Genomic DNA, 72,089 nt, shown 5'->3' with positions numbered 1-72,089 from the left:
TTCGTTTCCGTTGTTGTATTTATATAATATACCAGGTGCCTTCTCGCTGCATGTCGTAAGAGATGAGTGAGTTGAGACGTCAGGTTGGCTGTGTACGGGGAGGTAAAGATTCTGGTATTTATTTAAAGGAATACTCATGAGCCGATCAACAATACAACACAATACGTATTTGGCTTATACACCATAATAAAAGCTTTGTCTCGACATATCGGCTTATCAGTACCAAGCCCTGGACCTCATTTTAATTTGCATTTCACTCTTTCAATTTTGTTACTTTTATGTCGTTGTGATACTCTCGTTGCCCATACAGTTTACTCAATTTCATCCCGTTATCACCCTTTCAGAAGCTTTCCTAGAAGACGTTGACTTTGCGGTTCAATCAGAAAGTGGCTTTATATATTGATTATATCATCTGGCTATCTTAATACTTGATAAATGTTTTCTGGTTGGACAGTATGAATGACGACGGGTGATGAAAATGATGGCAAATTAAAAATTAAACATCTAAAAGGTATCAAACCCTTGTCTGATTCAGACGGTAATTCTTGCAGCGTAGACTAATGCCCGCTTCTAATAATCATAGTCAAAAGATGCGACGAAACGCCTTGCATCATTATCGACATTCATACTTGAAATGATAATAGTTGGTTTACTCGACACAAATAAAAGCATGACGAAATCAAAATCAGGTACCATGCTTGTCTAACTTAAGGTAATAACACAGACAGACAATATGCAGACAATTTATAAGTTTCATAATATTCCAGTAACTGTTTTGGTTCACTCTGTGTCAGCTCACCCAAATGTGTTATTCGCTGTCGCGAAGTGGCAGAACTCAGTGATACAAAATCATCGGAGGAATGAAGAACTAAGAGATCACTGCAATTCGTCGAATTAGTATCAAACGTGACGCAAATTTGCATGAGACTAACATCATGATACTCATGTTCAACACATGAACACTACCCACGGTAGCAACAATTGGATTGTTACAGGTCATAGTTGAGGTATCTATACCATATCTACTTCAATGATTCAAATGACTTAAGTGTGGTAACCGCGAAGATAAATGACATTAAGGTCCTGTGTATAGCCGATGCAACTACATTTTCCATCAGCAACTACTCGTTGTTCCAACCGTTCCAAATGTCACCATCCTAATTATATGGATTGCAAGGATTAAACTTTTACGAACGAAATTCATAGGGTTAAATGCACATAAAAAATATTCACTTTCCGTAGACTAGAAATATCTAATCCATAATCTCCCATCTCAGACACAGTAATAGCCAGCCAAATATAACTAAGGATGCACAGACGCAAAGTAGTCAAACCGATACAGAAGCATCTTTATATATTTCGCATTCGCAGCCTCAAAAACACAATCTCCACTTAGACAGTATTTATTAATACAGGACTCACCTACAAAACCAAGCAATTATTGAACAGAACAATAACAGTCACCCCAAGTGGATATATGACCCTATACAGCTGCATAATAGGCTTCGTTTTACTAACAGTTTAAACACCATCAAAATAGTGTTTTCCTTGTCATTAACAACGGAATCCAAGTATTTAAAAAGAACTCCAAGGACAGCTTTCTTTAGAATTAGTTGCCATTCCTGTGTACAGATATGACTGTTATGTGTACTTCTTTATATATATATATATATATATATATAATGAGCAAAGGGAAAAGAAGGTGCACTTCAAAAGCTAGAATTTACAGCAAGTAACCAGTATTCACTTCAAAAGTGCGACATATAGGGCTCGTACGACTGTTTCTTAAAGATGACAAGAAACAGGAGTTGGGATTGGTGTGGTTTACACGAATTCTCGTTTATCATCATTTTGATGTCAAAATGAAGCTCATATTTACACTGTCAGTCACGCTATTATCGAAAAATCCATCGACTCTCTCTGCGATTCAATAATATATTTTAGGAACGTAAGTGCACTGCCGGAATGTAAAGGGGTGGGGCACATCTTTCTTTAAAATTAAACTTATTTAAAAGGGTAGGCTGTTTTATTGTTGACCTCTAAATAACTGACTCTAATACGTACCTCTGAATTCTCTATCGCATATGTTGCATATCTAATCCAATCCTAACGCATCAGCCAAAGCAGGATGTTCCTTCAACAGGAGGAAGAATGCCATGTATATATTATTCATAATCTAGTTATGACCAGTTTTATTGTGTTTTAAGAAAAGAAAATAGAAGCATTAGATTTATGAGGATGATAATAAATTAAGTGCATATTTTTATTAATAAATAGATCGTTAAATCAGCAAGGTATACATTTGTTACATTTTTTTGTTAAAGTAAGAGGAAATCAAACCAAATATTTGTATGCGAAGTATCTGACAGATATGTAGAAGAATAGTACGTAGACTCATTAAAAAATGATGTCCTCAAATATGTGTCATATTTGTGTTTTAAATTGACTATGACATGTGTTCCCCATTTTATTGATGGCCTATATAAAAATAGTAAAGTTGCGTATGTGATATTCGTCCTTAAAATTGGTGTGGATGTTTTCAGGAAATGATTACTCAGTTTAGTGTAGCGGCTTGACTTTTACATTATTTTCAACTTCAACTAAACTTGATATTGTACTTAACCATGCATATCCCACTTTGGTTTTCAGGAATGTGTAACCCAAGAAGGTTAATATATTTCAGATGTGATGATTTCAGCTGTCAACCGCTCTACTGCATTTCTTCTTCTGTATCTACTACATTAAATCTCAATTTAAAATAATATGATAGAAAATGTTGTTGATAACTCTACAAAAAATCGCAAAGAGAGTCGATTGATTGTTCGATATAAACATGACTGACTGTGTAAATAAGTACATAGTTAGAACAGTCATATCTGTGCAGAGGAATGTCATCCATTTTATGCTTTATATTTTTGGTCAAGGTCAGCAACTTCAGATAATGAAAATTCATCCACCGATCTCACTGTGCCAATTTAACTACTGTAGTAAATATGGAAACACTATCATATGAATTGCTCAATAATGTCATTCTGTTTGTCGATATATAACATAATTCATAAAATCTTCTGTGTGGAGAAAGGAAAATATACCGGCATAATTTCTATATAGATTTTTCAAAACACGTGTTTGTAATTTTGTACCTTTATATTCAGGTGCTAATTGTAGTAATATGTGTCCTTAAGTCAAGCATGTACAAGGACTAAATGTAATACAAATTTAAAGTTCTATTTCAAATGTGATAAGCTCTAGAAAGATTCCTGTACTAAAATTTATCATTTCATTAGCAGTTAATTATTTTATGCCAAACCTGTTTAAACCTCTTTTATATGTACCCATTCCTAGGATGCTTTCCATTCTTCCATTTAATTAGCACTTTTAGTTCTGCACTATATAAGCCGTGTAAGAGAAACTCTGGTATACCAACGCGTGTGAATGAAACATGAAAACTCACTAAAGTGAAAGACTTGAAAAATATATTGATATAACGCATTTCACGAGAATGTTTTAATAGTAAAACATCTTTTAGGAAAGGCAAGTCCACTGCCGGAATGTAAAGGGGTGGGGTAGGGTGATACACATTTACTATGGGCTGTGCTTATTTGAATGATAACTTAGTTGAAAAGCAGAGTTTGTTTGTAATAACTATGGACACAGATGATTAGTATCCTCAAACGGTGCCCCAGTCGGACTTTAGAATATTGCTTCATTCATTATTTGGGAGGTTATGATTGATATTGGAATTGATTTGAAAGAAGATTTTTTAGTCGAATATGAGCATTATGAAGTAGTTACATTTTAGTGTATCACTCAGAGTGTACAATTAGTATTATTTATTTGGCTTTCAGGAATTGTACCTGAACATATTCATAATGTATTTTAGGAGAGGACGGAGACGAAACTTGCATGGTAAAACCTATTCGTGTTTTATAATAAGCTGTTTGAAACGTACAGATAACGGGAACGTCAAACGAAATAATGGTTAAAGGGATACAATGTATTTGTTAACGTTGTCGTTAAATTTAATGGAAGAAAGCTGCGAAATTTATAGGTCTCACAAAACTGCATTCCTTTTTGTCTTAATTTTTGGTTGAGATATTAAATGATAAGTGTGGATTTGTGGTATGGGCTGATATACATGTCAATGTGTTTTAGAATATGAGATTACATTCAAACATTGGAAATGGTATATATAGGGATCAGGTAGCAACATAATGTGCTCTATGTACCCGAAATAACCCTAAAGTGTCATATCAGTCATCCCTTTTCTTGCGTATAGTAATACATTTTAATGCAGTATTTGAACAAAGAGCGGCTTTGTAATATATATGCAATAATTTTTAACTGACACTCTTTAAATTACGTCAAAAATCTTCAACCAGATCATTAGAGTTGTGGTTTAAAAATAGTTAATCTTAATAAGTTCATGTCCCACATACCAAATGCCCATATAAATTCGTTCGAGGGATTCGGCCGAGTCATACCAGCCTAATGTTGAGACTGGTAGACCTGGTGTCAGGATCATGCCACTGGGTTGGACATCATGTTACATGTCTGCAGCATGACGCCCCACTGGTAGACAGCAATATTAACTGTCACACTGCAGACATCGTAGCGGTACGATTAACAAATTGTTAAAAACTATGTTATGAATCCAAATCACACACACACACACATATAAACACACACACGCACACACACACACAAACACACAGTACGTTCTGGGGATCATAATTTACAATTAGCTGCTGATTTAGGCTGTAATTGTACGTATAGTTGATTTATGAGGAACATAATTTAATGAATATACTTAATATGTCCGCAAATCTAATTTCCATCATTGATGATATATTTTGACTTATTGTCGCTTAACTTCCCTCTATCCTTCTTGACACACTTGCATCACTGATCAAACCTCCGAATCCGAACAGTGTCATAAATGTCAGGGTATATAGAGCATCGTAATACTAATGTATAGTCAATAAATTTCTGAACATACGTAATAATATATTTCTACTAACCTAAAATACTCATAGGATGAATAGTGAATATAATATATGCCAAAGCTATACATTTCAGTGTTACTTGCAGAGCTTAATATTTTCTAACAGTGCCTGCACACTTAATATCGTACCAAAATCTCCATATCTAGCATATTTTAACTTCATTTACCTTAATTGTATTGATTTGCATTGTTAAATAAAACATGATATATATGTTTAGCTCAAACCTGGTATTTTAACAGGTGGAAGACTTTGATTAACTTAGGAGGTGGGATGCAGTCAGGTGGTGATACCATGTCCTATCCGCATGTCTCACGTTACCAATATTAAAACATGTTACCTCATCTATTCCAAGTACCTCAGAAACATATCAGCACCATTATTCAGCAACACAGAGCCTTGATGAAGCATGTTTTCCCTTTACAATGCCGCTTATTGTGGCTATTGAGATTAGAAAGCAACGAATTTATGCTAGAAAAGCAGTACAACACTCCAAGTTTTATCTGAATCACTCCAACTCCATTGTAGATTTTCTAACATTTACACTGGGGTGTTGAGTCAAGAGTCAAATGCCCATCGAACAGTTGGACTTATGAGGTGTCGGCATAAGGTAAAGAACTTAGCATCTATCCATGCCGACATTAAATTAATAAGAACATTATTTTCTTCCTCTGAAACTCCATACTATTCGTTTTATATTTAATCTGCTAATAGACTAGAGTCAAAATCACAACCTTGATTAAATTTGATGTGGTATTCGCTATGTGCATTAACAGTCACATGTTTACCTAAATATTGCAACCGATCGGTCCATCAAATCAGATTTAAAACAGCCACGTGATATCAAATATCAGCAAATTGCCAATTATGTTGTGACGCAAACTGAACCTTTAGTTTAATATCGCCATACTTGATTTTTTTGTATATATTATTTTGAGTTCCCTTTGATTACGTTTTTCTGTCCGTCAGCATGTCTTTCTGTCTGCCTCGCTCTCATTCTCGCTCTAACGCTCAGCCAGGGCCAGCTGGAGAAGAGTTTTCCCTACATTTGATATCTAAATTTATATCAGCCCTCTTATTAACATTCATTGCACCCACAGTATTTTTAAAGCTTTGATGAGACACTAGTGTGTTCTTTCTTCTGGCATGTCCCGAGGCTTGGTATAATACATTTCTGATACATCCCTGGTCTTATCTTTTCACAATATGTGTTCAGATAATGTTGTTTCTATGGTTTCTTACTTATTCCGGTTCATCAGTTTACACCTCCCATTGATTCTGTTGGTCTATTAGATGACCGTGGTGAAAGAGGACAGTTATAAAGAGCAGTTAAAATCCACCCTATAGATAGAGCAAATAATCCAAATAGAGATCAAATACAGTGTCTCAGAATGAGGAATCAAGCTGTTTTGTTGCTTCTTTTGACCATGTTTGCCGTCACTTTGTCCAGAGGTATTTACTTATTACTTATTCCTATATCCTTTTTGATGTTCTGTACGCATGTTTATATTCATCAGCATATCTCGTTTTAGTATATTCTCAGTTTGTATAAGAATTCAACCTTCTCTGACGAGATATACACACACTACATACGTACATATATATATATATATATATATATATATATATATATATATATATATATATATATATATATATGCGTGTGTGTTTGTGTGTGTGCTTATATCTTAAAATAATTCCAGGTGACACACTTTATGATAATGTCTACATAACAGCAGAATAACAATAAGGTATTTGTTTTCAGTCTCAACAATCCCATTACACGGTTCTGAATTAAAAGTAAAGAGTGTAACTAGGTTAATCCATTTTCTGATTATATATATATATATATATATATATATATATATATATATATATATATATATATATATATATATATATATATATGTGTGTGTGTGTGTGTGTGTGTGTGTGTGATGTACAAAGTTTCACTCCCGAGAGAAATCGTCACATCGCACGTTAACGGTACAAAAGCAATATTTACAAATAATTGCAATGAGTAGATAATAATGTATTGCTTAAACTATAAGTGAAAACAGAACGTTTCTTTTTCAATCGTTTCGCTTGCATCCAGAAATAAATGACATGCAGATATTGTTTGTGTCTTCGTCATTTAGACTTTGACCGATATTTCCATAGTACAGTTTTGAGCTAATGGCATGCATATACTTTTCATTCTTGTTGTCTTCAAATGTAAATTGCATCTAAGTAATTTCTCTTTATCACTTTCCACACTTCTTGTTCGGCTATAGCGATATTTTCCCTTATCTTTGTTAGTTCATCGTTCACAGTAACAGAAGACATTCAAATGAGAACTATTGAGAGGGAAAGCCCAAACATTAAGCACAGATGACGTGTAACGTGTTTGTTGCTGTTGTAATATTTCACATAATTGCGATTGCATTTTCAACTGATGTATGTAATTATTTCTTTATGGAAAAATATGCATGGTTTTAATTTGTTTCGCTGTGTTTATATGCAAACATATACTTGTAAGTAAGGAGTACACTGCTTTTAGGAAGTAATTTACCATTTTCAGCATTTGCTAATTAAGAAAATAGACACTTGCCTAAGCAAGGAAAATTACTCGTACATGGCGGATATGATACTTGGAAGAAGTCTTTACTGCGTTCATGACCCGTGACGGAAATTGTGTCGTCAACCAGGAATGCTTTGACTTCAAGGGCAAATGTGGTTACACACCATGACAATATGATCATAAAACAGTCTAAAGACTCTTGTCCTTAGCGTGAAACACATTTAGCTCGTCACGGTTACTTTTTCAAGCGTCGTAAGGTCATAGCATATAAACTTGATTGTCACTCTGTGACTAAAGATGCAACGATGAACCAGATGATCATCTCAATATTATGCTAAAACTAATCTAAAAATTGTGCTATTTTGTCAAAAAACTTCTGAATATATTGAGCTCTGCAATGTTTCAGCAGCCCGTGGAATACGTCACATTACTAAAGTAGATTAATAATTGTTTTTCTTTTTATCATACCAACAGTCAGAGAATTACCGCGGTGTAGTCATTGTTATCTATTGGCGTATGAGAAGCCCCATGTAATCCAAGTAATTTATAATATGCGCTATATAGTTTTAATATGGATTTCTCTAAATGCTGGTTCTCGAGAATATACCAAATGTTTCAAAAATGTATAACGTCTCTGCACGTTCTTCACATCGCGACTCTAATGCCGGCTAATCATAGCCATACATGCAGCATATTTGCGGAGTTTGTCATAGACAATAAAGTTTATATACATTGTGCTAACAAGGAGTTCATACATGCTTCATTACTTCGACCGCTAGGCTGTGACGTAGTAATCACTAACGTCACTGCGTATGTGTAAATTGATAAATGTTACTAAGATGGTAAACGTGGTAAATGGAAGTAAAAAAGCTACAAACTAAGCGGCATTTTGGTCAGCAAATCCATGAGCTTTCTTGCATGCACAAGTGTAATTTCGGACACTCACTCTTGATATTCAGTATTACATTTCAATGTGTAAAGTCGACTCATCTATACGCATTGGCTTTACGATACCGGGTGATCATAATCCATTCGGCCGATGACATTATTGTTCACTCTGCCTTGTTGTGAAAGGAGTCCAACATTCGTGGAGTCCAGCACGGATGTAAATGAGCTATTGTAAACTGGTGTTAGGATGCGGACAATGCTACACTAACGTATTCTAGGACATGGGTGTCACCAAGGGTCCGGTAGATCTCTCAAATCAGAAATGTCAACCTGTAATCATATTCATATAAACGACTTAAAATATGAGGCCCTTCACATACCCTAGTGATTAGAAGTAAAAACTATTATTCTCGAATATGCTAAGTTTCTTCTTATTTATTTTTTTCCAAGAATATTTATATATTGATTTCTTAATTTTTTTTTTCTTCTTTTCAGACATTCACAAGCGGTATGCGAATTTTGAAGGTGATCAGGCTCTTCTAGAGGCATTCGCACGAGCGGTAGAAGATGGAAAATTAGATAGCAATGAGTAAATATATACAATGCTATATTGCCATTCAACGCATATAATGTACATACATATATACATACATGCATACATACATACATACGTACGTACGTACGGACACACACACACACATACATACATACATGCATACGTACGTACGGACGGACGGACGGACTGACACACACACAAATACATTCATACATTCATACATGCATACATACATACATACATACATACATACATACATACATACATACATAGAAATAGCTGAAGTGAAATATAGTTGGTGGAAAATAATGGATGGCCACATCTGACAAGTATACTCAATATTTACACAACAGAGAAGTAAATCCTATCAAACTGACAGAGCAGCATAAGTTTTGGGCATTGGCTAACATCTTCCGAACATTACTCTTCTTCTTCCCATTGACGACATGTCTTTATGAGGAGTGTTCATCATTGCAGCCTCGCATTGTTATGAGAGCCTTCACCTGCTTGTATTCTGGCTAGTCTCTCCGTATATGTCAATACGATTATCTGATGGAGAATATATGCTTCTTATTCGTATTGATGACAAATATGTTTATTTTGTTTGCTAGGTATGCCTCTACTGAATGTGAGCATAACTGTTATTTGTGCGTACGAATGCTTTGATTCGTAATATCATATTGTAACAGACATGTAATAGATTTTACTAGTTTTCAATGCGGCATAACTCTGCTTCTGTAATTGGTCTGTCTTTAAAAACCAGCGTTTTGTAATAATCCTCTGCTACATTCTTTCTATTCTTTCTTTATCAAAAAGGAATAAATCCGCATATTCCTCCAACACAAGTTATGATGTTTACTTAATAACAAATCAATTAACCTATTATGTCACGCCATAAATCTTTGTTGAAATAGCCTCTACATGGTTTCGTTTCTTTCTCTCACTTGCAGTCGGGTCCAGGAGGCCAGTAGAAACTTGATGAAGAGATGGTGGTGGAATATTCCATTTCAAAACAGACCTCTTTTTTCTGGAATTGGCAAAAAATAAACACACCTGAGCGCAAAAACAACCCATGTATCTTATGGTCTCAATATCGACGACTTCTTGACCTATATACTAATATAACCTTTTGTAAATGATTTCATGATAAAATCGCGTGACTCTGATCTGTTGATGTAGTATATGTATAAGTAGCACCATATTTCAGTAATATATATATCATTGGCTTTCCGAAAGAGGGTAATTACAGCTGGACAGGATCGTACTATTCACATATATGCCGACTTATAACATCAATGAGCGAAGTTCTCATTTTTAATATTCATTTTGTCGAAAGAGGTTATATAATTGTGTACTTTGTATTATCCCTGAAAAGCGGCTGAAAAACAATCAACCAGTGAAGAAGGCGAAAAGGCATTGAAACAACATCCAGATATTATCGACAAAGTTTGAAAATATACGCGTGTGCTTAGCAGAATTGTGTGTATTCAATAGTATAAGTGATCTTATATTATTGTAAAAACTGCAAATGTTACGTTACTTTAATTGATACGAATTTATTGGGCACATGTATTGAGAGCATATCTCACTCTAAAACAGATCAGACGAGACTGACCTCAAGCAGGCATTATTTTGCCATTCACCAAAGCCATGTCCCTTCTGTTTTGTTTCGCTGCCTATAACTTTGTACATTATAGTGATTTAAGTCAAGATCCTTTCAAGTAAATAACAGGGAACGTTATTAATATAGTACGCTTCATCAATATCAGAACAATATATATATATATATTGCGTTATTTCGATACAGAAAGTATCTTTTCAAGCCATTCATAATATTATTTCATTCTAGAAAAAAAATACTGTGTTACCCTCTTTTGATGTCGTCAATAAAGTCTTGCAAAATATATGTGAATTTGTGTTTTGTAATCCTTGCAGTCTTCCATAAATGAACGGGTATAGAATGTACTACATGGTAATCCTATATACAATTTTTAAGGATTTTTGTTTTCTGAGCTACTGTGGAGGTTTAAATTATTGCACCAAAAACGCCAAATCTATCTAATGAATATGAATGCGATAGTAAGGTGGGAGAGGAGAGAATATAATAATAATAATAATAATAATAAAGTGGAAGATGTTTATAAAATAACAAATTCAATGACTCGCGTGTTTTGTCTAACCTCCCAATTTGCACCTTGGAACAAGGATATACCTATTAGGACAGCATTTTTGAGTAAAAGTATTATGAATGAAATTTTCTCTAAATTGTATTAAAAGTAATTTTCATTAAATTATATTGAAAGTAATTTTCCACTTAAATACATTGAGATTAACTTTATATATCTGTGTAATACAGCTGTATGCTACTTTATAAACCTCGCGCTTTACGGGCAGGTGCAGTTACCCATAAAATAAATTTCTCTTTTACCTAAATGTAAGAAATTTAAATTTGGTGGAAAGCTGCTGAATAGGCAAATTCTATAATCAATAATGGGTGATTTAAGGGAGATAATTCGCAAGGGTTGCGTGGAAAGGTCGAGAGCCATGTTCGAAAACAAAAACTGCTTATACAGAGAGAAGCAGATTTCCGCAGAATCAGTTAGTTCCACGAGTCAGAATGGATCCGCCTATTCCTTACAGTGATTCCGGACCTCATTCCCCAAGAGGTAGCCGTATCCACACACCGTAATGTGTGACACCCTTGTTAAGAAAGCCTGAACTCCTTCTTCTCGCTCTCTCTATCTCTCTAACCATCAGCAAAGACATTTGTTAACTTATGAGTAATCCTCTCTCATAGCACGAAATGAAAAGAAGATTATGATACAAACCTTTTCATAACAGCTGGTGGAGATTTTACAAAACAATATTGGGGAAAATCATGAATAAAGGTTTCACTCAGCACAATTATGATCTGCGGAACAGACTCGCGCATCAGACTTCACGCCGCCCAGCTATGCTGCGTCAACTCAGGAATGACTGGACAAATCTGTGATTTTCGTACTTTTTAACTACAAGAAGGGTGTATTCTGAAACATTAGCACAAAGCCAAATCACAACGGAATCGAACACAATTACTGAGACGATTTACAGCATAAATAGTGTACATCGCCGATGAGAATTCTTCTTGCAGTAACACATGAAATTCCCGACAGGTCGAATGCATGCTATACCTAGTCCAGCCCCGAATTTGAGCTAACTGCAACCCAGTCTGAAATACATCTATCCATGCCATAAACAGATTTACATGGGTCCAACAGCGACATCTCCGCCAGACTGCAAGTCAACGACAGCCGCATTGACAGTTTCCTTTACAGTAATAGTGACATTAACTTTTCTAACTTGAACTATTTTTATATTACAGACAATACGTGTATTGTTTACTATTTATTTAATATTAAATTCGTTTCATAAGGAGAATATTTACTGACTGTGGAACTTCTCAGACAGGTATGTTTTTGCTATATCATATTTTGTTTCTTGAGATACAAAATTACAAGGTTAGTGCGTTAATTTAAAAATATTTTCAAAACGGTGTCTAATTTATGCTGTATTTCGTGTCTTATTTAGTAACAATAACTTTTTCTATACTAACTTCAGTAACATTCATCGCACTTGCTAAGGTTTCTACGACAGAGAGTGTGAATGAACCTACTGATTTTAACATGCATTCCATAGACTAAGCTTTTACATCAAAACATGTTCGTACTGAAATTTGAACCAGTGTATACATGTTTCGATGCCTAACACATAACAAGGTCTTTCCGTATTTGCCTATTTTAGGGAGAATTGTAATTTCCGTCCAGCCGTCTCAAACATATTAATGCAATATTTATTTTGTCAGCCCAATGGGGTTCGATAATGTGATTGAGGTTTTTAGCTCTCGTTTTCATACGAATCGTAAGAATGTGTACCTTATGGTACTGTGTCACGGCAATAATGCCATAGAAACGACTATAATGCCTTCAAGCCCGTCAAAAGAGGTGCTTCCTTCCCTGGTTTGGTAACATAAATTGATATATGTATATATGTATGCTGACATGCTAAAATAGTCAAAGGGTCGGAGCGATTGCTCGACATCGAGTGTTCCTTGCTGCATAGCTCTCAAAGGACACGAGCAGCTATTGACCTTCATACGGTCGAATTATGAGTCAAGTTTGTTTGAAACGGTAACGGCGATACATTCTACTTCACACGTCAAATGTAACTTCGGTAATAGACGCCAATTTCGAAGTTGCCCTGGACCTCACCGAACCAGTTTTACGATTATAATGATATATTCACTTATTACTCTTCGGATGTTTTAAATGCGACTTATATTTCATACACGCAGGTCAAGGTTTGATTCCAAATGAACGGACGGCGCGATTATTATGATATTATTAACACAGCAATAAAATTTCTCACTTTCCTAACTCTTGAATAGTACCAAATTCAGACGCCATTCTCTTCGCAAACATGTTTTCTTCAGTGTTGCTCGTATTTTTTTTTGTTGATATTATATATGCAATATGAAGATAAATTCAATATCGGCTAACTAGTGCTGTCAAAGAGAATGGGAATTCATTTCACCACACTTGGATGAAGCAAAAAAAAAAAAAAAAAAAAATAACAGTAGTCACCCATAAATATGTTCTGATGATGTTATACAAATAAATAAAAATAATAACAAAAAAGAGTAAACTAAAATAGAAAAAGACAAATAAAGAAAACGAGAACTGCATGCTGATATCAGTTTTATAATTATTTGACAAGACTAATCATAAATGTAGAGAACGTAAAATTCTATTGAAAAAGAGAGACACATATGTAGATGCATAAACAGTGAATCCCCTCAAATATCAACAACTGCTATACAAAATAGACACATAAGGTCCAAAACCAGATTTGGTCCTAATACGTTAAAAATTATAGTTATTGACAGTTTAGAATAAAATAGCTACATAAAACAGAAATTCACTTCAAGTTGAGAAATATATTTCGATCGCTCTGATAGCTAGTGCTTAGAGCGTCCACATCCGATGCTGGAGGCTGCGGATTTGATCCCCGGTCGAGTGATACCAAAGACTTCTAAAAATAGTACTAACAGCTGCCTCGCTAGACGTTCTGCATTATGAGGTTAGTGTTAGAACTGGTTGGGCTGGTGTCAGGATAGTGTGACTGGTTGGGCATCATGTTACGTGTCTGCGGCATGATGCCCCTGTGCTAGAAATCACTATCAACTACCACACTGCATACATCGTAGCGATCTGACTGATGTTTCTTTAAAGCTACGTTAAAAATCACAACCACACACACACACAAAAACTCATACACACACTAAGACAAATGTATTGCATCTGCTACATTCCAATAATATGTTGATATTTGTGCGCTAGAAATAATCTCTAGTAATCAGTAAAGTAGAAAAAACACCTGAAACACTATCGGTCAGATACATTATGATTAGCTAACTGTAGTGTATTTACCGGCGAGTCGATGACTCCAAAGTACCCGCAGCGCACGTAAAGAAGGGCTATTGCTTAAGATGAATTGTCAATGTATAAACGTTTATGGATAAGCCAATAAAGATAATGTTTATTCGCTTATTCACTCGTTGTGATTGATGCTATTTGGCTCTACAAATGATTATTATAGATTGGGGTTTGCATTTTTTATTTTACTTTTAAATTAACGGTAAGGTTTGAATAAGCACACACACACACACTCTCTGAAACACACATGCACACACAAACACATACAGACACATGCGCGCGCGCGCGCGCAGGGACCGAATCCAGTCTCCATGTCTCCCAAACGAGTTCAGAATATAAACATTGTTTTATTTTAAAACTGTACATGCAGTGTTGTCTCAACATTAAGTCATGTATCGATGTTTATGTGTCTGTAGATTTATTTGTGTACAAACTGACGTGCTTTCTCAGCGGCTATACTCTTAGTTACCGAACAAATAACAATACATGCAAGATCATACTAATATGTATGACATCTGACTATATTCGTCATTTAAATGAATGCAATAATTGTTATCGGTTATAATATTAAATACAACTGCTTATTAGTGTATTGAAATGACGGAGCATGGTTAGGAGAGTTAGTCATAATTTGTTTGCTTATCTGTAGTAAGGTCTTCGTAAGTTACGTGTTTCTCGAGACTGAACGAGAATATCGTAACGTATGAATAGCACATGTTGCAAACTGCATCGAATTCTTTGCAATATTCAATGAAAGGCTTATTGGCTAGAGCGTCCGCCTCGGAAGTGGAAGGTCGCAGGTTCCATCCCTGGCCGAGTCATACCAAAGACATAAAAAAATGGTACTTTGCGCTCAGTATTAAGAAGCTAGAGTTAAGACTGGTCGGCCTGGTGTCAGGATAATTTGACTGGGTGGGACGTCATGCTACATGTCTGCGGCATGATGCCCCAGTGCTAGACATCACTATAAACTGTGACACTGCAGACATCGTAGCAATATGACTGAAAAATTGTTAAAGCTACGTTAAAAATCCAAATCACACAAACACACACACACACACACACACACTTTCAATGAAAGTAAAAAGCAAAAATATCTTGTCACAAATATTTATTCAAAACGACTTTAAATATATGCATGTATTCATCAACTGTTGTATTACCTGATAATGACAGCACTATATATATATATATATATATATATATATATATATATATATATATATATATATATATGTGTGTGTGTGTGTGTGTGTGTGTGTGTGTGTTTGAACATGGAGAATGCCATGAGACATGCATGCCAAAAAATATTCCCAAACTAATGGTAAATTTATTTTTCTTCCGTCAGAAATAGGATTTATCGGCCTGGGCAGAAATGCGGAGGCGTGAACACTATAAGTGTGTCACTAAAGTGGGTATGATCAAAATGTTTTAAAATATTATTTAACATATCTAACAATATAAAGAGAAACATACACGCACTTTCATTTTTCCTTAAACGCTGAATAATTTTGCTGTAGAAAACGTTCATCCGTGTGATACTAAAATTCAACTTTGCTTCTGGACTTGTGCATCATTACCATACCAAAATACTTATATGTTCGAATTGAAATGAATATATTTGATAGTCTTTTTCATCAGCGTGTGTCAACTGTTAGGGTTCTCTATGAATCTCAACAAGTATCGACAATATTAATGCATAATACTGCGTTGGCTTGGTTGTCGGTTTCACCAACGTGTAAGGTCTGACTAAATGTTATATTTACCCGTTGTCTTTCGCTTCTAAACAGAGCGACATAAGAATTTCGTTTAATTTCTTCTACCTTATTTACCAAAATATTAGGAAAAAATATTACATGTACTGATTAATTAGAATTCTGAATGCTAAGGATTATCTAAAGCAAACGATGCTCGATTCAGTCATCTCATGGAATATAAAATAAACGAAAACATATTTTTTCATAGCAAGTTTGAGAGCGGTTTTATCATTACTACATATTCGGATGATTTGTTTATTTGTTAAATATGATACCTTAGCTGCTTTGTTTCAGAACTGAGCAAGAAACCAACAAAGAGAATATTTAATACCTCATATACAATAATCATCAAATTATATACAAAAGCTATTTTCTCATTATGTGTCATGAGGAATCGCAAAACAAACTTCCTCTGTTAATTTAGTGACCACATATTAAGTCTTTCTGTCTAATCGGCCTAAAACGTCGCCCTTCCCAGAATTAGTCTTGAAAGCAATAATCTATGTGCAGAAGACCTACATCGATCAGGTTCTGGATATCTTCACAGTATTACAAGGACAACTGTGTTCAGCTGTTGATATAGTATGCACCAATAAGCGATAAATTGATAGTTGGGTGTCATTTTGCTTGGAAATACAATAAGTATATGTTGCAACGGATCATTTTTCCTATATCCAAATAAAATAATTATAAACCGTTCACATGTTTTGCTGTCAAAGTGTAACGCATGTAGTGAATACAGTATATCATACGTGTTTCTAATTTGAAAAAAAGAAATTCAGAACGAAATTAAAAAAACGCTAATGTTGAATCTAAATAATTCACCAGTATGTCGATAATTATGTCCATTTTATACTTAGTGTTAATGGTAAGTTGGTGGATCTGCAATTAATGCATCCACAACGCGGACGTGAGTATATGGAATCATACATTTTTATGTCTGGTATCGATGTTCGATAAATATTAATGAACCACTGAATAGTAGAATGAACCAGCACCAGTGTGATGAAATTTTAAGTTTGCTTAGCGAAACGCTAATTCGGTCGCTCGGTTTTACTTAATACTTGCTTGAGTGGCTTGCGCTCTTAATCAGCGGATGTAAAATGGACGAGGATCTTGCAGGAGGGAGAAAGCTTAGGAGATCAATTTTTAAAAATATCATAATAGTGGTACCAAAGAGGAATCAGCTAAAACATTACATGAAACACTATTCCATATATGCAACAGTGACTAGGAAAAATGGTTCATGCTTTCTATTTTTGTAAAGATCATCAGTTTCGTAGAATCACAATTTATCTGCATAGCTGTCAGTACCAATTTATGTCCGTAGTAAATATAGTAGCACTATGAAATTAAATATTCAATAGTTTTAACCTGTTTGTTTCTCTACACACATGCTTAAAAAAACGCATCTGTGTGAAGAACGCCTTATGTTCATAGCCATTTTTTACATGTGTTTTAAACACGCGTGTTTAATTTTGCACCTTAAGAATCAGATGCTAATGTTATTAATATTTGTTCTAATAGCAAATCCTAAAATTGCTGAAATTCCAAGATGTTATGCTCTGGAAAGGTTCTTTTCACTACCCTTTTACTTGACATTATCAGCTTGTTATGGCCGTCAAAACAAATAGTAACCTTGTGTCATCTTAACCCATTTCTACATTGCTTTACTTTTTCCGTTTAATTAGTACCGTGCGTCATACACTCTACAAGCTCTGACCAGGTCTATTGCATCGGAAATAGGAAAGCATTCGATTGCTCAATGAAACCCCATCAGAGTGCAAAACAGGAAGAAAGTGAGTCAAAGGCTTGACTTTTGCCAGCCAATGTTTACGGTGGTGTGTGGCAGGATGATGCACGTTTGCTTCGGTTGTGCTTAGGTGATCGAACATGCTAATTTACCCTGAAATGTAGAACTTGTTTTATGTCACTGTGTACAATGATAGTGAGTATCAATGAATGGTGTCCTTGTTGATGTTTAGAGATTTGCTTTATCACTCATTTTGTACGTGATGTTAGATGCAGTTATAAGGTGATGAATGAGACGATTGAGTTGTTGTTTTTGTTGTTGTGATTTGGATTTTTAACGTAGCTTTAACAATTTTTCAGTCATATCGCTACGATGTCTGCTATGTGGCAGTTTGTAGTGATGTCTAGCACTGGGGCATCATGCCGCAGACATGTAGCATGATGTCCCACCCAGTCACATTATCCTGACACCGGGCCGACCAGTCCTAACACTAACCTCTTAATGCTGAGCGCCAAGCGAGGTAGCTGTTAGTACCGTTTTTGTAAGTCTTTGATATGACTCAGCCGGGGATCGAACCCACGACCTCCCGCATTAGAGGCGGACGCTCTAACCACTAGGCCATCGGAGCGGTAGATTGAGTTGTAAATTGTACAGTAGATACTACTTGTGATGTATGATAAGCTAGTTTAAAGTAAGACATCTTGCAAAGAAGAAAACAATCTTGGCATACAATGTAGTATCCACGTGTATATTTATCTCGAATGGGGGCAAACAAAAACATTGATAGATCTAAAATAAAATGTATTTCTTTCTATTTTTAATTGTGTTTGAGATATTGATTGACATGTTCGACAGAGTGGTATATACTGATAACCCATTCAAAAAGCTATTTTATTGTTAGTACTATTAATTACGAATTGGTCATGACATAGTAGTAGTGCGAGTCCTGCTCTACAAGCTCTACGGTCCCTCGAATTATACTTGCTGATGTATTTTGCTTGGCATCTGCAACGATATATGGGCCTAAATATCTTGGAAGTATTTAAAGATATATAACACATACATGAAAAATACATAACGGTAATAAAAGAAAACCTGACAATTATTCTAACATTTGACTTGACCTTGTTGCTAGCTGCATTTTGAAGCCATGTACATTTTTAATTTTTAAATCAGTGCAAGTGATTACAATGCACTGCCATTTTATCTGAAAACGCAGGACATATAAGCGTTGGAGTAGATTCTCAATGAAATAACTGGCATCATATAAGTGATTGTCACGACAATACTGTATGAAGCAGACAAAAAGGGAGACCCTCGCTTAATATTTGATTTATGAGCCAGATATAGAACGAGTTTATGTGCTGATAAATACATTTAAGAGATCGAATAAACAGAGCATAACCCGAGTACATATGACACAGACATTCGACAACCTGGAAATTATCAAAACAAATATTTGCATATATATATATTATATATATATATATATATATATATATATATATATATATATATATATATATATATATACCACATACATTAAAATTAACAGGGCATTTAATGTGTTGGTATGAAGCAACTTTATATAACCAAAGTATTGGCATATCAAAGTGTGCATTGCCCATGGCGTGTATTATATATATATTATTACTGTACTTGCTTATTAGTTAGTTTAAACAGTTTTGTTCCATTCCATGTTATACGATTGTAATTTTGTTAACTGAAATTTGATATCTTCCAGAAATTAGTTCTTCCTGTCTGTTTTTCGTTAACAATTAATTCTAGAACTTTGTATCTTAATGTTGACCTTGTTCCTAACCTTGATTCAGAGTTAGAGTAAACATATTTGTTTAAAAAAATTCATTATTAGTTTGGGATTAATAAGACTGAAATCGAGACTGACTCGGATTACTTAATGTAAAGCATTGGATGTTTCGGTCTTGTTCAGGAAAGTGATCATTTGACCTTCATCCGGGCGTCTGTTTTACGAAGTTGCCAAATTGAATACAGATGTTTTGATATATATTTAAGTAGGCTTTTAAACACTTCGACGGCAAGATGGTGTTTTCCTGTGTGACCAGTTGGAGTTTAATACATTATTTGTTTCTTCAAATTATTTTGATTCTAAGATATTTAATTATTTTCTCTGGAAACACTTACGTTCTCATACAGAATTTGTGGACAAACACACTTATTGAAATATTATTCGGAATTTTAAACACCAGAATATTATTTTATGTTATTTCAGTGTTATACTGACTACGGCATAAGTCATCAACTTACATTCGGTTTTTCGTCGGGACTCTGACTCAGATTCATTTGATAATTTTATTACTATGACTTATAATTTGTCATTCCTCGATTATTCTTTGATTATTTTTCCATTTGATTATTAAAACCATATGATTGTTTCCCCATTTTTATTATGTTTTTCTAGGGGAAAAAAAATGTGTTTGTTAAATATTGCATGACTTATTGTCTATGCTCTTGTATGGTTGCGTTTGTTAAGTGCCTAACAGTTACAAATAAATTTGGTGTGTTCGTCCTTGGAAATATCAGTTGTGACTAAAATATTTTAGAAAACTTTGTTTTTGAAACTGGAATCCCCTAGTTTTTGAAATTTGAACACTCCCAGGGTAAACTCAAAAAAACTTTTCATACAGTGTCCTCGAAAGTGGAAATATTTCTTTCAAATCCTTATCATGAACAATTAGATCTTTTGAAAAAAGATAATCAACTTGCAAGAAAATATGATTTTTCTGAGCCAAAAGCTTCATAACAAAGCACGAAATAAAACATATGTTGGTCCAGTATTTGGAAGAAAAGAATGTTTTGGATAAAAGTGCTTTTGTTTCAGTATCATCCTCATACATAAAAGTTAAAGAATTAAAATTAAAATACACAATTTAATTAAACTTACGGAAAATGGAACCTCAGACAAAAGACTAATATATCCAGTTACAATCTGAGAAAGAGTGTCGGCAAAGAGAGGAGGAAAACCAAATGCACTTAGATAAGGAATATATGTGAGAAATATAGACAAATGCAAAGAGAAAAGGAAGAAAGAGAGTTTAAAATTGGAATAAAAGAAATTGAACTGGCAAACACATTCCCATTTCAAATATAAATTTAAGTTGTGATGTTGCAAAGAATATCAGGATGGTACCCTCTTTCAGAGAAAGAGAAGTGAACAAATATTTTAATCGTTTTGAAAACGATGCTGAAAATTTGAAATGACCATGGGAGCATAGGAGTCAATTAATACAGTGTTTATTTTTGGAACGCTAGTAATATTTACCATTGACTGTCAGTTTACCAAAGTGCTCACTCTGATGTGGTTAAGGAATGCATCTTAAACGGTTATGAGTTTGTCCCTGAGCATTATCGGTAAAGGTTCAGGGACTATAAAAAGGAAGCTGGACAAACTCTTGTCGAATTTGCTGGAGACAAAGAGTAGTTCTTTGATTGATGGTGCTTAGCGGCGAAAGTTGAACAATGTTATTACTTGAAGAGTTCAAGAACTGTGACCATAGTGACATTATGGTCTACATCGACTTGCATAAGATCGAAAGCATGGAAAAAGCTGCTGGTGCTGCTGATAAGTATTTTTTAACTCCTAAAGTTTATTTTGTATGTAAGTCTTCCATTCACCAGTCTTCTGGTAGAAAAGTATTTCAGCCTAAAACAAGCCCTTCTAAATCTAAATCTAACACAAGTACTTAAAGTCAATCATCACATAAACTTGATCAATGATCATTGTCTCTTCCTATGTGTACCTATTGCAATAAAAGAGGACGCGTTATTTACGATTGCTACACATTGACAAATCATAATTATGACAGACCTATTTCAAATCCTCTTATTTAATTATGAAAGATCTGAACCAGAAATGACCACATTTGCAAGAGCAAGAAAGAAATGAACTTAAACAGATATTATTTGAATATGACCCCTTACATCCGGATGTTCCTACAAGAAAAATCAAAAGTTTTCATGACGTTGAAATTGAAGATTCCAAACCTGTGAAACAGTTCCAGTCCAGGATGAACCCTCTAAAACAGAAATACTTGAAAAAAGAAATTCAGTATTTTCTGCATACAGATTTCATCTAGCCCAGTAAAAGTGATTGGACGTACCCATGTATACTTGCTCCTAAACCAGACAAAACTTTCCGTATGTGCAATGATTATAGAAAGGTGAACTGTGTGACCAAACAAATTCATTTACATTATCAAGGGTCGATGATTGTATTGCAAAGATCGGAAATGCCAAATATGATACCCGAGCTTCTCAATGTATTTTGGCTAATTCCACTAACTGCAAGAGCAAGAGAAATTTCGGCATTCGTGACTCTAGATTGCCTTTGTCAATATAAAAGAATGCCGTTTGGGATAAAATTGACGCCTAGAACGTTTCAAAGTCTCATGAATATTTTTACTTCTGGTATAGATAAGTGTGATGCTTGCATCAATGATGTCATCATCTACAACGACACGTGGACAAAACACATTTAGCGATAATTCGGAAATTCTTCGATAGGCTCATTGATGCAAGTTTGACAATTAATTTATCCAAACTAGGGTTTTGTCGAGCTAGTTTACATTGTATCGGACATATTGTGGAACATGGACAAGATAAAGCCATATATGTTAAGGTCAAGGCTGTCCCTGAATTCCCTGTAACTGTTAGTAAAAAGCAACTAATGCGATTATAGTTATGGCTGGTTACTATCGGAATGTTTGTTCCAATTTTTATATAATTGCTGAACCCCTGAAAAATTTATTGAGTAAGAAAAACAAGTTTAATTTGACTGAAAAATTTCAAGAAGCTTTTCGTAAGTTAAAACCCATACCTTAAACTGTCTGTTGATCCAAGTGAAGCTGGGGTTGGAGTAATAATGATTCAAGAAGGCGAAAATGGTGTTAATCATCCAGTGTGAATTTTTGTAAGAAACTAAATAGGCACAAAAGAAATTAATCAACAATCGAGTAGGAATGTTTGGCTTTGATATTGGCATTATAACATTTTGAAGTTTACATTGGTTGAGCTCTCTTTATAATTGTACTTAGTGACCACAACCCCCTTACTTTCATTGGCAAGATGAACAATAAAACTCAAAGACTTCTAAGTTTGAGTTAGTTTTTACAGAAATATAATATTGACATAAGACACATCAAGAGAAATTATAATTTAATAGCTGATGCACTTTCCCATCTATATAAATGTATTATTTCACGTGAACTGTTAATAATTCATGAAAGTTCTTATATTTTTTAAACTTCATGTATAATAAATCTATTTTAAAATGAAAGCTTTAACATAAAAATCTTTATTTTTCTTTATGGGGAAAGTGTTCCGTATATTTGTTTAAAGTTAAATTGAACTTAATTTTTTTGGTTGTTTGCTAGTTTTTTTTTTTGTTTTTTTTTTTTTTTTTTGTTTTTTTTTAAATTCAATTGCATGTTATATTAAAATAATTTTGTTTACTATAATTTGATATTTTCCAGGAATTATTATGGCCTGACAGTTATCACAACAATCTAAATTTGGAACTTTGTATCTTAATGCTGATCTATTTCCTGGCATGAATTCAGAGTTGGAATAAATAATTTTTGTTGTCTAAATATTTGAATTCATTTTTGGCATGGGAAATCGAACTTGACTGGTAGTACGTGATGTTAAGCATTTGAACCTTCAATCTTGTTCTGGAAAGTGATCACGTGACCCTTATGTGGACGTCTGTTTTGTGCAGTAACCAAATTGAATAGTGATGTTTTGAGATATAATTACAGTTGGGCTTTTAATCACGTCGACGTCAAGGTGGTATCTTTTCTGTTGTGACCAGTTGAGATTTAGTACTTCAATTTTGGTTCAAATTTCGGGATTTTATGAGATTTAATTATTTTTCCTGGGAATATTTTAGTGCTCATACATAATTCTTGGACAAAGACATTTATTGAAATGTTAGTTATGTGAATCAACAAAGAACTGTCAACACTTCGGTGCTATAAAGACTACAGTATACGTCATCGTCTGCCATTTTGGCTTTTCGTCGGAACTCGAACTCAAATTCGTTAAAACCTTTTATTACTACGACTTTTAGATTGCAATTCTTTGAATTTTCTTGGAGTATTATTTGATTGGATCATTAAAACCGCATGTTCTTTTCCTGAGTGTTTCCTTGTTTTTCTATGGAAATAAATTATTTGTAAACTTTTACAAACCATATTGTCTTCACTCTTTACTTGTAATGTAATACGCATGAATACGCAAATTGATCACATATGAATACGCAAAAGGATAATTTTTGTATAGCTTTTATACTCTCTAATCATGAACATTAATTTATTTGAATATTTCATTTACAAATGAGAAAATAACAAGAAAATGATTTTCATGTAAACTATTTTTTATAGAAACTAAATTTTATATACCATACTCAATCCACGAAATAAATATTTTTGAGCTCATGTCTTTGTCGTATTCTGTAATTTCTGTCAACTCTGCTGTTTTCAGTTTCTCCCCCTCTCTCTCTCTTTATCTATCTATCTCTCTCTCTCTCTCCTTGTCTCTCTCTCTTTATCTCTCTCTCTCTCTCTCTCTCTCTCTCTCTCTCTCTTGAAATAACCAAACGCAGTGAAACTCTGTGGTAAAAGGAAAACAATGACATCAGAAAAGGAGCAAGACGACGAAACAACATTTAAGCTACTGAACTGTGAGTTAATTGAAGGGTTTATTAGAGACGTAGTTGAGACATTTGTATAAAAAAATGATCATTCTGTGTACAAAATGTGAGCCTCTTAGAGAAGCCAGATTTATACACCATGATCCTGATGATATACTGAAATTTAAAAGAAAGTAATCAGAATGAAATTCTTTTAAACAGACATGTTTTTATGTAAGGCTAGTGACAGCACTCGTGCAGTCAACAAATAAATTCAGAAATGTACACGAAATGCACCCATCTAAATTGAATCAGCACCTGACTGGTTGTACACTTAGTGTTAGGATAACATATGGATCTGAGTTTGAACCGAACAGATTGTGAAGCATCATCAGTTTCATTGACCACCACCTTAAAATCAAGAAATATGCATGTATAATCAGAAGTGGAAATAACACAAATGTTGCATTGACAAAGGAGGCTCTTCTGGCTAATCAGAAAGATTTATAAGCTAAAGGAAACGGAAATGCATATATGCATACATACATACATACGTACGTACGTACGTACATGCATGCATACATACATACATACATACATACATACATACATACATACATACATGCATGCATGCATAATAGAAATTGGGATTAAACGACCACATGTGACGGTAAAGTGACTCTGTTTATAAATCCAGTCAAAATAATCGTGGGTTACAATAGTGACAAAACTGACCATGGGCCACTATAGTGTCAAGGGAATGTTGATAATAGGTTTGGTTTTGTACAGGAACAATATGAGTCAAATAAAACTATAGAAAGTGAGACAAATACAGTAGAGTCATAGCCACATTTATAAATAACACATAGACAGGGAGATGAATATCAATTGATCACACCTCAAATGTAAAATCCACCAAAATTATTTTTAGTCAAAAGAGTAATTTGTTTCGAGGCAAACACAATAAATAATCGACTAAATATTTTTTTAGGCAAGAGAACAAATCTTTTCAGGACATATGAGTGCCCCTGAAAATGGCTTTTGGTTTTTGTCTTCGTCCTTTTCTTTTAATTCCTTCTTTTCTTCCACAAGCTACACAATTTATGTCCCACACCTTTTGTCCAGCGTGAATGGTGAAAGTATTCACCTGACGAGCCAATCGGATACTTGGCGGTTGTTCTGCTCATAGTGTAACTGATGTCGCCTCCAAATTTAGATAACACTTCTACGCGACGTGCGTAGAGTGGGACTACTTGGATGATTGTTTTGTAAGCAGCATCAGCTGCAGCCATAAAATGGAAAGCGGCACTGCTTCGATCCAATTTTAGACGGACATCCACTTCGTTCAGCAAATACTTTTCTTACAACCACATGTCCAAATGCAAACGATCTATCTGTTCTAAACTAGAGGAATTTTGCTTTGACGGTCTTTAAACGCAACACAGTTTGCATCTAGGATTTTGCCGATCGGTTGGGTATTCAAATACAAATCCACTTAGTTGAATAAGAAATGCAAGAAATTGCTGACGGGGGCTACGACCCTATGGGCCTTAAGTTTGCAACCGTCCTTGTCGGGAACTTTGACTTTCAAGTACATGTAACTGCTATTCAGATCAAAGATCGGGCTGTCCTTTGACCTCAGATTCGACCGAGGGACCGGAATAATATTCTAGCCATTGGAATCATTGCATCGTCATCATAGTGAGTGTCATGGCAAACCGATCCATTTCCGACTTTGAACGTTCGCAAGAATGTCGGAGTATCGTTTTTCTTTTTAGTAATCAAAAACATCTAATTCTCCAACATTTCTTTTTCTTGGTCTTTCTAGGTATGTGTGTGTAAACTCCTTTGATGGGATGTTTTAGTCGTTTATTTTTGCTTGATCCTTGCTGTGTTGTGAGGGAAGCATGAATGCCTTACGCGACAGCATTAGGTGAGTTAATTCAAGGTTCTCGTCTACCCAAAATGTATTTAACCGCGTGCGATCCTCGTGTTACCATCATTGTCAAAACGTGGGCCATCGAACGAAATGCAGATTCAGCATATCTCCAAAACCATATCCACGCTGTTGAGCGGCTCCTCAGTATACTGGATGCATGCGTTACAAGTCGTTGTAGAATCGTTTTCGAAAATGAATATGCATCGTTACTTTCCCTCTGGAGAATGGAATATTTTATTCCAGATCTCCTTTTATACCAGTATTGACTGTGTCGAAATAAGACTTACTGACGGGTAAATAATGATGATGAACAAACTCGAAGTGCACAGGATACGTGTTTCCACCTTTCTAGTCATTCGTTATGACATAATCAATTTTAAAGTAATGACTCTCGGTAACGGTGCGGGTGTGTTTTCCACCATGCTGTACTCTTACCACATCGGAGCACACAAAAATCAAGTTAAATCATGCATTCTTATCTACAGGGGATTAAAAATACCAGAAAAATTCCGTATTTGCTGTTGATCATCAGGTTGGAATTCGGTGCCATTTTTTAATCCTTCGATATCAGGGTGAGGTTGACCAAGACTATCGATGCAAATACATCTGTGCGTGTCAAAACAGAGCACACTATCTCCTAATTTCTTTAAGGATTCGTATATTTCTAAGAGAGCATAGGCTGTCAAGAAAGCCGCGACGATGACATTTACAATTTCGTCGGACTGTACAAAGACCAGTTCTTTTTCGTAATTGTCTAATATCAAGTTTTCACGAAGGATGTCCACGTGTTTAATGTATTCGGTTTTGTCGTGAATCATCTGGAAATAGCGGTCAGGTAAAAAAAATCCGTCTTCAGTAAACACGTTCGTTTTTCCATCCACCGAATACGTTCCGATGGTGTTTTCTCCTCCTCCGTTTGGGCTAGTTGCATCCATTTATCTTCCTTGTCGTACAACTAATGTAGTCAGCGTAGAGCTTTGACCGAGTATTGCTTATGAGAAAGTTGTTAGGTTGAGGGATTATGAAAACGATGGTCTTCTCGGGCATAAATCGTTTGCGATACTCATAGGAACACGCTCTGGCAATGGTGCAGGTGTTTTTCACAAATTTTCACAGCATTACCGTAACAATTCCACGTCGGAACGCCAATACTTTGATATTTCTTACAGAAAGTCGAAAGGGTCTAACGCATACGTTTGGTACTATGAGCTGAACGCTTCCCGTTGTTCGCTGCGCATGTTGTCAGTGTCACAGTAGCGAGCATCAGGCTTCGGTATTGAAAAAAGAAATAACTTTTGGCTAGTTCTGTCATTCGACCCAACGGCATGGCCAGGTAGGTAACTCGTCAAATCTTTAAACTGCACTTGTACCATATGCATATAATTTAGTTTGGCTTTGTTCAATGTGACTTTATGACTTTGTTTCTTTGTGCCTTATATTATTTCAGAAGAAACTGTCCATCACATCCAAATAAATTATGAGCCATCAACGTGTCATAGCGATGTCAATTTCCGTAACTTTCGGCTCCAAGTTCGATGAAATACGCATCAATTTGGAATGTGAATTACTGTCTCCTGCACGCATCGAAAAAGATGACATTCCATTTCTTTCCATCATCTTCCTCTTCATCCTACTTGGATTTGTATTTTTAATATGGACTTCGCGTTCCATGTCCACTATTTGGTAACAAATGTGACATCTTTTCTTTCCTCAACAAATGTGGGCCTTTATATTGTTGCTGCAAACATCTTTTCTACAAGTAGGGCACAATATCAATAGTTGCCAATCACTTTTCCGCTGTCAAGCGTATGTCTTCAGATGTTGATGTTAAAAGGATGGACTGACAAAAGAGCGTCGACAAGCCGGGCAATGCACTCGTTTTTGTCCTTCATGAACACATGGGTTAGATACCACACATGCTGTACATTCTGATTCACAATATTTGTGTTACTCTCGATTAGTATACCTATAGTCACTTTTCTTATAGTAATTACCGTATCCCAAGAATCAGGATATACTGGTAATGACATCAAAATTTTCATCGTGATGATAGACGTGAATGTATCTTGCGTCTATGATATACTTGCTTCGAAAAAACAGTTTTCCACGCAAATCTTGTGTGTGGACTTTCAGGGTGTAGCACGGAGCGGACACGTCCTGCAGTTTTTGTATTTCAGGAATCCCTAAGGTGTGTCTTTAGATAGGCTGGCTTGTCGAAACATTAGTTATGCATCACGTCGTTGTTTGACTCGGTTAGATTTTCGAATGTTGTCCTAGATTAGTCTGCTTTCTACTTTGTTTTCTGGTTGGCATACGTTCGTCCACAACGATAGCTCAGGCTAAACACATCTTGTCCTGATTGTTGTTATTTTGAACGATGCTAATAATGGTGCTACGAAGGTCGTCCACCACTAACACCGGTTTGAATAGTGTAGATGCCTATGGAGGGTGTCAAATCTGTGTACCTGCTAAAGTCGATCCACACAGGGGACTTCAGACTATCATTATAAATTGAAACTTTCAAGCGATCATCTTCGTCGGCTCGACATTGCCGTTTCAGTGTGGTTAACAAAGAATCCAACAATTCGGTGACGAAACGCTCTGCACGTCTGCCTTGCAATATGCAATCATCACCGCATACGTGTAGGCCGTGGTTCTAAAGTTTCTAGAGGAGCGTTTACCCGTCTATCGAGTCTGGTAGCAGTTTTCAGGGGTTACTGGTGGTGGACAATGGTTTAGCGTAGACTCTCTGGGTCTTAACTTTGGCTCACTTATATCATCTTCAAAATTGGTTACATGGATCTGAGGCAAGACCTAAGCTACTGTGTGAGACGATAGGTCACGGTTCTGTCTATTACTTTCTTCTTCTCCTTTCTCCACGAAATGGTGCGCTCTTTTCATCTTGATTGCAACATATGAAAATAACTACATTTTAAACACCATAGCCCGTATATATAAATGTAAGGTCAGTGTCTTCCTTTCCATGAGTGAGCCTTATTACTAATGGTATGCATACCTAGCTCACAAGTAGAGCACAATAACAGGAGTTGACAAGCACTTTTTCGATGTTAACTTTGCGTCTTCTGATGCTCCTTAAAACAGAAAGGGCTGCTACAAGTACGCTGACATGCTATGCAATGCACTCGCGTTTGTCATTCTCCAAGAATGACAAACGCGATGAGCCGAATAGTACTTACATTTAGATCAGCAATGTTGTGTTACTCTCGGTTGTTATAGCCTCAGTCACCTTTCTCACAATAATAACTGTATCATTGGAATCCGATGATACAGCTAATGGCATTGAAATGTTCGTCATTATGATATACGGGAATGTATCTTCCGTCTTTGAATTATTGCCTCCAAACAACGCAGGTCAGCCCATTTATAGAGGGTGTATTGTAATGCGTAGCGTTGAGCTAAGACGTCTGGCAGTTTTTGAATTTCAGAAATGACACAAGGTAGTTCTTTAAGGCTTGCTGTAATGGGAGTTCTGCCTCTTTTCGTTGTTTGGATCGGTTCAATTTTCGAATGTTGTCCGAGACTCTTTTCCATTATCTCGTGTCGTGTTTGTCCACCGCGATGGCATGGGCTAAACAAGTCTTGTCTTAAAGGTTGTTAATTTAAATGATACTTTGTTTTGGTGCTGAAAATTGTTTCCACTAAAAACACTTTTTATGCGTTTACCGGTCCTTTATGGTAAGAAATAAGTGTGTCATGTATAGTGTCGCTTTTGCATCGGTGATGTGAAGCCTGTCGTTGAGTTGATGCACGGTGTTCAATCTTGTCGATGACTTTGTTGGGTTTCAATTCTGCTGTGCTTCTAAACTCGATCCAAAGCGGGTGACTTCAATATGTCGTGATAAATGGACAGTCTCAAGCGATCGTATTATTTGGCTTCACATTACCCGTACAGTGTGGTTAACAAAGAATTCCACTAATCGGTGATGAAACAGTTTCTTTTCTCCAACGGTACGTTGGACTTTAAATTTCGCAGTGAGTCTGTAGGCCGTGGCTCTACATTTTCTAGAGTAGATTATATCCGTGTCTCGAATGTTTTAGCAGTTTGTGGGGTTAGTGGTGGTGGTCTTTGGTTTGGCATAAACTATCTGGGTCTGGATTCTGGCTCACTCATGTCATCTTCAAAATCGCTGAAATGGGTTTGAGGCAAGACGTCAGCTAATGTGTGAGGCGATATGTCACGTTTCTGCCTCTTACTTTATTTTACTTTCTTTACGAAATACTGCGATCATTTCATCTTGATCTCAAAATGTCAACTGATTACAATTTAAACGTCATGATCCCATATATATCAATGTAAGGTCAATGTCTTCCTTACGTAAATGGTCAGTGTCTTCCCTTATAGTATTCATTTCACTCTCAATCCTACAATAAAGATGGAAAAGTCAACACATCCCAGAGCTTTTCGTCAGAGACACCGACGAACTACTCCCCCTCCTTCGAGGTAAATGTCAAGACACATGCTATATCTGTCAGAAGAAAGCTGCATTGGTCTTCTGAATGTCCCCAACGTGAAAATAAGACGAGAATCAAAAGAGACAAAGGACACGATACCTATTATTATTGTCAAGAGAAAGGGCATTGGTCTTCAGACTGCCCTAAGAAACAACAAGAGTAGCCGATCGATTGACATTCAGAACAGGAAGGAGAGTTACCATCAGAAAAGGATGACCCCAGACACGTACAAGAAAAAGAAAATAAGACGAGAAGAACGTGATGAATAAGAAGAAATATTCTGAGAATGACGAAATTCAACAAAGGAGATAATACAAGGAATGACAAGAACTGGACTTTTAAAGTGACTTATTGTGATATTGTATTGTAAGTTGTACCAGATAATATATATTACAGACAAACATAAGTATATATTTTTTATTTTTCTAATAAGGACCTACACTCACGAAATCATGCAATTACATCAGTGAATAAAGAGGTATTTGAGTTTTATTTGATTTTATTTTGGTTCGTGTTGAGTAGTCTCTTTTCGAGAGAGATGGGTGGCCCTTAACATGACCGCTGGGTGATTTGTTTGGGGGTTTTGCCTTTAAAACAACAAACTCAGAAACTCAGGAACGACAAGTAATGAGCTTTAACTAAATTATCCATATGCCACGGAAAAGACCTATTTCTGGACATGCTACTGTCGATGATTTCTAAGAATCACTAGTGTTAGTGTATCATGCGTAGTGGTAAAGTTAACGGGATTGGAGTGTTTGACCATGGAAGTTTTATTTTCTTCTCTTGGGTCGTATTAAACAATTCTGATACATTTGTTTCAGACACCTTTATTCTCTCTGCGTGTTATTCTTCTATTCGTTTTTTTTTTATTATATCTGCTTCAACACGCTGTTATTGTTGCTGTTAAGTGAGAAAGGCAGTTTCTGCATCTTCCTGCTGCAGCAAACACTTCCCCACTAATTTTATATGCTTCTGTTAAAACTTCTCTAGGTTCGGTAGGGAAGGAGAAAATGCAGAAGGTACTTGTAGCGGAACGAATTCTTGTAAAGAGACAAAATCGTCTAAATTCCAATTAAAATCGTGCTCATCTGGAAGTAGAAAAATTATGTTTTTGTTAGCCGCTGCTAAGTTATCACTTCTTCTCTACACAGCCAGTCCACCCAATTATCTTCTTCGTAGTTTCCGTCATGATCTAACTCTGCCGCATTTAATCACACCGCAGAGTGGCTAGCTCACTTATATAGGGAATGTGACGTCACCGGCAGATATCTTCGAATTCGAAGACTTTTCCACTCTCTGAATGAATTTTGTAACGTTTGTTAGGATTAGTGAAAGACGTCAATCAGTTTCTATCCTCTCTTCCACTATAAATAACCACGGTTCACCTCGTTTCATTCACCTGTTCTCGTAACGAGATGTGGACTAACGTATTATCGTCTACCCGCCTATCGTCGTTGCTGTTAAACCCGGACTATTCCATGTATATCATATCATCATGGGAAATTAACAAGATCATATAGATGGCCCTTAGGAAACGTAGGATCTCTGTCGAGAGTCTAGGGTGTCTGAGGATAGTCTTGATCTACGGACCAGATGTATGAAGTAGTTTGAGGAAGAAAAGAAGATCCATGTTGTGCACTCTATGTTAACTGACTGATGTTAACAAGAACAATAAAAGACCCATGAATGGGCCTCTCAATTGTCTCAACAACATGTCTATTCTCTCGGGCCTATTTTGTTTAGTTAGTTGTATCATTGCTTGTGTTATAGATTTATTGCGATCAATCTATCTATATCTATGTCTCTGCTTATATCTCTAACCCTGTCTCGAATCCCGCCTCTATGTTTATGTCTCCTTTTGAGCCTAGCGTAACGCGTATTCAGGTCTGCCCCTATAGCATACTGATCCTCCCGATTAAGGTCAGCCACATGCAGCATAGTATTAACTGTTTCCCCAATGTCCAGTATCGTGACGTCACCCTTGTTCAATTCCTATTGTCCCTAGACAAGCCCAATACATTGATGATATACATTCTCCATGTTAAATTCATCTTGTCATTAGACTCGCCCATGTTAAAATCACATTGTCCCCCATGTACCGTGCAACCTTTTAACATGGAAGTCCCATTGTCCCTCAATCGCCCCATTCACTACTCACCCATAAATATATCGTTTTTACTTTGTTTGTATGTGATGTTGGAGGTGAACGGGTAGAAGTGTAACATAATCTGGAAAAGCCCTAACTTTGTATTGTTTTGCATCGATTCAGTGTGTAGATAATACGTGTATTCTCAAGGTTAGTGAGAGCGGGAATTAACCCCAGAGCTACAATATATTATAAGTGATACGGTCCATATATCACTGAATTGTTGTTAAATGTCTTGGCTATATCCCCTATTTTGAAAGGCGACTATTTTCAGGAGGTAATGTACCGATTGAAATCAGCGATCCAATTTAAAGGCAATTTGAGAAAAAAATGAATTATCCAGCCCGTCAAGCCAATATACCGTGAAGAAAAAAGTATCACTAAGGTGTCATGCGTGAGGAATCAGGCGATTTCATCGGGCAACGGTAGCTGACATGATTAGCATATTTTTGAATTTATGATTTGAAACACCAATGACAGATACATCAAGTTGTGACAAACGTTTCCCATCAACATCTTCAGATATCATTTATTATATGCTTATCACACCATATTTGCTGTACATTGCGCATGAGCGCATCTATTCATTTCATACGTATTCATTTAATAATTCTATCGTTATACGCTCTCTCCTTCCTTAACTCACTAAACATCCCCATTTCATTTTTTTATAACATTTTTTATCGATTGTTGTTGTCCAGTTTAATGAAGCTTGTCATTTGTACAACATACATAAATTCCCTCTCGTTCATACGCACGCACATAGCAGTCGCACACAAATGCACGTACATACACTACTGAAAATACTTCTTATAATAATTTATATTTTCGACCGGCGGCCTTTGCCACAATACACAACTGAAAATGATAAGCTTGAGCGCACTTAAAGGAAATTTATGTTGGTTTAAACGACACTTTTAACACAATATTAGCTATAGTATGCCTGGAAAAGGGTAGTTTAGTGCCAGTATCATCAATATACTAGGGCAGCCAACCGTTGCTACCCTTCGCGATTATCAACCCACTGAACTTGGCTTAAGGTCATCATTTTCCCAAATTGAACTAGCATCAGTCCCACCAGTGAAGGAAATTACTATTGATTACTATAGGATAAGCCAATTGCAAGTAAATATATATAATTCAAACATTGCATTTGCTCCGGTTTATTAGTATGCATAACTTGTTATTTACCATATTAATCCTCTCTCTCTCTCTCTCTCTCTCTCTCTCTCATATCGCCTCAATAAGCATCGCGATTTTGGAAAATCCACGTTCCCACGGTGAGCCTTAATCCATTGCAGGATTTGTCCATCCCGGTTATGACATTGTGGTCGTCGTAGATTGCCCACGTCGTGGCTTGTAGTGGGTGGATTAAGTTTTGTTTCACTTGTTAGAGAGGTCGCAACAAATATTATTACGTAATTGTGGACATCCAAAACAGCGCATATAACTTACATGTTGGCTCAGAGGCAGTTTGCGCTTTTAAAATTAAAGGCTTTGCAAGTATTTGTAATTGGTATCATGAAACATCGTAGAAACGTCATATGAAAAGTAGCACAAATAAGGATCCGGTTTCGTGTAAGGTACTCAGTGCAATTTCATGTTCAAGTTTTCATCGAACTTATATCTCTCTCTCTCTCTCTCTCTCTCTCTCTCACACACACACACACACACACACACACACACACACACACTTTCACTGTTACGATTCAATGTCTACAACTGAGTTACAAAAAGAAGTGAAACAAACAATTTAAGCAAATCAACATGTCCTTTATTAATTTAAAATATGTGAAGTCAAAAGTAAACATACCTTTAAAGTTGTTTGAAATAAAACCTCCCAATTAATCCTAAATATCATACCAGAAGTTCAAAAGTAAAGTATAGTCGTAATGAATGTTTTCAAAAGAATCATCATCAGAAGGTTACAGTTTTGCAAAACACAAATTAACCAAGGCAGACATTAGGAGAGCATATTTTTTCATTTATATTAGTCTCCTTCAAATGGTGTCCCCTTTAATGAGTACTATTTGGTTCAATTTAATCACTGCACGTAAAGATGTGAATTCGTCGACTGAACATGCCTTTTGCAACATAGTTAATGCACAAAAAAGTTGTGGATACGTAGCAATATCATGTGCGAAAATCGATAATACCAGTTTGTTGCAATAGAATATACAGAAGATTAATTGCAATTAACTACACACATTTTACAATTTAACTTAGCAGCAGGGGGGGGGGGGGGCGAATCCGACATTTTGTCTAATCGTTATTTTGCTTAATTATTACTTTCTGCACTCAGCGGATCCGGTGTAGTCAGCGCCCGGTAAAAAAAAAAACGACGACGGTCCATCCTACACGACGGTGACGTCATTTGGTTTAATGCGTCCCGATCCCAGCGTCGTCAGCGTCCGGTAAACACAGCGACGACCGCGTCGATGTCATTTCCCCCCCCCCCCCTGCTGCTAAGGGGCTATTTACAATGATCTTACAAATAGAGTAACCACTAACTCCTCCTCTTGTAGATCAATTAGGTTATTTGACTGATCGGTAAGTCTAAAATTAATTCTCGTTAAAAACTGATTATGGCATCGCATATAGACCGGATTAATCGGGCTCTCAACGATTAAGAATCCGGGAGGGGCTGTTGGTGAAAATGAATAAAGGATATACCCCTGTTGAGCTTGATTTGATTGCTTGGTATCTACCTGGTAACTCCCTTCGATAACATCGCACACTAGATTGATTGCTATCACCGATGCGATATTTACGTTGTATGGAGCAATATGCCTACCACCATCTCCGTTATCGTGTCTGAGGATAATTGATGGACCGAGAAAATCATTAAGAGACTTTCTTAGTTCTGGCGCGTTGTATTCTGGAAACTTGAAATCGGGTAAATCGGCTTCTGTGATATTATACTCGGTTAGGAATTTTTTTTTTCAGCGACGTGGTTTCCAGCTTCCAGTTGAAAATCCTCGATTTTTGACATCGCGGAGTCATACAACTGGACCATCGTGGAGAATTCAGCATCGGATATAAACGAATTATCTATCGCCAACGAGATCAACCCGGATAATTTCGAGTACGCGTCGGATACTATTTGATGTTTTACTGTATACTCGTTGAGTTTTTTTTTTTTTAGGAATTTTTGTTTATTACCATCGCTGTTATCGGATATCATTTTAACGATTCGTTCATTGATATATTCCATGTCTGATATAAGTTGATTTAACACCTCAACGTGTTTTCGTGCTTTTGTTTTCCGTAGTTGTTCTAGTTGCAATTGGTAATTATGATTAATCTCGATAAAAGCATTAGCGATATCATTTAAAATAACTATTAATATGACGATCGATTCAGGAGTTTCCTTATACTGAAAAAACCACTGCATGATATTCCTGTTTTGAAATAAAAACCAACTGGGTAATAACGTGCTTTTTATAATAGACAAATTATCTCGATAACTGGGATTAATTCCATGATACGATTGCGCATTCGTGTGCAAATCCGCGGGGATTTCATTAGGTGGATTCTCGGGCCAACCTAGTATGGTTCTTATTGAACTATTATAAATATCAACCATATACCCCGGTGTGCTTATTTCAATCGTCGACGATAACGTCAGTTCATGAACCGTAATATCGATTTTTGATTCTTTTCCTGTGATCGATTTTATCCTGCGTTGAAATTCTTTATTGATTTGTTCTACTTGGTATGACCCAGTTGGTATTGTAATCTCATTCCAGTCTGGGGTCCCATCGGGTTTATTTGTCCATGCAAAAACCAGCGAGTTATTAGGTTGTTGTCCGTTAAATGCTTCCGCTCGGATATTAGGCCAACTGTGATATACTCGCAATTTTGCCAGCGCTATTTCCTTCACTGGAATCGGAGAAGGGAAGTTTACACTGAATTCTGGCTTCGATGATGTTATCGATATCATATTTGTTTGTACCGGAGTGGTGTTCTCCGCGATCCGTTGAAATAATTGCAACCATTCGGGGTTCAGCGACATTATTATTATTCGCTGTTTCTAGTGTTTAATTTCAACACCGAATATTAACAACCTGCTTGTTTTCAGGAGAATGTTTTAAGCCCATTGAAGTTGTTTCAGGAGAATGTTTTAAGCCCATTGAAGTTGTTTCAGAAGAATGTTTTAAGCCCATTGAAGTTGTTTCAGCGACGTGGTTTCCAGCTTCCAGTTGAAAATCCTCGATTTTTGACATCGCGGAGTCATACAACTGGACCATCGTGGAGAATTCAGCATCGGATATAAACGAATTATCTATCGCCAACGAGATCAACCCGGATAATTTCGAGTACGCGTCGGATACTATTTGATGTTTTACTGTATACTCGTTGAGTTGAGATATCATTTATAGTCATTGTAATTTCATCCGGTCTGGTATTTTTTTTACCAAAGAATTGATCAATGGTGTTATCAGCCCTGTTAAAATTTTTTCGTAACGTGTAAAATTGGCCCGACAGCGTTGTAAACTCCGAAATAATATTTTTTATCCCCACAAGATTCGGTTCGGTTACCGTCGGGGTTCCAAAAAAACTAGCAGTAGTGAGTTGTATATCGGTGACAGACTTTTGTATCCCCTCGAACTGATTTGCTTGCGCGTTAAATTTATCATACAAATTTTTTAACGAATCCGACACGGATATATAATTGTTGCCAAGTGTACTTATTTTTCCATTTATCGTCAAGATGGATTCACCTGATTTAAGTCGTCCGTCATCGGTATACAACGCGATGGTGTTCTCGGCTGCATCACGCTGTCGTATTAAAACGTCATTCAGCGACACATTACTGGATTTCAGTTTACCCTGACGATCTTGAAATACAACTATTTCGCCCGGGTCAACACTGGTTAAATTTAACGTATCAGCGATTTCATCCTCGATTAGTTTTTTTATGTCATCGGTGGCGAGCGTTTCCGTGGATTTTTTCAGCGCCGAAACCGGTCGTCCCCAAATATCAATCATTATTATTGTAAAAAAAACAGTGTTTTTAATTAACCCGCCGGGCCTCTACGACCCCACTAGTGTATTCGTTTACAACCACATGAGGTGGTTTCCGCGATGATGAAATTGCCGCGAGTACGTTCAATACCTCACGGCCGCATATCGGTGGGTCACTTAATTGTTGTGTTGGCAGCGTGGAATAAAAAACCGGGGCTGAACACGCCCGGATATACCGCATGAACTCGTTTGGCGGGGCTAACCCGTATGAATCAAAATAGAAGATCGCACGCGGATCAATTGCGTATGCAACCCAATGAGTCCCCGCTCCGGAGGATTTATCGAGGTTAATTATACCGGTTTCAATATTCCTTGGTTTTGTTGGTAATTGATCCCTCATAAAAACACCTCTGAAGTTTTTTATCGCTAACGCGTTTGCGGCATCTATTAAATCAAAATTAGACATAGGAGTTAATAAACGGTTCCCGGTAATCTTAGACCCTTCCCCGAGTACCATGAATACGGGGTTCCCGGTAGTCTTAGACCCTTTCCGGCTACGGGTCGTTTTTTTTTATAGCCTTTCCCGGTTGCCTTCTTCAATGCCATTCCCGCCGCGGTACCAACGGCTCCTAACGCCGCCGCCTTCGCCACTGCTGGGGCCGCCGCGGCAATCAACGCTGGAATCGCAGCTAACAGCGGAAATATCCCACCGGTCTTTTCCATGTTTTTAATCGCTGCGGCCGAAAAATCTATTTGAACACCCTTTTTATTCTTCATCGCATCATTGAAATGTTTTATTTGACGCGCCGTCAACGATATCTTATGATTATCACCTGCCATCTGTGACGGCTTTAACGTTATTGTGGTTCCACATTGTTTAGCCGACTTTGATCGTAATTTCTTGACTTGACCATCGGTCAACTCTACACCGACAACATTATACGACATTTTTATTGTAAACGCGTTTATGTTTTCAATTACATGTTTTCCACTGGCGCATCAACGATTCTCATTCGTCCACCAACACCTTCCAACAGCATTGATTTATCGCTGAGAATGACAGCAACCGCTCTATAATCGGTAATAACGCCGCGAGTTACATTAGTTCGGAAGTGTATATCAACGACGGATTGTCTTGTTAAATCAAGATGTTCCAGCGAAAAGTAATAGATCGGATATAGTTCTTTGAAATCATGTTGTGATATTTGCAAACCAGTGTCGACGTTTTGATCACGACTCATATACGATAGCAACCGATGCTACACGCGTGCAATATGGTTTTGACCGTAATTAAGTTGTATATCCTCAGATGGTTCCTGCTGGCCGTTTATTCTCAGCGAGACGTCAGTAACGCCTAATCGATCAAATATCATATGGCTGGATAGTTGATTATCAACTCTCGTCATATCCTGCAACGCAACAAATATATGACGCGGAGCCGAAATGCCTTGTTGTGATGCCAGGTTCCATGTGAATATACCATTGATATTTGATTGCTTAGTATCTGTTGTTGTTGTTAGCCAACTTAGTAATGATTTTCCTCCCTGCTCCATAAAGGATAGCAATCGTGCCTCTGTGGTAATGGATGGAGTCATTACTGGCATCCACAATAATATTTTAGTTAAAACGACTTTACCAGAGTCATTATTTGGATTCGTAAGATCCGCTGGAATTCTCCAAATTGCATTTCTATCATCACCTTTTCGCACAAGCACCACGGTATGCTTTGCTCCGTATATAACTTTTCGCACGTTCCTACAAAATCCAAATATATGATGCAGTGGAATCGCGCATGAGAAAGATCTACGCGGCCCTGTTAACATTGATATGCGTGTTGCAGCTCCGATGTTAAAATTAGGATCGCTGTTTATAATCATATTCTCAACATCAGCATCAGCGTTATTAGCATTATTTCTTGGTCGTCTTACCACAAATTGCGAGTTTCCAGCAGTGTTTCTAGTATCCTTTGCAAACATCATAGATGGACCCGCTGATCTTGTATAATCGTCTGAATATCTTGCTAGCCCGATTATTGTTGTAGCAACATCAACATCGCGTTCTATAGACTCGATCTCTCGCCCGTCAATGAGATATTTTGCGCTCTCAAATAGCGCCATTACGCCGTTATTGACTAAGCCAACTTTGGTACCATCTGGATACGGTGCTGGTACAGCAGGAGTATCGGCCTCTGTTACAAGTTCTCCTTCGATTTCAATAAACGCTTCACACGGTAAAAAATATTTACTGGTATCATGGACTTGAAGTTCAATTCGCGATCGTATGTTGGGTTGTACTGCATGATAGGAATAAAATTGATAATTACGGACAGAATCATCCTTGTGCACTGGTGCGTCCATATCAAACGCCGGGTCGGCTGTTCGTTTAAACATTTTATTTAATAATACGCTGATGCATCTAAATCATCGTCGTGGTTTTAAACCACTTCCCGCTATTATGTTTGCGATGTCATCTTGATTATTGTTTACCAACGACGCTAGTTTTTCTTCCACGGCGTTATTTATTACTTTACTGACATTCGCAGGCATCACTGTCGTTGATGGCATCACCGGTGGTTTCTGTTTTCTTTTTCGTGAAAATCCTTTGGATTTTACCAACGACATTAGTTTATCTCGTGCTGCAGAAACCACCCTTCCGGCAACATCTCCAATAGCACTAATACACTTATCACGAATAACATCAATAGCCTTCATTCCTAATTGTTTGGCTAACGGCGCCACTTTTGGAGCCATTCTTGTAAATAACCCCGCAATGGTGCTACCGAGACCGTCTCCGTACCACGCGCGGTATACGGGCAATCGTGAGTTTACCACGTAGACGCTGACTGGTTTATCATGGTTGTAGTGTATAATCATCTTTATTATAAAAAACACCAGTGTTTTCCAATTAGTGGTTGATCACCCCCCTTCCCCACCGAATCATAAATTTTGTCAAAAACATCGATTTTCTCTAAATGATTTCCTGGGGTTTTCATCGGCGGTAAAAATCCGCATTTTTTGTCAATTTTTGTCAATTTTTGTCGTTTTTTGTCGATTTTGGTTGGTTTTTGCCGGTTTTTGGTAAAAAACATCGATTTTCTCTAAATGATTTCCTGGGGTTTTCATCCGTAAAAACCGACCAAAAACGACAAAAAAACGACCAAAAACTGACAAAAAACGACCAAAAACTGACAAAAAACGACCAAAAACTGACAAAAAACGACAATTTTATAATCCACTAACTCGTCAATGAGCGTTCGATATGCATTAATGTCCATGATACCACCGGCAAATAACCGCCTGCAAATATCAGCGGCCTCATTGATTATTTCCGGAGAGTTATTTCCGGCTCGTTTTCCTCCGATTAGTATTTCTAGCCGTGATATATCACTGAGAACACTACCAGGACAAGTAACGTCTTTACCAACAGAGTATCCTTTTCCGTGTTTTGGTCTTTCACTTTTTACTTTATTGTGGAATATTATATAATTATTATCACGCGGTGGTAATTCATTTTTATGTTTATTTGCCAAATACACTATTCTTGTCCAATCCTTTAACGACCTTATATTTTTCTCGTAGCCGCTATTGATATGCTCATCTCGTGTGTCCTTATCAAAATTTGTAACAGTAAAATCAACTAATTCTTCGTAGCCGAGATTTCTAATTTTATATATTGTGCTCTTTTTAAGAACATTACGGGGTATATTCCCCTCTTTCCGTATTTCTTCCGGTATTTCTTCCGGCATTTCTTCTTCTGGTTCTCTTGCGGTGGCGCCTAGTTCTTCCTCGTCGGCCATTGTAACATATGGTTCTTGTGGGTCCGTTATAGCGAGTGGTGGCGGCCTCCGTGTTGTAGCAACCGCTATTTTCACAGGGAGTGTTTCCAGAGACTTTTTTGTTTGCTCGGTCTGAGCCGCTATCTTTTCAAGCGCACCGAGGACGGGCACAGTTGCCGCCGTAACATCTTTGGTCGCTTTAGTTACCGGAGCAAAGAGCTGTTCGCTTCCAACAGCAAAATCAGTTTGTAGTTGTTGCCGCGTTTGAAGTTGTTTTCGAACCCTGTCTCGTAACGGTATGAACTTTTTAAGCGCTACTAGCCGCTCTCTGGCTAGCCGAGTAGTAAGTGATTCGCCTACCATTATTGCAATTGCTCCGTAATTTCTAATTTCCCGCCGAGTGTGGCGGGGGGGGGGGGATATGTCCCAGGGGCTCCAGGGAGTTTTCGTCTATAATCCTTCTAATGTTTTTAATTTTATTAGAGATTTCTCGACGTCGTTCAAAAGCCTGTCCGAGTTTTTTTCGTACTGTCTCAACGGCAGTAAATAGTCCAATAAATGCATTTACGTCATTGCCATACAAGTTTTCATTGATCGTATATTGTAATCGCTTTATAAAAGAATACTCGCGTGGCAAGGTATATCGACCTTTCTTTGATTGCTCGTTAATAATTTCATAATCGGACAATATTTTTTGGTTATCAAGCTTATCAGATAATTCAATTCCTTGATTTTTTAATTTTAAAATCTCGGTTAATATATTATTGATGTCTTCGATATTCATATTCTTATAAAACATCTTATTTCTAATATCAAAAAAAAATTATTTTACAAAATGAACCTAGCGTATCAATCCCGAGGTGTGTTAAGATTCGATGAAACCGTAGGATAATTCGTTTTCTTCCGGAAGAGACAATATATTGTAGCGTTCGCACTGTCATGTCGACTTCGTCAGCGCCATAGGCGCCGGTGACTTCGTCACGGTGACCTTGTCACTCGCTGATTTCTGTTACATATGAAAATCGAATTCTGTGACCCGTCTTTTTTGAGATCGCTGAATTCTGTATTCCTTCTGCAACAAATCGTATTGAGGCGATATAAATGTCAAAATATTTTCCTGCCTCATTCATCGACTGAAATATTTTTTCCTCGTGAGTTGTTGTATCAAATGACTTTACGGGTTTTGCTTTCTTTGAAAACTTACCAGTTTGGCCTTTTTTGGTATTCTGACTTTGCGAGATAGCTTGCAAGTTTATAAGAGAATTATCAGTCTTATTATTATTAATATGATCAATCACAAGCCCATTTTCGATTAATCCGTTGAATGCTTCAAATACAATCCTGTGAACATAATAGCTTTTTCCTCCTGCAGTAAATTGCAAGTATCCCTGATTATTTACGGTACCAATCGGCTTCTTCAGTCTACAATTTCTAACAACGCCGTCGCGAGATGCCTCGTAATTAACGAGCACAGGATGCGGCTGAAATTCTTGGTTCATTTGTATAATAATACTACTTGTCTAATTCATTATTTGGTTTAATTATAAACCTTGCAATGTAGTCCTGAGGAGTTTTGATGACAAAGTCTGCGGTGGGGTCAATGACGGCATTTTTTATTCGCTTGTCATAATAGCGTTTTAACTCCCTGTATCGCTTTCCGCCACAATTGATACACAACTGCGATTTTCCTCTTACACCAACGTGACAAACCAAGCACGGTAGGGGGCCAAGAGAACCATTACGAACGCTTTGTAAATGATACCCGCAGAATTCACCTCTACATGATTTATTGCACGGGGTTATCGACCCAATCATCAACCATTTGCAGTGATTCATTATACTATATTCTTTCATTTAAATACTTGTTTTAATTATATGGAGGAGTTCGAGAGATTAGCAGCAATTAAGCCCTGGAAAAATATTAGGTTTAATCTCGATAGAGTCCTCAAGGACGCACCAAAAGCGTTAATAAACGATAGAACCCTGTTGAATAAAATACGCGATTGTATCAATGAATTCAAGCGTGATGGTGCATCTCATAGTTGGTCAACATTTCGAATTGATGGTGTTGTTGATGCTACCATGAACGACAACCGCGCGGCAACGATAATATCACAACTTGACGGTAAAAGGTATTTCTTCAGAGTAAAATTCATTGTCCGGGTGGAATCAGGTAATTGGATCATACGTGATAAATTTGAACCGGTTCTCAGCGACAAGAAAACAGTCATTGTTAGCCGCGACTCCAAGCCAGGGTTGTTAACCGGAATTGACAGACCATAATATGAACGAGCTTATCCTGAAACAGCAGTTGTCTATGGAATATACCCGTTAAATAAGAAACCTGATATCGGAAAACTAGCGCCGATGAAACAGTCAACGGGGATAAATTGTGTAGCAGAACGAGTAATAGAGCATTTTACAAATGCGTGTCGAGGAAATAAACTAACCGATTTACGACGTAGCAAAATAAACCAATGGGAGGAGACAGTGCGCGAGCGAGGAGCAACCATCAGCGACATAGCGAAATTAGAAAGGTCGCTGAGATTTCCAATAACCGTTACAACGATAACCGGTGAAGTATTATACAAATCAAAGTATAAATCAAATGGAGCCCCAATCAAAATTATTGATCATAACGAACACGCGTGGACGCCCGCGGTCACAATATTTCCACGGGATAGAACAGTAAAGTATATCCCCGGGGAATTCCTGGGAGAGGATGGTTTTCTCGCGGAGAGAAAACTATTTGATGCTATTGCCTGCTTGTGTAAAAACGACCCTGTATCAGTGTGGTTACTTCGCAGCGCTGAAAACGACATGGATACCTTTGATCAGTTTGTAAGACCAAACGGTGAATTATATCGCACTGAAGCATTTCACAACAAGATGAAAAAAACCGCCATGGAATTTGAAGAGCATGATGAACAACTGCTAACAAATTGTTTTACGATTCCATCGGTTGCGGCTCATGTTGCAGCAAGGAAAAATGCGTGGAGACCAACGCGCAAGGAATTTCTACCGGATGTACAATCCAGTTGTTTGGAATATTATCACGGTGGACTATGGAACACTGAATACAACCGCGACGCTATGATTTCCGTTGATATGGTTGCCTGTTATCCAGCGAGTTTTCTCGGGTATGGATCCGCCGCTGAGTATTTCAAACGATTTGGACACCCCAGACATGAAATGACTCGTGTTGCTATTAATGGACCACTGCCTGATTTTGATTTAACCGGATTCGCTCGCATAGTATCATTTGAATTCGCAGCAGGACTTCATCGCTGTTGTTATATTTGGATCGGTAGACACAAGGCTGAAAAGAAGTGGCTGCCAATAGCGCTGCTACGGTATATGATTGATTGTAGCATGCTTGTATCGTTGATTGTCAGTGACGCGATTATATCATACCGGGCGCAGACTGAAGTCTGGTTACCAGAACCAGAGCGTCTAGATAGCATAATTGACGAGTCCAGAAAACACATTGATGCCAACGAGGAATATATCATCGAATGGTCCAAAAAGATATTAAACCAACGAAACTGCGAGGCAAAAGATCTCGGTAGAAGAATAATTGGTAAGTTCACACAAGGTGGAAAAAACTGCGACTACAAACGATATTGCTCACGGCTGATTATGGATGACGCAGAATATGATTTCGTAATCAAGGACGCAGTGGCAAAAAATAGATACGTGAACTGCAAAACAGCTTTCTTGTCCAATGGAACAAAGTTGGGTACAGTTGTTACTTACGCCGATGGAGACAGCCCCGCGTATCCGCATTTGAGGGCGTCTATGTTGGGTTACGCCGCTATCAATTTATTCTCGATGATAAATAGATTTCCCGACACCGCGGTTAGAGTAGCCGTTGATTCATTTTATATAGACGTAAAGTATAAGGGAAACATAGCCGAGTTTACTAGTCCGGACGAGAGTTGGGGTATATGGAGAATTAAAAACGAAATACGACGCGATTATTCCCCGTCAGCAAATGTCACCGTTGAAAACAATTACTTACGCGGTGATAATTTATCAGAATGGTCTAATGCACCACCGTGTTCTGATCCAATTTGTAGATACAAAACAGTTTATTTAAGCGGCTGTGGCGGGTCAGGAAAGACGACTCGGGCAATTGAATTATTTCGAACGCGATCAAGTATAATCGTGCTTACACCGACCCATAGACTAGCGCGAGAGATAAAACAACGAAGTGTTGACGCCGTTACTTATCACAGCTTTTTTCGATACAGCGGCGGTGAGTGGACTCCTGATCGAATGGGGGAAAAATTTATTCCTGAGGTTATCATCTGGGATGAGATATGTACTGTTTCGTTAGATACTTTACAAATGTTTCTTGAGTGGTTGCTGCGCGCGAATACAGCGGTAATCATGTGTGGCGACCATGGCCAACCACCACCATTTGTCGGCGAGGGTTCACATGATTGGTTAAAGAATTTTGTGGACTATTATGAAGAAACCGATACTGATTACCGAGCACTTGATGAACAACTGCGCGAGGTTAAAAAATAATCAGATTACAGCCGGATAGAGTTCAATGTGAAATAATCCGCGAGGTGATTCCGGAAACGCCGTTAAATGAATTCTGGGAAACATGGAGACCAAACGATTTGATTGTAGCGAGTAGAAAGATAGTCAGAGACACACTTCAGCGGAAGTTGTTTGCATTGCATAAGGAAAAGTTTCCAACGCGCCCAGTGCCGTTATGTTATAGTCCCGCGGATACACGTCGGCAGAACATTGAAGTTGAAATCCCGGGCCCAACAGCGTCAGGGACAAAAAAACAAATTCTTGTGCTGAATGATATTGTGCTCGTTGATATCAGCGTCGTCGAGGACGCGCTACGTGCTGATAAATCCCCGTGGACGCTAAAATACGCAACAACAATACATTCCTCGCAGGGATTAACCATCACGGACACAATTGTTTGGATAGTTGATAATCGCATCGAATGGTCAAATCTAGTCTATCTTGCAGTGTCCCGAGTACGGAGAATAAATCAGCTTCGAAGAATTGTTATTGACGAAGCCAGTGACAACGATGACATTATTGATGCTAGCGTCATTGATAGAAAACTCTCGGGTTACCGCCAACAGGATTAAAAAAAAACAGCGGCGTTTTGATATTGATGCCGAATTAATAATTGCGTTACGACAACAACAAAATAATCACTGCGCGAGTTGCAATTGTGTAATGCGCTGGCGTTATTCGGATAAAGACGCTCGCCAATTTACCGTGGATAGGATCGATAACAGTCTTGGTCATGTCCGTGGTAATGTGAGGTTAACTTGTCTTGAGTGCAATAGACGCAACGGCGCTAGTCAAGGCCACGTGGGGGTAATTGAGTATCATCAGGTATCACTTGTAGTTGCTCGCGAGTAAATTCGCGCTGAGGAGCAGTTGAATCCAGTCTATAGATCGGTGGTCTACCAGTTGATCGTGTTATCGTTGATACGTTATGTGTGGTAACACTCCAAATAGGATCAGTAGCTCTTTTTTTACCGCCTTCAAGCTCTCCTGGTTCATACAGATATCTAACAGTGACATCGCCGAGAATCGGCTTGGAAACGCTATTTAATTTTGATCTTCCGGGTATATACTTTTTTTTAATCGCGTCGCTGGGCTTCATGTTGATTGCTCGGGTAATCTCGTTATTTAACGCTGCAATTACGCCTGGTAATCTTTTAACCCATTCACGAGATCGTTTTTCCTGGATGAATTCTTTCGCGTATTGATATCCAAATAACCGTTCAGCAAGAGTCCGATTGAATCGTTCAACAATTGCCTGATCACGATGTAGCGCAGTATGACCTCGTCGTATCGCGACGCTATGATGTTTCAGCGTTGATAAAACAACGCCGCTAAATTCATTGCCAGGATCAACTTGTAATAGATTTGGCCAGCGCAGAGGACCCCTTCGGTAAATCCGCTCAAACGCATCGGCTACTTCAGTTGCTGACTTTGTTTTTAACGGCTCCGCTTGTTTGTATCGACTCGCAACATCAACTACGGTTAGCGCGTATTTGTAACCGTTGTCATGCGGCAGAAATAGTATATCAGCCTGATGAACTTCATTAGGTACGCTGACATCAAAGCGCGAAAAGTTGATTTGTTTAGGCGGTGGTAGATAGATTTGCCATATAGCCTGTTTGGATAACCAATTAGCCGCAGTGGCCTTTGTTACCTTTGCAGCGCTTGCGAGTTTACCAATTGCGGCCTTCCCCTTCCAGTATCCTCTCGGAGAATAATAGATGGATTCCATGTTGTTATTATAAACGCTAGCGTTTTCAATTACCAGCGCGAGAAACTCCGCTTCCAATCATTAATTTACCTTTCATAGCCGATTTTACCAACCATGAAGCCAATTTTTCTTTGAATGATTTATCAGGAATAGCATTTAACGCGTGAATTAATTTTACATCCGCGATATGACGCTGTTGCAGATCGCTACTTTTGTAGTAAGCAACATCATGAGCATGACACGCCTTATCGATAGCGTTTATTGGATACTCACCGGGTTTGGGCTGATTTTGATCATCGAGTCTGATATCTAATCGTGTTCCGGGGCCACAGTAGCTATATCCTGGGAGGTGCTTTTCTCCTGGATACTTTGCCCACGGTGTTCCGGGGAGTTTTGATAACTTGGCTGCAATATCACCTCCTCGCTTTTGTTTAAAGCATCCCCGGGTCTAATAGAAATAAATCTAAATTTCTTTGTACCGCATTGTACACACTTACCAGTAAGCGCCGATCTGTTATTTCTCGTTGTAACGGTTGTCATATCATTTGTGCCAGTACGCACTCTACACTTCACACAATATAGATCCATAATTTATGTATAGAGATATGAATATAATTGATTTTTCGGCGACTAAAACAAGAGAACCAGTTAAGCATGTTGCAGCGTTACCAAACTCGATCCGGATGATTATCATCGGACCATCTGGATCCGGCAAGACGCAATTATTACTTAATTTAATAATGAGATGGATGAAGTGGGATAAGTTGTATTTAATCGCCCCTAGCGTAGATGATCAACGATGCTACGAGGTGTTGAAAGATTTTAACGAGAATGCATCAGCGATCGCTGAAAAAAATGTTATTGAGTTTATTACAGACATCAATGATGCACCAGGCATTGATGATATTGATGGCGACGTTAACAATCTAGTCGTGTACGATGATGTTATGTTAGACAATCAAACAAACCCAGCTAGGATATTTTCCAGAGGCAGGCATAAAAACACCGACGTGATATATGTCACTCAACGATACACTCAGATTCCAAAAGTAATCAGAGACAACTGTAATATTCTTGCTGTATTTAACGGTGTTGATACACACACGCTACGAAATATCTGGCAAACTTGGTGTGGCGGTGACATGGACTTTAATGGTTTTCGAAACTTTTTTAGTCATGCTCAGTCGACCCCACATGGATTTGTAACGATAAATTTACATGATCCTCGGACACGATATCGTATCGGACTTGACCAAATATTCGGTTAAATTGTAACTAATTTTCATTGTAAATAGCCCCTTAGCAGCGGGGGGGGGGGGAATGACATCGACGCGGTCGTCGCTGTGTTTACCGGACGCTGACGACGCTGGGATCGGCGCGCATTAAACCAAATGACGTCACCGTCGTGTAGGATGGACCGTCGTCGTTTTTTTTTTACCGGGCGCTGACTACACCGGATCCGCTGAGTGCAGAAAGTAATAATTAAGCAAAATAACGATTGGACAAAATGTCGGATTCGCCCCCCCTGCTGCTAACTTTCTTGCATACCAGATTGAAAACCCAAGGCTTTCTACCAAAATATATTTAGTCTGGAAACCATATAATGTAAAAACTAATGTATATGTTGCTTCTCGACTTCACTGTGTACATATTAGGAGCGACAGCATAATCACAGTCAGAGAGGGAATGATTTAAATATGTAGTGGTCAGCTATTATGTTCCACTGATACAGGCCAAATGATGATTAGATATAAAATCCAAGGATGGCGTGGCAAGTGCCCCCAACCCTTTTCTATATTTTGTGGATGTCCATGGTACATACAAGGTTTTAATAGGCAATGTTTAATGTATCGTAAATCTCCGTTTAGCTGCATCATCTTTCCATTTGTTACCTTGTTAATGTAATACAGATTTTCGTTTCATTTATCTCTATTTCTCTCTCTCTCTCTTTATATATATATATATATATATATATGTGTGTGTGTGTGTGTGTGTGTGTGTGTGTGTGTGTGTGTGTGTATAGAAAGAAAGAAAGAAAGAAAGAAAAGCAATCTTACTGGATGAGCCGCCTTAGAACCTTGAAACTAAGCGGTTTAGAACAAGTAAACTAGAAAATGATCACCACTCGTAAGTGACGATAAAAATGTACATAAAATAACAAATGTCATAATGGCTCATCAATTTCTAGGTCAATACAATATTTTCCAGTATCAGCAACAAGCTGAAGTAAACTATTTGAAACATAATAATGTTAAAAGTTTGAATTCCTGTTCTATTTGTTTGTCTTTTCTATGTTTTGTATTTCACTTCGAAATACACTCATTAAAGAGGCGACAGCGCTAATGCTAGCAAGATACTAGCTTCGCACCTTTCGTTGTCAGTTTATTGCATATATATATATATATATATATATATATATATATATATATATATATATATATATATATATATATATATATATGGTAATTTTATATTGAAGAAACTGATATAATGGCCGAATGAATTTTGCTAATTGAGATCAGAGCTGAACTGGATGGATGTTTAACAAACAATTTATCGTCGCGAGTCAAGGGTCGTTGATCCATTCCAGTCACAAATAACATCGGAACAGAGCGACTACACTTCAATCCAGCCATTTACGGACTTCATAAAAAATCAAGTCCTTAAATATAAATGTATTGTCTTCGAGAGCATTTATGGTAAACATTAATATACACTAAAGAACTGATGCAGGATAAAACTAGAGTTAGTAAACAAGATCACGCTCAAGAATAAAACTATAGTGCTTATGTGCGCTACAAATTTTACCACAGTCATATCTTCATATCATAAACATATTTTTCTACAACATATTGGAATAAACTTTTGCTGAATCATATGGGCAGGACATAAAAATCGTCTGCTACTATGTCACTCAAAACATTAAATCGACACATACTAATTAATTCATCTTGATTTGACATGAAACGCATTAAATTCGTTGTTTAGTACGATATTCCCGACGCTACGAGCAGGTCGATATATATATACATGTATTTAACTCCGTTCATAAATATCTTATCAAATGGCAGGCGTGTAAGCTAATGTAGGTTATTCATATTCCTCGCAATGGGTTTTTAGTATGTATTTTCCTTTAAAATTAGTTGTTTTGCAACAAGACGAATAGCATGCATACAAATCATCTAACGTATAATAACTATTACTTGATAAATTTAAATTTCATGATCTTGAGCTCTGCCGATGCGGAGCAGCACTCGCTACTGTTTATGTGCGAATGTAATACACGTTAGTAAATATGATAAAGGGTGATACAAGCCAACAAAAACAATACATTTTTTAAGCTTTTTGGTCAGCCAATACATGAGCTTTGTCATAATACAGCCAAGAATAATTATTAGCATGCGATATTTGCTTGAATGACCACTCTACCTTGCTCTTGAGATATTGACAATATGCAGTATCATTGATACATAATTAGCAAGGGGCCCCGAGTGGCCGAGTGGTATAAAGCGCTCTCCGTTACGGATCACTGCCATCTCACCTCTGTCTGCGTATGTTCGAGTCCAAGGCTCGGCAAGCGTGGGTACGTGGGAAAGCCTGCCAGTAGCTTCTCGTGGGTCGGTGGTTCTTTCCTGGGTTTTCCAGGGTTCTTCCTCCACCAGCTATACAGGCCGCCATATATGGCCTATCTTGTGCTGAAAAATGGCGTTAAACCCTAGAATAACATAATGAACAAGTTTAATTACGCACACATTTCTTTGAAGCTAAGTATGTAGTTGTTATACATGAAGAGCACACTACGTGAACATTCTCTGATATAGTCAGTTGGTCTCAGTCCATGGGTCAAATACATAACATTATTGTTCAAGATATTGCATCGTGGTATGCATTCAACTCTTACATCCAGTAACAGATGAACACGTATTTGTCTGATAAAGCTGCCAACAATGTGTGTGTACCATCTGTCTTCACGTAATTGAATTATTCTCGTAAATGACTAAGTTTAAGTTTAATCTGAAGTAACTTATATTGATATTCATGTCAGTAACAACAATTCAAGAGTTAGTATCACATATAAGTAGTGTAGACTAGAAAATAATGACCAAACTGTTGATTTCAAGAAAGGATTGTATTGAAGAAGTATCAACATTCTAAAAGCAAACAATACAATTGGTCCCTAAAAGGAGCTGAACAAATTTGCATCTAAATAATATTTATCCACTTAACATGAACTTATTGTATAATCGAATCGTTCATTATCACACACAGTCAAGAGTCTGAGAGAAATATATGATGGATTTTAAAAATATAAAAATAAATCTTATTTTACCTGTTCATTTAATTCGGAATGCCAATCTACGTGTGTCACAAACTTTTAAAATTTGATAATTATATTACTTTCCAATATTGGTTTAATTTTTTTTTTGCTAGCTTTCGCCTCAATGTTTAATTCTATTACATAAAGACACATAAAGACAATAAAAATAATCAAAGAACATGATTTATTATTGACATAATAAAATGTATTTTCCTTCATTTAGAGAAATGACATTCCACCGGAGACCGCATTTGACTAATTTTGCCAAAGTTTTTCTATTTTTAAATTGAAATGCCATATTGTACTTAAAGCTATATTCCCGTAGGCATTGCAATTGCTGACCCTGAACATTACTAAATAGAGAGTCAGAACGAATTATGTTATAGACACGTGCTCTGTTTCAACCCATTTTGGTATCGCTGTGTTTATTGAAATTGACAGCTATTATTGCTTTCAACTGAAGACACAAGAAAATTATGTTGTTGAATTCCTGGCGACCTGCGAATCAGTGGTGATTATTTTTGTTTACATATTGTTTGCACCAAAATCTCAACCTCAGAAAATGTTAATAGAACTAAAGATTTAAGCTTCTAGTTGCATAGCTGACAGTTATGATTGTAACTATTCCGGTGAATCACTTGCACTAAATGTTCATTTTATTTACTTCGAATTCAGCTATATCCAGAAAATGCTGAGACGAGTGTTATATAAGTGGTGAGGAAGTAGTGGCACAATAAAATATTATTGATGTGGTCCTGCTTGAACGGTAATAGCAAACAAATAAAGAAAATAAAGTTGTATAGTTTTCACTACAAATATATGCTCATAATGAATCGAAACGAAACGTTACCATTATGTACATCCCTTAAAATATTAACAAATGAAGAATGGTCAGTTTTTTAAGACGATTACTATGTATGCTTTATTCCAAAAACGTTTATGTTCGTTGTAAATACTGCCACTTAATCAAGGAGTATTATTTAGTTCATATTTAAGTGTTAATGAAAATTGTAGTAAAGTTTATAACCAATGAAATAGCGTCCTGATTGAAAGCAGGCATTTGACCAGTAAATCGTTTAAAAAAAAAAAACTAAATCTGGCCTACCGCTGGATGCACAAACAAATAAACAGAATTCGTCAAATAATGCTGCCTTTCTCCTATTATTAAGATTTGTAATCGAATGGAAAATATACAATTATATGATTATTAAATTAAAGAACATTAACAATATTATTAAACGGTTTTCAAAGTCTCTGGCGACGCAGGTAAAATCAATTGTACAGCAAACTATGCGTGGACTTCAGTTTTCACTTTGAACACGCTGTACAAAACGGAGAAATTTTGTTATTTTTTGTATATCCTATAGAACAAATATATGGCTTTTTATTTTTTATTTTTTTTTTTGCTTATCATTCTGCATATAAGAATTTACTGTTCAAGGTCTCCATTAGTGTCATTTTCCTTGCAGCTACATGCTCAAAATACGTGATATATGAGTAATATATTACCTGTTTATCGTGTTTATCTTATGTTAATTTTGACCTATACAAACGTCTGGAATAAAAAAGTCACGCTTTAAATTTTATATAAGCTTTGCATTTCTCAGGTTTCTTTAAACTTCAACATGTGTCAGCCACAAAAATTATAATGAATAAAAACGAAAACTTCTCGCACCTTTATCTTTTTCATGGCAAATTTTGTTTCTAAACTTCATTGGAAGCGCTAAGATATTAATTATGCTAATCGTAACCCGAAGGTTATTAATGTCTGATATCGTCACAGTCGTGTGTCGTTTCCTAATATGTAGATTATAAAGAAGACTTTTTTAATTGATCGTTTCCAGTTCATAAGTTTACTTATCCATTTTGTTCTATTGGTTAGTTTCATCAATAAATTAAACAAAGACCTTTATAAATAGCGGTTTCAACCCAACATATCATAATATAAATATAAACACATCTTCACAATGGGGAAAGTCGCAGTTTTATTCATGTTTTTGTTCCTTGTTAGCCGTCACGTCGTCTAGAGGTATTTATATTTAGCTAATTCAATTATTAGTTTGCTCTTGTATATACATGCTTACGTTTTCGTTATATATATATATATATATATATATATATATATATATATATATATATGCAAAACCGCTCCTATCAGAAAAAGATTGTCAAATATGTCATAATGCGACAATGGTCAAATATATTTGCTCTGATAGATATATGTTTGCTCTGATCGATAGACTTACTCTTTACTGTTTCATGTTTGCATATTTCACGTGTCAATACGCAGCTACACGTTCCTTTTCTTTATGTCTGTCATTATCATTATATGATTAACTATACTGAGATTGGATTCGGAGATTTTTCTGATGAAGACAATTTGCAATATAACGATTGTCTCGTTAGAGACAAATAGAGATGCACCTCAAGTATAACAGTTCGTACCGTGGAAACAAGATTGGCAATTAGTGTTGTTGTTGTTGTAGGGTTTAACGCCATTGTTCAGCACACGATAGGCTATACATGGCGGCCAGTAGTAATGGTGAAGGAAGAACCCTGGAAATTCCCGGAAAGAACCACCGACCCTCGAGAAGCTACTGGCAATGTTTCTCACATACCCACATTGGCCGAATCCGAGACTCGAACCCACGCAGACAAAGGTGAGATGGCAGTGATCCGTAACGGATAGCGCTTTAGACCACTCGGCCACTCGGGGCCCGACAATTAGTGTCAAACGCAGTGAAAATTTGAATTATAAACATAAATGTTCTTTGACTCTAGTCTGCTAACATGCATCAACGTCAAATTGCATTGATCAAACAAAAATTATATCCGTGTCATATTAAGTCCGACATGGTATACATGGATATAACATTCGTTTATTTCCACTGAATCACAGTAACAAAGGAAGTAAACTTTAATTTATTGTATTGCATCTATGAAATATTTCAGAGACTAGCAACTATTTTATTTCAATAGTGCATATGGCACTAAGGAATATTTCAAGTTTTAAATGATGTCAACTATCAACTTTGTTGAATGCGTTCTTAATCTTTACCGTATACTTAATCCGGCCGGAGAAAAAAAAAATATACCACTTGATATTAACACAATATTTTCCAGATTTTCGAGCGCAACGAGAATAGTGTCCTCAAACAAATATATTGTCTTCTTGATCCGTGTCGTAGTTTATAAACTCAAGCATAAATTAATTGAAATTCATGCACGTAAAAACATTCATGCTAGATAATAAAACTCGACAACATAATGACACTACAGATTGGAAAGTTTCAAGTTGTTATTTGGTACATGATAAAATATCACTTCTAATTGTTCCAAGGTCATTAAGTCATATCATACAATGCAATTGTCAATTTGTGGAGACATCACGAGGTCATCACTAAAACTATGATGTACGTATAACCTTGCACTCATATTCATTTGTCATGAAATTGATCAAAGTCGTTGAGGAGTGTATTGGTCCACTATCTACCAACAGCTCGTGCCATACATAATATTATAAATACATATTGTCATATATTTCCTATTAAATTATTGGGCTTTGATTATGATTTATGTCATATTATTGAGTATTGACATTTGAATAAACAGGTACCTAATTTACTTAACCGACACTTAACGTAAATAATCTATCTGCCCAATAGTGTGTTCCCATACTCTGACGTGTAATATATCGCCATAATAAGTCTGATACAAGAAACCCCTCATTGCATGTATACACAAGCAATCAACCATACGGCAAATGTAGGAGATCTGGACATGAGTTAAAGCTGATGATTTCTAAATCATGATATGAAGAAGACTTATGAGGCGGACCGCGTATATGGTTTTGTAGTTAGAGCTTCCGACTTGGATGCGGGAGGTCGCTAGTTGGAAAACGCGACCGAGTCATAGACAAGACTTATAAAATGGTAATAATAAATGTCTAGCTAGTTCTCAGCATTAAGAGATTTATGTTAGTACTGGTCAGTCTAGTGTCAGGGACATGTGACTTGGTGGGACATCATGCTCCAGTGCTAGAATTCATTAAAAACTGCCTCACTTTACGACGTGCTGAATGAGCTCTGCGGCCCCTCATCATCAAGATCGTCGACTCTCCTCAGTGTGGATGGGAATAAACTGGTCACTGACAAAGTGAAGATGGGCTGAGTACTTCAGTTGTGTTTTGAACCACCCGTATCCATTATTGAGAAGCCGTTAATCGTCTGCTCCAAACGCCAGTGAAATAATTACTTTCACCATAAACACTGTAAACGACCGAGAGAAAGATACGCCTACTCTCTAGCTGCAATGCTTCTGATTCAGACTTAATCTCAGCAGAGACATACAAGGCATGTGGTGTAGCTCGGAATGAAAAGCTCGATCCGTTGTTTCAGCTCATGTTGTAGAAAGAGACGATCCCACTAGAATTAAAAGATTATTCTATTAGACACCTGTGTAAGAGCAAAGGGAATTATTAGAGTATGACAACCACCGAGGCATGCCTTTGCCCTCCACTGCATGCAAGATACGAGCCAGAATTCACCTTAACCGTCTCACATCAAACATTGACATATGACTCATATTAGATAGCCTGAGTGTATTCCGCAAGTAGCGCGATTCCGTCGAAATGGTGCTCGTTGCTAGGCAGTTGCAAGAGATGTGCCAGTATCAGAATGGTGACCATTTCTACACCTATATCGTCCTGACCGAGGCCTTCGACACAGTTAGGAGAGAGGGCCCATGGAAGGCCCTATCCATGTGTCGATGTGCACGGAAATTATTACTATGGTGCACAAATTCCGTGATAATAAATAATCTCTGGGACACGTCCGAACCCTTTCCTTCTCGAACTGAGTGCAGCACTGATGTGTTTTGGTGCCACGAAATTTCAGTTCCATGTTCTCCGTCATGCTTATGTATGCTTTCAGACATATTGACGTATGAAGCACCTCCAGATACCGAACTGGTTGCAAAGTGTCAGACCTCGAGAGGCTTCAAGAAGAAACTAAGGTTGCCACACATGTCGACGGACACTTACAATTTGCTTATGACTGCGCCCTCGACGCTGTAGCTGAAGGTGGCATGCAAGTCAGCGTCAACAAGTTCCCGGATGGTTGCAAACAATTAACTTTGCGATGAACTCAAAACTACAGAAGTAACGTATAAGAAAGAATAAGCAATGGTCTACAAGGATGAAGGTCTTCAGAGTTGTAGTACTCTTTACACTACTATGCACATGCGAGTCCTGCAGAGTGTATCAGCGTCATGCAAAATAATTGAACCCATCCCACACTACTAGCTTCAGAAGACTCATCAACATCAAGTAGCAAGACATGATCCTTGATACTGAGGCCCTTACAATAGCAGGCCTTGTCACTGCTACAAAAGATGTGTGCGGAACGTCCGCAAGACTGGGACCGCTATTTGAACGCAGTTGTTTTCGCGTACCGTGAAGTACCGCAAGAACATTTAAGGTTTTCACCCTTCGAATTGCTGTACGGAAGAACAGTTCTAGGCCCGGATACTACGCGAATTATAGACAGGTGACGTCGCGAGCGAGGAAGTAAAAACTTCCTACCAGTACGTGTTAGATCTGCGAGAGAAACTGGAAAGTATGTGCCAGATGGCACGTGACGAATTAATGAAATCGGGACGTAGATATGCCAAGTATTATAACCGCAGAGCGCGAAATAGGAAATTTCTTGTAGGATATCAGGTTCTATCGCTTCTTCCTACTAGCACAAATAAGTTACTAGTCCAGTGGAAAGGTCCCCACGAAGTTAAAGAGGTCAAGAATGACATGGACTATACAATTGACATAGACGGTAATTTAAAGACATTCCATGCTAACATGCATAAGTTGTACATCAAGAGACAGAATGATAATGTACAAAACGGGGTCTTGAATGCCGTTTGTACGGCAGTCATCGACGACGACGTGGGAGAATCAGAACACGAGGTTTCCCTTGAGTGTCTCTTGGGTGTTGCAAGGGAAGGGTTAGATCAAATCGATGTGAGTGCAGAGTTGACCAAAGACCAGCGGCAACAAATTAATGCGCTTTTGGTTAAATACTCGGATGTATTCACCGACAAACCAAGTTGTACAGCCTTGGTAGTCCTCAACATTAAACTGAATACACATGACCCCATTATAATCAAAGGTTATCCGGTACCATACAACGCACGAGAAGCTGTGGACGAAGAAGTGAGTAAAATGTTAGATCTGGGGGTGATTGAAACCTCCAACTCGCAATATTCTTCTCCCGTAGTGCTAGTCAGAAAAAAAGATGGGACGAACCGATTCTGTATCGACTTTCGACAGTTAAATAAAATCACGGTGTTCGATGCAGAACCAATGCCAGATATGGAGGGTCTACTTGCGAAGATGTCGGGCAACCGATGGATTTCCAAATTAGATCTGTCCAAGGGATAATGACAGGTTCCCATTGTTCAAGAGTCCCGTACATTGACAGCATTTGCGACCCAGAAACGATTATAACAATTCAAGGTAATGCCATTCGGGTTAGTAGGTGCCAGTGCCACCTGTTGTAGTTTGATGCGCAAGTTGCTAATATGTTTAGCAAGCGTTGATAGCTTTGTAGATGACATATTTGTGTACACGAATACTTGGAGTGAGCACGTGCCCGTCTTGGAGGAACTTTTCGATAGACTCCGCAGAGCGAACCACACAGTGAGACCCACTAAATGCAATTATTGGCTATACAGATTTAGATTGTTTGGGTCATAGGGTCAGTGGTTTGGGTCAGTTGAAAAATCACCCCAAGCAAGTGGAAGCGATTAGGAACGCACCTAAGCCGGGTAACAAAATCAAGTTCGTTCATTTCTAGGTCTAGTAGGGTTTTAGAGAACGTTTATACCAAACTTTGCAGCCATTGCTAGCCCACTGTCTGATCTGCCAAAGAAGGTGCAACCCAACAAAGTAGTGGGGACCACCACAACATAGAGCTATTTGCGCGCTGAACGAGAAACTTATCAGTGCACCTATATTAAAATTGCCAGATGTTAGCAAACCCATTATTTTAAGAACATATGCCTCAGAAACTGGGTTGGGAGCAGTTTTACTGTAAGAGCAAGATAACAATAAGTTACCCGTAGCTTACTCGAGTAGAAAATTGCTACCCAGGGAGAACAACTATTCCGTTATTGAGAAAGAGTGTTTGGCCGTAGTGTGGGGAATCGGGAAGTATCATGCGTATCTTTTTGGGAGAGATTTCGTTCTCGAGAATGATCACCAACCCCGATTGTATTTAAACACGGCCAAGGTCGCTAACGCTCGATTGATGCGTTGGGAGCTGACACTACTACGACTGTATTAACATGTACCTAGCCAGAAATTAATTGTGACAAAGGAACATTAATAACACTATATGCAAGGGTATTTTACCCTGACTTTTGCTCACTCTCCTATGCATTTAAGTAAGATCAATTTCTAAAATCCACACTGGTCGTTTGGGATCACGTCAAGGATTGTACGCTCTCCATTGTTCTACAGCCATAGGGGTATGTGTTAAATTTACAGTTTCATTTGATATGCGAAGCTTATTCGGTTTGCAATGTCTTATCGCGTAATAATTCATTTATTACAACGCAGATTTGAACTTTGAATTACAACTCACCATTTGAGGTTAAAGTATTATCATATATCTAGAGATTATACAGAAACTATTATTATGACCAATTTGGTTTTATTGTAGCTGATTGTGTATGTCGCTGTGATTGTGACTGTCACTGTGTTTGTGACTGTGAATATGACTAGAGTTGTCTGAAGCTGTCTGAAGCTGTCTAAAGTTCTTTAGAGCTGTCTGGAGTTTCCAGAGTATTTAAGGCTGCGTGTTGTCGATACGTTTGTATGTATGTACGTATGTCTGTGCCACGGACGTAGACGTAGCAAATTAAAAAATGTGCTGTATGCTGTCTGTATGTGTGTATACCTATGACTTTACACGTGGTTGATCCATAGAGGGTACGAGCGGCCGATAAGAGTGTGGGCCAACCCAAGGAATCGTGCGACTGTACAATGAGTCTAGAAGCATACGTTTGGATCAATAGTTGTTCCAATTGCATTTTTATGTTCATAAGATTATTTTGAATCTTCGTTGTGTTCATAAGATTTTTTTGAATCTTAGTTGTGTTCATAAGATTATTTTGAATCTTAGTTGTGTTCATAAGATTATTTTGAATCTTAGTTGTGTTCATAAGATTATTTTGAATCTTAATAGAGTTCATATTCAAGATTATGTGAATCTCTCTTATAGTGTACAATATTGTTTGAAGCATATCTGCAGTCCATGAGGTTTATTGGATCTGTACTTCATATTGATTTAATATTTTGGTTTATTCGAACCCCATCCACACACAGATAATATGATGCTCATGAATAGTTTGAGCATCGGAATAACATTGAATGTGATCAGAGTAATACTGCGCAAGGAATTTTAGTACGGCCAAAGTACATGCATCATATCGATGTCACTTTATTATTTTTGTTGGTGTGGTCTGCGTGTAATCACACACACACACACACACACACACACACACATATATATATATATATATATATATATATATATATATATATATATATATATATATATATATATATATATATATATATATATATCTTTGGCTATTTTCTTTACATTTACTTTATCTCAGACTGCTATTCTACACATCCGCAATGATATTTCAATCAGTACATTACAATGGAATGTTCCGAATACATTGTTTAAGCGATTATAGGATAATAAGTCATTTCTGAAGCAAAAACACAGTTATTCTTTAGTTTTTCTTTCGTATGCAGCCTGGTTAAGGAGAAGAATGGAGAGATGAGAAAGAGATGGTGGACCTCTCCAGTAAATATTCTTTATCCTGTTATATCTGCATCTGGCGAACAATAAACAAGTCATGACGTAAAAGAACCTATTTCTTGTATGGACTCTCGATGAAGTATTTCTTGACATATACTTGTGCATCCTTTTAAATAATTGTATGAACGTTTATGTGAAACAATGATGACTATTAAAAATACCTTCAGCAGGGTTATCATAAAACAATGACCTATCATTAGTCTTCAGACAGATCCCATTTCTTAAAATCCACACGTGTTGTGCACTTGGCTGATATTGGCTTTGTCATAAGACGTACATTTGCATAATCCATATTATAATACTCCATTTGATCAACTAGCAGCTTAACAGTTCAGATTGTTTAGTAAAGGATTACATATCTAGCCTATATCATTTTTCATACTTCACGCACACTCACACATACAAAAACACTTTTCTTTCTCAATATAAAGTGGATCGATACATATAGCTTAGTGTTGAACTCATTTCACAGTGAATGAGACCTCGTACATCTTTAAACCTCACAGCCCAGATGTTCCACCCTCTCTGAGGATTTGAACCCTCGTTGCCGAGATCTAACGAGTACTCGCAGCATGGGTGCTATTACTTCCTGGAAAGAATACTTACATTCTAAGTACTGTATTTACAGTGATATATTATTATTATTATTATTATTATTATTATTATTATTATTATAGCATCAAGAGCAGCAACAATAGTGGTTGTTCTATAATTAAATACAGTTTCCAAAACAAATACATACATAAATACATGTGTGCTTACATACATACATACATACATACATACATGCACACTGTCACGAGTCTATTTTCTCAAATATCAATAATAGAAAAGAAGCAAAAACAACAAGTTTATAAAGCTTATCAAGCAATTTGACTGTCCAGCGGGACATCAATAATCTAGGACCTGCCAAACATGAGGTTAAAGACGACCACTTCATTTTCGGGAGTTACTTCTACAAGGTCATTTCCGATGCTCAGATGGTAAGATTGGTTGTACGCTTTGACCAGGTATGGTAAGACGTCGATGAACTGTATAGTATGTTGATAAGTAAACTATTTCAATATGCTTTCTTTCGAGGTGTGTTGAAAACGTTCGGCGATATTCTGCTTTGGTTTCAGGAATCTTGGTGGTGAAAAAATGAATTGTCTCATTTCTTTACTCTTTTTGAAAGCTTGGTTCTCAAATGCGGTGCCTTGTCGGCTTGCTGTCGAAGAAGGTTACGAACTCCGTCTCGCAAAACCAGTTTTTAGGCATGCACTAAGTCCTCGATTTGCAGGTCAATGGCACGTAAAAGGCAAATTTTGGAAAAGACGTCGATAATACAAAGCAAATAATTGCAGCCACGATTTTAGGTGGCCAAATGACAGATATCGACTAAATCGGCTTGTCATTGATGATCGATACTCTTTAAACTTGCTGAGATTTCTGAAACGTTTTCGCAAAATGGTATCGAGTAAGATGGATGTGGTTTGGTCTTGTAACCATCAATGCACTGTGGCAAACGGAAATTTTTGTGTCGGGTTTTTGCAGCACGATACAATTTATGAAATTCTCCGTATTCCACAGGATGGGATGGACCATTGTAAATGATGGCTAACAAACTCTCCATCACGACTAACTCTTTAATTAGTCACCTGCTCTTCAAGGAGGCTACTCTGGCTGGGGTGAGGTGGTGGTTTGGAAAGGGGTTAACGTGTCTGACGTGCCACGGGAGTCAAGGTCGAAGTTAGTGATGGTGGTGGAAGTAATGAGATGGCTCATGTCTTGCTTTCTTTTTTTTCCACTTCCGGTAAAGAATCTTTCTTTTACACCTCTCTCGAAGTAGGAGCCGACATAATCTTTTTAACCCAAACTTTGAGTTCATCTCGCTGAGGTCTGGGGGAAGGGGTCAACAAGGACGCTGCGACCATACTAGGGATGTGATCCCAGGTCCAGAACTTTGAACAATTCCACGCGGACCCACGTTCCGCTCAAGGCGCGTTCTTCCTGGGTGCACTGACAAGATTGCTATTGGTACGTATGTTTTGTCAACAAGTAAGGCACAATCTCAGGAGTTAACAAGCAATTATTTGCTGTAAACCTTGCGTCCTCAGATTTTGTTGGTAGCAGGTAGGACTTACAAAAGTGCGCTGACAAGATGGGCAATGCACTTGTTTTCTTCCTTCGCAAAGACAGGGTTTAGAGACAAAATGTCCCTCACATTTATATCAGCAATGATTCTTTTGCTATCAATCGTTATAGCCATAGTCACATTTCTCACAATAATAATTGTTTCCCTAGAATTTGAAAATACTGCGAATGGCATTGGAATGTTCATCGTTATGAAGGACGTGAATGTATTTTCCGTCTCTGAATATTTTACCTCGAAAATAAAGAGGTCAGCTCACTTCTTGAGGGTGTACTGTCAACGTGTAGAGTCCAGTTAAGACGTCTTGCAGGTTTTGCATTACAGGTAAACCACAGGGAGTGTCTTGAGAAAGGCCAGCTTGCTGTAACAGGAGTTCTGCTTCTCTTCGTTGTTTGGCTCGGTCCGATTTTTGAATGTTGTCCCAGACCATTTTCCATTCTCTCGTGTCGTTTTTGTCAGGTTACGTTCGTCCCACCACGATGGCATGAGTAAACACATCGAGTCTTGAGGGTTGTTAATTTGAACGAGACTTTGATTGGTGCTGCGAATTTTGTCCACCAAAAACTTTCTGCGTTGTCTGGTCCCTTTAGGAAGGGAACTTTGACATGTGTAAAATGTCGCTTTTCCATCGGTGATGTGAAACTTGTCGCTGGATAGCTGCACGGTGTTCAACCTTATCAATGACTTTGGAAGGTGTCATTTCTGCTAAGCTGCTAAACTCGATAGAAACGGGGCACTTCAGTATGTTGTGATAAATGGAAAATCTCAACCAATCGTCTTCTTTGGCTCCATATTGTCTCTTCAGTGTGGTTAACAAAGAATCCCACAAATGTGTTATGAACCCCTCTGTATTCTCTAACGATACGTCGGACTTGAAATCTTTAAATTTTACCGTGTGCCTGTTTTCCGTTATTCTAAATTGTCTAGAGGAGCGTTTATCCCTCTCTCAGATGTGGTAGTAGTTTTGAGGGGTTAAAGGTTCTGGCTTTCGGCTTGGAGTAGATTATCTGAGTCTTGATTCTGGCTCACTCGTGTCATCTTCATAATCGCTGGCATGGATTTGAGCCACGACTTCAACTACTGTGAGAGGCGATATGTCACGTTTTTCCTGCCTCTTACATATTTTAGTCCTTTACACGAAATGATGTGATCATTTTATCTTAATTGCAAACTATCCAATGACTACATTTGAAACTCTATTTTCCCATATATATCAATGTAAGGTCAGTCTTGTCCCTCAGAGTATTCATTTGACTCTGAATCTTACCAAAACAATTGGAGCGGAAGCACAGATCGAACCTCTGACAAGAGCTTTGCAAGACGTCATACGAAGGCTTTCTTCAGAGAAGCCGATGGACTGTTCCCCCTCCATTCAACGTAAAATTCAATACACGTGCTATATCTGTAGTAAAATAGGGCATTGGTCTTTTGAATGTCCACAACGTCAAAGTAAAACATGAGTCACAGGAGGCAAAGGTAAAATTATTGTTATCGTTGTCAAGAGAAAGGACATTGGTCCTAGGAAACAACATCAGGATGAGGTGGAGATAGGTTTCGAACAGGAAGAAAAGGTACCCTCCGATAAGGAAGAAAAGATACATGTGCAGAAAGAAAGAAAGTAAGGAACAAGGGAACAATTGGAAAAAACCTGTGTCAGTTAAGAAATTTAAAGCAGGAGAGAGTGAAAAGAAGAAGAACAAAACTGATCTTTCTAAAGTGATGTGATGTAAAATTGAATTGCAATTTGTACCAGAGAATATAACATTTATACAAACGAAAGTGTCTCATGATTTTGGTTTTTTGTAATAAGGAACTACACTCAAGCACTCACACACGTACTTCATTGGTGAAAAGGGGTTTTGAGTTTTGTTTCATTTAGGCAGACATTGAGTAGTCTCTTTTCGAGAGAGATGGGTGGCCCTGAAATGGACCGTCCGGTGTTGTTCTTTTTTTTGTCCTTAAAAAAACAAACTCAGGAACAGTGAGCTTTACTTACCTTAGCTGGCTGTCACAGCAAAGACTTGCTTCGGGATCTGCTATTGTCGATGATTTGGTAGAAATTACTAATGTTGACATCTCAGGAGTTTTGAGAGCTTTAACGGATTCGGAGTGCTTGGCCCGGAAAGGTCTTTTTCTCTTGGTTCGTATTAAAAAAGTCTGATACATTTGTTTCCTACTCATTAACTCTCCCAAAATGTTTATGAGTACCGTCACCGTTTGACATTCACTGTCCTCCTAATATCCGAACCTTGTTTCTATGGTTCCTCTTCATTTCGGTTTCTTCTTCCATCTTCTTCTCGTTGTTTTTTTTTTTTTTTTTTTTTTTTTTTTAATGAGAAAACCTTTTACTGCTGCTTTCTGCTGCTACTAACGTTTCTCATATTACTTTGTTCTACATTCGTTCAAAAGCTTAGACGCACGGCAAGGAAGGAGAAAACCAGAGAAGGTATTGGAGCCGGAACAAATTCTGATGTAGAGAGAAAATCCTCTAAATCCCATCTAAAATCGTTCTCTTCTGGAAGTGGGCTTGTGGTTGTTCTAGTATCAGCTGTTATGATATCACTTCTCGTCTCTACAGACGGTCCAGACCAATTCATCGTCTTTGTAGTTTCCGTCATGTTCTAACACTGTCGCATTTATTCACTGCGCAACGACGTTAGCTCATCTACATAGGGAATGTAACGTCACAGGCAGACTCCACACTCTGACTGAATTTTGTAACGTTTGTTAGGATTGGTGAAAGAACTCAAACCATTTCGATTAGCACTTCCACTATAAAAATGCGCGGTTCACCTCGTTCCGTTCACCTGTTTTCGTCACAGGATGTTGACTAACGTAGAATCGTCTACCCTCCTATAGTCGATGCTGTCCGACCAGATCTATCCCATGTATATCCGATCATCTTGGGCAATTGCCAAGATCACAGAGACAGCCCTCTGGAAACGAAGAAAATATATGGAGAAGCCAGGCTGTCTGAAAATAATCTTAATCCAGATTAAGTCCAGATGTCAGGCGACGTTTGAGGAGGAAAAGAAGATCCGTGCGATGCCCTCTAGTTAACAAAGTAAAAACAAATGCCCATTTATGGGTCCCTCCATTGTCTCAAAAAGATGCATATTCTCTCTTGCCTAAATGTTTTAGTCAGTTGTGTAGTTGTTTATGGTATAGATTTGTGTCGTTCAATCTATGTATGTTTATGTGTATGTCTATGTCTCTAACCCTGTCTCTATGATTATGTCTCTGTGATTATGTCTCTATTTTCCCTAATGTAACGCGTATTGAGTTCAGCCCCCTCGCCACACTGTTCCACCTAATTGAGGTCAGTCACGTGCAACACTGTTACCATTGTTTCCCCAGTGTCATGTACCATATTGTCACCCCCTGTTCAGTTCCTGTTGTCAATAGACAGACCCAATACATTGTTGGTATACATTTCATACGTTCAAATCATATTGTCCCTAGATAGACCCATCCATGTTAATATACCATGGTCCCCCAAATGCCGCGGCACTTTTTAACATGGAATATTCACTGTCTCTCACTGTCCCCCATTCACTACTAACATATAAATATATATATTTAGTTTGTTTTATATATAATGTGTGAAATGAAAAGAGTATAATTTTAACAGAATGTGGAAACGCTCTAATTGTTTGAACTATTTGTAACATATATTCTCAAGGTTAGTGTGAACGGGAATTCACCCCATAGTTAGATTATATTATAGGTGATCCGGTCCATGCGATACTTAATGTTCGTTATATTTCTTGTCTTTATCCCCCATTTTAAAAGGTGACTATTTTAAGGAGGTAATTTACCGATTGAGATCAACGATCCAATTTATCGAATGGAGCCCAGCTTTAAAACATTTGTGTTTTTGTAATTTGGGGAAACAATTTTCCAGTCCGTGAAGCCAAGATACCGTCAGAAAAAAAGTATCACTGAGGGGTCTTCAGTGATCAAAGGCTCAGTTTATTTTGGGCGATGGTAGCTGGCATGACTAGCATATTTGAATTAATGATGTGAAACATCAAGAACAGAAATTTCAAGTCCTTACGAAAGTTTCCCATAAATATATTCAGTATCTTATGTTGGTGAAGGAGAATCTGCAATCAATGTACAAAACTGACGGACTTACGTATATATGATCATACAGTACTTTTTTGGGGGGTAGGGTGTGTTGTCTGGCATGTTCTCTGAATCTCGAGGGGCCATTGAAGCACTATACAAAAGGTCACAGGGCTAGGGTTTCGGCAAACTAGATGGATCCGATAGAGACTGATACCTGAATGTATCCGCAAGATATAAAAACACCAGGTGTTAACTTAATTTAGCAGAACTCAATGAACCACTCGCCCGTAAAGCCATTGAAAGCAAGTAGCTTTGTTCCCTTTATTGTATATATAAAAAGCTTTTATATTTAATGGTATGTTTGGAATCATCAAGTTGATTCACCTTGTGGATACAGTATATTGTGTGATAAAGGTCATAACATTTTCAAGGTCTGTAATTCGTTTTTAGCAATAAACTATTTATTAGCAGAGTTTTAAGAAACAACTATGTCCCTTGTGTAATATACTGGTTAAAACAAACTATTTTTCCGACTCCAAGCAGCAGGGAAACTATTCAAGACGAGTAAACAGTCACCCACCAACCCACCCCAGCGATAACAACTATTACAAGTAATATATTATGAACATTCCAACTATAGATAATTCGACTTATCCTAAGTTGGCTAGTTAATTAATTTTTTGAACGATTTATGTATAGGTTAATATATTTGATTTTCTAGGTTCACCGCTCTTTCAAGTCGAATTTTAAGTTAAATGTGTTATTAGCGCAAAAAAAAATTAAGATGACTAATTAACACACGACGACTTGTATAATTCCTGTAAAATCGTACACTCGTACTATATATATTAATAAAAGCCACGATATTCATCAGAAAGCAAACGATGACCCAGCAAAGCTGTTAAGGTTTGAATTGTCATGTTTACTTATTTATTGATTTTAAACCTTTGACATTCTTTCAAAATTAGCGAATCCAAAAGATTGACCATTGTGTCCTTTCCAATCGCCAGACACCTGCTTTATGAAAGATTTCCTTTTGAAGAATATATGTGTGTGTGTGTGTGTGTGTGTGTGTTAGAGAGAGAGAGAGATAGAGAGAGAGAACGAGAGAGAAAGGGAGAGTGGCAGGAATGGAAGGGATGTACATAAGTAGTTGATTCCTCAATTCTACAAAAGAAGTATGCTACTAAACTTACTCTAAACTATTTGCCATGGTTGTGTTAATGTACCCGAAAACCCTGTTCGTGCATACCATAAAACAACTTGTTCACGATTCGACGTTATTTTTCAAAATGTTATCGTCGATAAAATGTCTTATCATGCATTAATCTGGGTTTTGTTCGTTTTTTAAATCAGTTGCCAATAAAAATAAGTATGTTTTAATTACATTGTTGCTTAATGATTGCGCCAGAAAGAAAAACACGCAAAATATATTGTATCCAGCAATCACGCACAAGGATCATATGTCGCCTCTCTCTCTCTCTCTCTCTCTCACACACACACACACACACACACACACACAGACACACACACACCTTTACCGTGGCTAAGTAGTTCGAGCCACGAGAGGTCGCCGCTTCGATCGTCGGCAATGTAGTGCCAAAGATTCACAACAATGATAGTATCAACTACCTCGCTTGGCGCTCAGCTTTAAGATTTAAGAGGTCAGTGTTAGGATTGTTCGTCCCGGTGATCGGATAATATGACTGATGGGTCAGGATGCTACGTGACTGCTGCCTGATGCCCCCATGCTAAACGTCACTGTAAACTGCCACACTGACATCGTAGCAATACGACAACAATTATGCAAGCTATTATAAAAATAAGGCACAGCCATATCATTTCCGGTCGCCGATCAAACATTCCTTAAATAAAATTAAACTTGTCACTCATAATAAATCGCAAATCCTGAACAGTATGGCATATTCGGTTTAAAAAATTTTCGAAATATTGTATCCAGCTATTTTTATATATTTTTAGTACAGTTACCCTCATAAATATAAGCCATGATAGGTTTACGAACAGTAGACAAAAACATCCTGAAAATGAAACTCCTCGCCTGTACTTTTATATATATCCCCAAACTGGTTTCGGTCAAAATTCCGAATGTTTTCCATAACTGTCGACAAGATATAGGATTTATTTGAAAATCTGCTTATCACACCATATTTTCTGAACATTGTGCCTGAGCGTATCCACTCTTTTCATCCGTATTCTTTTAAACAATATACATATCTTCGCTTGCTTCTTTCTCATTTCATTTTACAGTTCATTTTCATTTATTTTACATACTTCATCCATTGGTGTTGTCCAGTTTAATGTAGATCGTCATCTGTGCAAAGTATATGCATTCCTTCTCGCTCACACGCATGCTCACATGCAGTAGCACACGTACGAACGTACATTTGCTACTAAAATTTCTTCTTATAATGATTTATATTCGTGACCGACGGCCTTTGATACAATTCACAGTTGTCAATGATAAGCTTTAGCGCACTTGACTGTTTCCACTGTAAGAAGTTTTTCATATATACATCATTAATTCCGCAGGTCATACTGGCTTTCCAATGTCAACAAAATGTACCAGGAAAATCAATTTGATCTCAATTTGTAATTGTTTTCAAATATGTGCTCTAATTGATGCATGTGTAATGATATACAACAGTCAGAAAAATCTAATTTCGTCGCCTTTTAATCTCTCCACTTCTACGACAAAATAAAGTAAAGCATTTGTGAATACTTATAATTAAAAAAGAACAAATAAGAAGAGGATAAACGTGATCGGTTATGTTGACATTTGTCCTTACGCATTATCTATCAATCTTAATATTCATAATAGGAATCTCAAGACAGATGGAGAGCGGTCATTAAATGAAAAAGAAACGTATCAACATAATTAATATTAGTTGTTTATAACAAAAGATACGGGAAATGTTTATATAATTAAACAAAATCAGGGGTCATATCATGATGCATTCGTGTGTTTGTATCCAAACTGCCTGTCGCGTCATAGGAAGACGACTTTGTTCATGCTCGAAACAGGTTTAAGTATAACTAAAATTGCGAAAATACATAGGAATGAGGGAAAAAACGTATAATTAATAGTCATATGGTTAAAATTATTTAACAAAACATGCTAAATTACGAAACTCGTTTTATTTCCCTTTCTGTTGATTTATGGGAACAATACATACTTTACTAATTAATTGCGGCCAAACGAAACAAACATTTGAACACATGTGCTTTTAAATCAGTCTAAATACTCTTCGCTTAACATTCTTAATCATTTTGCTCTCAGTTCGCCTCTTCTATCACCTCCATTCTTTTTATTCCCCCTTCCCACCCCATCTCGCTGTTTCTGTCTATTTATCTCTGTAGATGTAAGCATATAGAGGTAATGTCTCAGCTTTAGCCCTGATGCAGCAGCTGAGACTAAGTATGAATCATCCATCAAAGTTTTGGATATGACACTCGAATACTATCATCAGTGACATGCAGAGTAGAACGGAAATAAGGTCAAGGTCATTTTACCATAAACTACTAGCAGTAATATCTGATGCAAAAATCATATCGATAAACGAAAAGGAAAATGGACCTTAAGACGCAATACCCTGCTTCCAAAACGCCAATGAAACAATTTTCAGGTGGTTTAAACAACAATTTTAACACAATATTGGCTATATCATGCCCGGGAAACGGTAGTTAAGTGCCTGTCTTAGGCATACACTGAGAGAGCCAAGTGTTGGTATCCTGGGCAGATATCAACCCACTGACCTTGGCTGATGATCAGAAATTTCGCAAATTGATCTAGTTTCGTTCCTGCCGTTGAATGAAATTACTACTGGATACAATAATATAAGCAAATTTCAAACAAATGTATATAATTCAAACAGTGCAATTGCTCAATTTATTAGTATGCATAACTTGCTATTTATCATATGAATCCTCTCTCTCTCAGCATGAATGTTTGTGTTTCGGTTTGTCCTTGAATATATTCGCAATAATTAAATAATAATATATTGATCCAAAATCAGCGAGCACTTAGTAACTAAAGAAATATTTCCAATTAAATTATATATGGCCACAACTGCAAACTATGATGACATATACATTCCATATAATGGTCTGACAGGAATGAATTATTTGTTTATTAAGGTTTGTTATACACACTCACTTTCATATCTCCTAAATGCTCTTTATTTTAAACTACAATCTGCAATCATGGAAAAACGCTTTATTTAAATCGTACATGTTTACGATCTCTCTCTCTCTCTCTCTCTCTCTCTCTCTTTGTATGTGTGTGTGTATGTTGTTCAGTAAGCCGTGTAAAAACTGCTAATATGTAATAACTGGTATATGTAGATGAAATGTAAGGGAGAAGTGCTAAATCCCCCTCTTCAATTATTACTAATGCTTAATTGATCCGTACTTATTAAGACGTTAGTTTTCAATATGAT

The sequence above is a fragment of the Sinohyriopsis cumingii genome, chromosome 14 (genome assembly GCF_028554795.1).
Source record: "Sinohyriopsis cumingii isolate HCF-2022 chromosome 14, ASM2855479v2, whole genome shotgun sequence".
In the NCBI taxonomy this organism is placed as follows: Eukaryota; Metazoa; Mollusca; class Bivalvia; order Unionida; family Unionidae; genus Sinohyriopsis; species Sinohyriopsis cumingii.
The sequence above is the reverse complement of the archived record's forward strand: the minus strand, read 5'-3'. Positions refer to the sequence as shown.